The following is a 72,089-nucleotide window of genomic DNA, read 5'->3' on the forward strand; positions in this document are numbered from 1 at the left end:
TTTGGCTCAAGAGGAGGACGCACAAAGTGACCAAGGGGCAAGAGGAAATGTTGATCCAGAGAGAGGAGAGTCTCTAATGTTCAATACAACCCTAATAAAGACTATCACAAAGAAAGAACCTCCCCAAAGAAAGACATTATTCAAAACTCTCTGCAAGGTAAGAGGTAAGGTCTACAAAGTTATTATAGATTCTGGTTCAACTGATAATATAGCCTTAGTAGAAATGGTAGAGAAGCTTGGATTGAAGAAGTTGCCTCATCCTAACCCTTATAAGGTTTCATGGCTAAATAAGGAGCAATAGGTCATAGCAAATGAACAAGTTCATGTTCAATTTCAAATAGGGCATTACAAAGACAAGATTGTTTGTGATGTTGTAGAAATGGATGCTTGTCACCTATTGTTAGGCAAGCCCTGGCAATTTCATGTCAATTTGAAGCATGATGGAAGGAGAAATGTTTGCATCATCTCTAAAAATGGGAAGGAATACACCATGAGACCACTAACAAAAGATAGGAAGGAGATCCAACACACATCTAGTATGATGATGGTTGGAGAGTAGAGTTTTTGAAGACGCTCAAGGTGAAAAACACCTATTGCTTTGCCATAGTAGTAAAGCAAAAACTTGGAGAAGAAGGAAAGGAAGGAAGATCTAATGAAAGGATTGTGGGACCCAAGGAAGTAAGGCAGCTATTGGACAAGTACAAAGAAGTAATTTCAAATTGTACCATGGGAAAATACACCAAACTCATGATGAGGATGATGGGAGCCTTCAAAATTTTGCAAAAATATGGCACAAATGCATATAAACTTGAACTCCCTGATGACATTGGTTTACCTAACATTTTTAATGTTTTTGATTTGTATCCCCATGAGGGAACTACTGACTATGATACAGGTCAAATGGATGGAGTGGAGGTACCTGTAAAACTACTCAAGTAGCCACCACAAGAGGTTGAATGCCACTTAGGCACCAAAGTAATAAAAGAGACTAGGAGGAAGAAATATTACAATTACCTTGTCAAGTGGAAGAATGCATATGGAGGATGCAACTTGGTTGACTAAAACTGATTTGATCAAGATAGGCCTTAAACAGGAAGATTTGTCAACTCAAGAGACTTGAGTTTTGTTGGCCTGAGGAGTATGGTGCAGGGTGTAGAAACCTAAATCTAATTACATCAATAGGTAATCATATTTAGTCATCTCCTAGGATATTATTGATTGAATATTTACTATTTGATTAATTAATCATCATCCCCTAGTTAATTAATTAATTTAATTAAGTAGAGTCTAATTGATAAAATCAAAGGATCACCCAAAATTAATTTATCAAATGAATCCCTATTCCTCTATTAAATTGAATAAATCTCCAAATCTATTCAATTTAATTCCATATCCCCATTTTATTAAGTAAATCATTTAATAAAATATCTAAAATCCTAAATGCCTTCCTAAACCCTATCCTAACCCCTAGCCCAACCCATTCACCCATACTAACCTCACTTAGCCACCTAACTAACCCATCCCATCAAAGCTAAATCACTTACCCACTAACCCCTCTTCTAATATAATCCTAATCCCCCTCCTAAACATGTGCACAATGTTAATAAAGGGTTAAGACTTGCTAACCCAAGCCAAAGTCAACAAACTCAAACACACCTTTTGCATCCTCATTAATGACTCTTACACTGCTTAAACCTCCTTTTCTGACTCTTACATCCCTCTTACATAATCAACCTCCCTCATTACTCCTTTGACCAAACCATACCCTATCATCTCACCTCATCATCCTTGTGACAAATGTCACCTCCCTATTGGTGCTAAACAAGCATAATCCATGTGCTCTCTTCTCCTTGCATCCTAGCCCTCCCTCACCATTTTGTCATCCTTGCATCCTAACCATCCATCTCTCTACCCCTTGGCCTATAAATGAAACCCTCTCCCTTCACAAAAATCATCCACCTTTCATGCAATGTTATAATGCTATTTTGAGAACTTGAAAACTACCAAAATACAATTATAATGCTAAACTACCTCCATGACTCCATTGTTGAAACCATCCTCCATGCACACCATCCATCCACTTGAGGCTTGAGCACAATCATCAGCACACATATCTACCTATCAAGGAAAAATCCATTTCATCATTAGTTATGACATTAGGAGCCTACCATCCTTGGTTTTCTTCCTTTTGTGGTGATAACCATCGGTCCTGTCTTAAGTGTTAGCTTGTTTAGTATTGTCAATGCTCTCATTTAATAGTTAGTATTCATGTGACACTACTATATTAGGACATACATTTTGGCATTCCCAATGGGACCCTATATTTGGGTCAATCTAATCATTCTTTTGGTTTTTTATGATGAACTAACCAAAATAACCTTGTTTTCCTGTGGGTTTTTGTAGGAAGTTTGCTGATATTTTTGTAGGTACATAGGTCATTCTTTGGAAATTGCACTCCTAACTAGCTAATCATTTTTCATTTTCAAATATTTTAGAAAACCTTTTGTTCTCAATCCTACAAACATGAGAACGTGATCTCGCGACCATGGGATTATAGCTATACATCGGAAGGAATGCGAACCTACGACTGTGAGTTTACAATTTATCACCATTCATCATTTGCATGCATCCCAAACTAGCTCTGCATCCCTGCCATAGTTTTTCCTACGAGAATGTCAGAATCTTCTTATAAGATCACTACTTCTACTTGTGGGAACATGGCCTTTTGTCAGTCAAACCATAGAAATCCACCTTTAACTATTGACCAGTCAAACCCACTGAAAAACTTTTTCATAGGAACACTGATAAAACCTCCCATGGGATTGCCTACTCATGGGAATGCTCTATATTTTCTAGCCCACGGTCTGTTATTTTCCTTTTTTTCACCAGTCCCTATACCTTGATCCCACAATTTTTAGCCTCATTCCCATGAAAATGGGATTTCAGCCTAGACCCATGGGTTTGCATATTTGACTATTTTGTAGAAAAAACTAACTTCTTTCTATTGCAGGTATTCTTCGGGGTAGAACACTAACAGTTTTATTGCAATTTTTTACCACCATAATTATCTTTTAAGACTTAAATTTGAACAAATCCCTTATTTTCTTAGCATGAACGATTAAATCTTTTAGGGCATCTTGCTTTGATTAGAATTTTTGAAATAGCTTAATTAAAAAACTCACTCTTGAATGAAAAAGGCTTTAAATTAATCAATGCAATGAAGATTTCATTTTAGGTGTTAAAGAACATTATTTGCAAACACTTCAATTTTGGTGCTTAAAATGAGTTTCATCAAATTTTGAATGCCCTAAAGTCAAAACATTCTTATTCCCTCCTCTTTAAAGCTTTCATGCTCAATTTCCCTTTTGTTGACTTGATTCATTTTGTTGATGATGTTGTGAAGTTGGAATGAACCTTTGTATGTTAATCACATGTGTCTTAAAATCATAAAATAGAGCACTAAAGTGTCCAAATAGTAATAAATTCAATGTTGTGTGTGTTTTGAGATTGTGCCTTTTAGCACATCTTTGACTTCTCTCTTTCATGCAAAGTAAAACCTTAAAATACGTGACACATGTACCGAAGTTATCAGCAAGACCATTTGTAACAACCTAGGAGTGCTTCTAGTAAGTTCATCCACCTTTAGGAAGTGCTTCCCCTTTAGTGAGAAGCTCAAACCAGTAAAAAGTTTGGCCAATATATAAATGAGGGGAAAGGTAAACTTTCTCGCTTCATCACTCAAGTTCAGGCGTTGTGTTTCTAGGGGTAGCATGAGGTGGGAAAACTTTCCCATGATTTCAGCATATCTAGAATAGATTCTTAAGTGGATCACATATGTAACAACCATTTGAGGGATTTGACAAACCTATTTCAACCCTTTTAGTCAAAAGTATCTCACATTTTTCCATGGTATGTTCATTCAAAGTGCAAGGGAAAAAACATCCCTCAAGATTACTCACCATTGTGCTCCCCTAGTAGAGGCATAAGGCCACTTAGGTTTCATCTTTAAGGGTCATTGTTTTCGTAGAAGGGGAACTTCTATTTGTCATTCCTTGAAGATTCTTTGATGTGTATCATTTGTCGGTCAACTCTTGAATCGACTCACCTCTTCGATGAGAGGGACATATTGCACTAAAATCAAGAGACACCAAGTTGTGGGCCATTGAATACCATATTGCAATAAAAAATTTAACCTTAGGGATAAAGTTTGTGTTTGAATTGTGTTACTTGTGCTAAGACCCATGCAAAAAACTTGTAAAACATACACAATTTTGTGGTTACTATCAAAAATCCTTTTGCTAAAGAGATCATCTATTTGTCTTTGTGAAAGTTGCTTTGTCCTTTGAGAAACTGTTTGTTCACAAAAACCCTAATATAAAGAAATTCCACCTTTGCTATCTCAAAAAGTAGTTGTTAGCAAGTCCATTCACAACAACTATTTTTTTCATTAGTCCAAACTCCCTTTATCTAAAAATTTATACTTTTTCTCTCAAAAGAACAGAATCACTTAGAAGGTTCTAGTTGCAAATCCTTTTTCCTTGGTCAAAAGTTTTTCTCTTTCAAAAATACCCTTGCTACCTATCCTACTTGACCAAAAATATCACATCTTGTCTTTGAAAGACCCCATATTCCCATATGAAAAATGGTTATTAGCAGGTCCATTTGCAACAATGTCTTTTCATCTTGGTTTATCCTTACCTATACTTGTTACATAGAAAGCCACAACATACCCAACAAAATCTAGTTGCAAACAATCCTTTGCTCAAATCCAAAAAGTTTCTCTTTCCAAACTATCCTTGTTATCCATCCTACTTGACCAAAAATATCACATTTTTCGCTTGACCAAAAGTTTCTTAGCAATTTCATTTGAAACAAAATCTAAAGACAAAGCTTGGTCCACTTAACTCAAAATTTTCCATTGTTGAAGAAATCTTAGCTATTTCTCAATTAATTTGTGTTTCCAACACAAGGTCTAAAAGGTATACTTAGCATAGTCACTACCTCTAAAACCCCACAGTTGTGATCAAAATCCCTTGGAAATATCTCATGTTAGGCCATCCCAAGACTAAGTTCAAAAAGACTAAACTTCCACAAATACCAGTTTACAAGGAAATAGAAGCAGAACAAAAGAAATACACCCCCAACCCAAGGATTGCCAAACTAGATCAAATTGAGAAAGATAGTGTAGAGGTAGCATTACAAACTGAGTGGGACTACAAAATCCAGAATCTAAGTCTCTAACACGGTGTTAATTAGAACCTTATCAACCATTCTAGTGTTACTCATTCTAATTTGGTCTCTCATTTAGAAACCTCACTACCACACACAAACATTTAAAAATAGGATCACCTCCTCCCATCTTAGGTTTTCATAGAAGAATCCTCCACATGCATTATTAAAACCTTGCATCTCCCACCATTTCCTCACTTATTTAGAAGCATTTAGCATCATCTATCCCACCACCATAGTTATCCTTGAAACTTAGCATTTTCTAGAAACAGATCTTCATTTGTGTCTCACATCACCTTGAGTCAAAAGTTAGGGCCACACATTTCATATCACCATCACACTTCCACACTCATATTTTAGGTGAAACACAACATCCTTCACTTATTACCATATCATCTAGACTCCTAAAAGTATCATATATACCTAGCATCATCCCTCTTTGCATTTTCATCCATAGGAAAATCATCCTTTCATGCCACCCACCACATGCTTTGGTAGGAACACACGAAAAAAGAAAGACATGAATCCTAGTCATAGTAGTAACACATCTCGAGCTTAGCCACACCTCATAGTTTCCATGATGCCATCATATACATCACCACAAATCCTAGAAGAGCTAGGTTCCTCCCTAGTTATTGAGGCTTTCATGAACCAACCTAGTCATGCCACCATTGTGAATGCCATCATAGACTTAAACAAAGAAACCATCGTGACAAATTTCTTAGGGGAAAATGTTGGTGATTTTGTGTTTTGGTGTCCATCACCTATCAACATATTAGATCCTATGCACCCTTTTTTTGGGTGGCAATCACCTTAGATGGAACTAGCAGACCCTAATATACCCTCAACACAAGTGCATGTTCCCATTCCACAAAAACACCCATCCCATTCTCACTCAACCCCTAGTACATACTACATCCCAACCAACCCCAAGCATACCATCTACATCTGCTTCCACTGCTCATTTTCCTACTCCACCAAATCCTCCATTTGTATCCAGTAGTACTACCTTCTCACTTCCACCTCACATCACATCTAGGCCATCTACTATGCAAATTCCACCACTAGGGTCAAATACCTAATCTTCTATCCCACCCAACATTACTATCAACCCCTTTGTAGCTAGCCAAAGCTCTTCGACCTCATTTCCTTTGGGACCTTGGAGTGTTTCTATGACACAATGCCCTACCACTAGCCTTCCCCCTAGCACTATAGCCATGTCCACACCTTAGGCACTTTCATCCATCATTTCACACAACTATTCACTACCACTCCTTACCAGCTACTTTTCTATGCCACCTTTAGGCAATAGCCAAAACACCCCACCACTGTAATTTCGTATTGTGAACACTCTATCATATATTAATTACCTTGCATCTATTCATAATCAGTCATTTTCTCAAGTAGGAGCACAACCCACATATATTGAGCATGGTATATATTCCCAAAGCATGGCTTGGGCATTACCAACATTACCACCCTCTTAGCCGCAATCTTCACACCAACAATATGCTCATGTATCCATGCAAAACTATCTCATAGGGAAACAACCTAATACTCATCCTCCCCACCAACAAACTTCTCAGCACATGTAGTAGTATGCACAAACCACATTCTAACCACCCATAGCATCCATCCCACCAACTGTGCAACCTATTTTTCTATAAATGCCATATGGAAATCAGGGTTTTCCCTATCAATCTTCAGCACCTGTCGTATACCCTACATTGGGGGCACCTAGACTAGGGGTATCTACTCCCCCACCTATAAACTTTGAATGGGAAGAGATGAAAAATTCTCTTAAATCCCTCAAAGATGGGATAGATTCCAAAACCTTTAAATTTGAGAATGATTTCCCATATCCATTTGACAAAACCATAACAATGACACTATTTCCTAAACATTCTGAGATCCCCAAGTTTGACAAATTTAGAGGGAAGAGTGATCCACTCATACATGTTAAGGAATTTTATATGCATTATCAAGAGGTGGCCTATAATGATGTGTTCCTCATGTGGCTCTTTCCAAAAAACTTAGGAGTACCAGCCCTAGAATGGTTCTGTCATATCCCTTAGGGTACTATTAAAATTTTTTTTGATCTTTCTAAAGCCTTTGTGGCTCAATACACCCATCTTGTTAAGACTAAATTATCTATAGTGGACCTAGTTCATACTAGGTAGAAAGGAGGAGAAATCCTTGCAGAATACCTACAACATTGGCAAATCCTCACAACTAGGATCTCAAGTACCATCCCCAAATGTCATCTTGTTAAGATGTTCATAAATAATGCACACCCTAGTCTTGCCCATCACATGGTTATGAACTATCTGCAAACACATAAAGACATTAAGGAAAAGGGGATGGGACTTGAACAAGGCCTCATTAAGGATGGTGTTAACAGACTTTACAAGGAAAACACCCAAGACTGAGGTCCCAATAATGACAAAACTCAATATTGGAATAAAAACAACAATACGATGATAGATGGCACCATTGAGACCCAAAAATTTCACATTGTTAGGGTAGCAAAGAATATTCCCACCACATTTTGTCAACAAAAACCTTATCAGCAACATCCCCCTTTATATCAACAACCACCTATGTAGACCAATCACCAAGTACCTACTCATCATAATCAAACCAATGCAATCACACTTTCAACAAGTGCTAAACCCCATGTTCAAAGACAACCATGTGCATACACTCCATTGGGGCGACCCCTTGATGTAATATTTGACAAACTAGCCAAGGATAACCTTGTTCAGTATCCACAAACACAACCTTTGGAGCCCAATCAGTCTAGAGCATCCTAGTACAAGGATAATGAGTTCTATAAATTCCATCGTGTCAAAGGACACACTACCCTTAATTGCATGCAACTAAAAGATTATGTCTAGGACCTCATTGTTAGGATAAACCATGGACAGAAATAAAAACTACATGCAAATATAACCAATAATAGAAAATAATAGAACACACAAAATGAACACAAGGCACCAAGATTTAACGTGGTTCACCCAATCCCTGGGCTACGTCCACCAAACAACAAGTCTGATCTTATTACAATCCAGTGATTACAACCTGATTACAATCCGTAATCCCTTACAGCTCAATACCGCCGCAAGAACCAATTTCACATCACAACATTATAAAAAATACCCAACCCTAAGCCCTTTTATACAAGTATTAAACCGCTTGAGGGTTATAACATGTCGGCCATAATATGTTGGCTACCATGTCGGCCACTGCCCAAAAAAAAAATTTTGATGAAGTATGTACAGTACTTTCCTGATCAGTCACCACAATCTAACACTCATTGAACAAAAGGAAATCATAGTGGGGGCATAGGCTTCACCTAATGCAAGATTAATGATGTATCAAAATGGTTTCCCTCCTCATAACACAAAACTAGGAAAAGCACCTGCAAACCCTCCTATCAACAAACTGAACAATACTCAAGGAAAATAAGGAGATAACCAAGGTAAGTCTCAAAACTATACTTCAGCATACTTGGATTATGGGAGAATTATTGGGTGCATATCATAGGTGGAGCCTTCTATCAATGTTATAAAAATCAAAGGCACAGATACCCAATGTGTAGTTACTAGTCACCAAACTTGACTCAATAGAGTCAGCCCACCTATATCTACACAATCAAGACCACCTCCATCTGGAGAATCTCCATCAAGGTCATCCTTATTAGGACCACAGTATAACATCTTAGAACACATTGGAAACACACTGACTCAGATTTCCATTCTAGATCTCTTACAAACAAGCCTGCTTTATCAAGAGATCCTTGACAGTACTCTTCATGAGTCACACATCCCCTCTGACAAAAAAGCCACCAAGTTTCACAATGTGGTTGGCCATATTTCCACATCATGTGCTTTATCCTTCAAAACCACTAATATGCCAATAGTTGAACCCGATCATATTCTTCCACTTTTCATCACTATCATGGTTTCTAACTTTGCAGTCAAATAGGTCATGATAGATAATGGATTGGCTTTGAATCTATGTACTTTAAAGTTCATCAAACAAGTAGGATACCCTAAGGCAGATATCATCAATGAAGTAATAACTATCAAGGCATATGACAACTTGGAGCACACCACTGAAGGAACTATCTTGCTCCCTCTCAAAGTCAGCCTGGCCACTCAGGAAATGGTTTGTCACATAGTTGATCTTAACCTTCCATACAACATCCTAATTGGCTATCCATGGATTCATGTCATGAAGGTCATTCCATCCACATATCATCAGTGCATCAAATTTTTACATAATGGCACTGAGGTAACCATCCACATAGATCCTGAACCCTTTGCTTATTGCAATCTGGTCAAATCTTTGTACACCAATCATTGTCTTGGAATCAAAATTGGCCACACTACGACCAGTTCCTTTGGCACCTGCCATGATCTAGATACCATTTTAGCCTCCACTTTTTCCATGGTTAAGATCAACTACCAAGGTTGTGGTGAATACAATCTCACAAATGCTTTTTTTGGCAGTGCTCTACTGATTGATCCACATACTTGAGGGAACCCAACCTATCAGATACCAAGACAAGATGCTACCCCTCAAATCAAACAACTTGGACCTACAACATTTCTTACCAAAGGTATCCTTGATGGAGAGGAAAATGCTCCTGACATTAGTACATGGTTGTACAAAGAACCACCTCCAAAAATTAAAGAACTTCTTGATCACTTCAAATGAAAATACCCATGGTCTCATTGCCTTACTACTAAACAATGGGATTATCAAGGAGGTGGTCTAGGCCACCTAGAGTTAGGCATTAGGTAGCCTGTGGAAGCATACAAAGAGGAGAAAAAAAAAGGCTTAGGCTAGGGACTCCCTATGACTGGGGGCACTATGAAGGAAGGCCGTGCCTTCACAAACATCCAAAATAGCCTTGTTGAGGTCGAAGACATTCCTGAGGAAGTAGAAAAGAAAGCCTACAACAATAATTTTCCTTGACAAAATTATCCTAGGAGACTATGTGCTCTACCAAGTATCCTTGAATCTCATACACCTACCCCTCACTCACCCTGAACTCATTGATTGGGACTGACCAAGTGTCATTCATGTTGACAAATTCTCTACCAAGCATGCTCTCCTTAAATTCATGGGGGTAGAAACACTACATAAATAGTTGTCTCCACCTTCGGCATATGTCTACAAACTGGATCCAGTAGGTTACTTTGGAGAGGAGGAAATCTCCAGTCACAAAATTGAAATGAAAAATAAAACAAAAAAGAAAAAAAGCAAGAGAAAAACATCCTCTATTGAAAACTCCTCTAGAATGCCATTGGATGACTCACAAAATGCTATAAAAATAAAGGACATATCTGACAGTGAAAACCTCTTAGAGGACTCAAAGATGGAGATTTCATCCTCCCTCCACAGGAGCATAGAAGAAACTCGACCTGTCAATATCAATTTGATGGAGATACTGTTGTTTAGTGTGTAGCCTAATCAGTCCCCAAGTGGGAGATTGTTAGATTGTGGTGACTGGTCAGGAAAGTACTGTACATACTTCATAAATAGTGGGGTTCGGCGAAAAAAAAAATTTTGGAAGTAGCCGACATGGTAGCCGACATATTATGGCCAACATATGGCCGACATGTTATAACCCTAAAGCAGTTTAATACTTGTATAAAAAGGGCTTAGGGTTGGGTATTTTTTATGTGTGGTGATACGAAATTGGTTCTTGCGGCGGTATTGAGCTGTAAGGGATTACAGATTGTAATCAGGTTGTAATCACTGGATTGTAATAAGATCGAACTTTTTGTTTGGTGGACGTAGCCTAGGGATTGGGTGAACCACGTTAAATCTTGGTGCCTTGTGTTCATTTCCGTGTGTTCTATTATTTTTTGTTATTGGTTATATTTGCATGTAGGGGGCTCCCACTGGATCAAACCACCCTGGACTCTGCTGTTCTTTTATTCACATTTAGTCTAAAAGACCAACTAAAGTTGAAGAGGAGTTCAGCTTCTCCCTTGTGACAACCTTTGTCAACATATCTGCTGGATTTTCATTGGTATGTATCTTCTCCAGCTTTAACTGTCCATCCTCCAAAACTGACCGAATGAAATGGTACCGCAACTGTATGTGTTTGGTCTTAGAATGCAGAGCTGAATTCTTAGCAAGATGAATGGCACTCTGACTATCTATGAACAAATAATTATCCTTCTGAGGATGTCCCAATTTTGCCAAGAAGAACTGAAGCCATATCATCTCTTTGGCTTCCTCTGTAGCAGAAACATACTCTGCCTCTGTAGTGGAGAGAGCATTAATCTTCTGTAACCTAGAAACCCAGCTCACGGCTGCCCCACCAACAGTAAAGACATAACCTATAGTACTCCACCTGGTATCAATATCCCCAGCCAAATCTGAGTCAACATAGCCCTGTAAATCAGTAGTAGAGCCCCCAAAGTGTAAACACTTATTGGATGTTCCTCTCAAATATCTGAGAATCCATGTGACAACATTCCAATGCTCAAAACTTGGATGACTCATATACCTGCTAACGACTCCCACTGCATGTGCAATATCTGGCCTAGTGCATACCATAGCATACATCAAACTTCCTATAGCTGAAGCATAGGGTACCTTGGACATCTTATCCTCCTCTTCCTGTGTCTTGGGACACATCTCCTTAGTCAATTTCAAATGACCAGGTAAAGGTGTGCTGACAGCTTTACCATTCTCCATAGAGAAACGTTGCAACACCTTCTCAACATAATTAGCTTGAGATAGCGTCAATGTTTTGTCCTTCCTATCTCTGCAAATCTTCATACCAAGGATTTGTTTTGCTGCCCCCAAATCCTTCATAGCAAATGCATGTGCTAACTGGCATTTAAGCCCCTTAATATGATGCATGTTAGACCCAGCTATAAGCATATCATCAACATATAGACATAAAATAATGTAGCTATCATCATCCAACCTCTTAAAATAAACACAATAATATGAATGACACCTGTTATATCCATGCTCATGCATAAAACTGTCAAATTTCAGATACCATTGCCGAGGTGCTTGCTTCAGGCCATATAAACTTTTCTTCAATTTGCACACTAAGTTCTCCTTACCTTTGACCTCAAAACCCTGTGGCTGAGCCATATATATTTCTTCATCCAAATCACCATGAAGAAAGGTTGTTTTAACATCCATCTGCTCTAAATGCAAATCTTCAGTAGCCACAAGACTTAAAACAGTATGAATAGAAGTCATTTTAACAACAGGAGAAAATATCTCATCAAAATCAATTCCCTTTTTCTGTGCAAATCCTTTTACAACTAACCTGGCCTTAAATCTTTTCTTACCTCCTTCCTCTTCTTTCAACCTGTAAACCCATTTATTCTGTAAAGCCTTTTTACCTGTAGGCAACTTGCACAAATCCCATGTCTTATTTTTTAGCAAAGAGTCCATTTCATCTTTCATTGCAGACTCCCACTGAATCTTAGTATCCACCTGCACAGCTTCATCATAACTTTCAGGTTCACAAGCATCAGTAAGTAAAATAGAATACAAAGAGGGAGAAAACCTTTGTGGAGGTCTAATTTTCCTTTTTGACCATCTAACATTCACTGGTGTGTGTGGTATTTGTTGTTACAGTTGTTGCACATCATGAGGAATGGCTGGAACATCAGCTTTTGGAGTATCATCCAGCACTACATAATCATCTTCTTTCTTCTCATGTTGCTGCAACAGATCTTTGTACAACACTTTTTCATTGAATATGACATCCCGGCTTCTTATAATTTTATGATTTTCAAAATCCCAAAGCCTATAGCCAAATTCATTAATGCCATATCCAACAAAGACACATTTCTTTGATTTTTCTTCTAGCTTGGTTCTATTTTCAGAGTCTATATGAGCAAAAGCTTCACAACCGAAGGTCTTGAGAAAAGAATAACTCACCTTCTTACCAGTCCATGCTTCCTCTGGAATACCACAGCCCAAAGGAGTAGAGGGACCTCTATTAATCAAATATACTGCAGTATTGATAGCCTCCGCCCACATGTGTAAGGGCAACCCAGCATGCAACCTCATGCTCCTTGCGCGCTCCATTATAGTCCTGTTCATGCGTTCAGCCACTCCATTTTCCTGTGGAGTCCTTGGAATAGTTTTTTGTCTATGAATACCATTAGTGGAGCAATAATCTTCAAATTCATGACTACAATACTCACCACCATTATCAGATCTGAGACATTTTAATTTCTTACCAGTCTCATTTTCAACCAATAATTTCCATTTCTTAAAAGTTTGAAATACATCAGATTTTTGTCTAAGGAAATAAACCCATACTTTTCTAGTTGCATCATCAATAAATGTAACATAATAATGAGAGCCACCAAGGGAAGATACCTGAGCCGGTCCCCATACATCTGTATGCACAAGCTCTAATTTCTCCTTTTTGTTTTCCTTCCCTATCTTTACAAAGCTCACTCTCTTTTGTTTTCCATACACACAACTTTCACAAAAATCCATATTCACACATTTTAGACCTGGTAAAACTTTCCTTGAATGAAGTACTTTCATACCTTTCTCACTCATGTGCCCAAGTCTATTGTGCCACAGCGCTGTATCAGAATCTACAGTAGCTATTTGTTCTCCCTGCTCAACTGCAGTAATTGTTCCTGAATATTCATTTTTCTCTGAAACAATCAAAGTAGAAGGAACAATATGACCTGTACAAAGATATAAGGTGCCTACTTTCACACCTTTTGCTTCTACAAGGGAACCTTTTGAAACCTTCCAATTTTTATCATTAAAAGTAATTACACAACCCTCATCACCGAGTTGCCCTGCTGAAATTAAATTCCTACTCAGCTTTGGAACATGTCTTACCTCATGTAGTAGCCAATGATTCCCATTCTGAAACTTAATCTTAATTTTTCCCTTTCCAACAATCTGACAGGGTTCATTATCCCCCAAATAAACAAGCCCAAAATCCCCTTGGACATAATCAATGAAATAACCTCTATGAGGTGTAGCATGAAAAGAAGCACCAGAATCTAAAACCCATGAATCATCAACACTCTCTAAAGATAGAAGCAAAGCATCCTCTTCGGATTTATTACTTACCACATTTGCCTCTTTGTCTCCATCTGATTTATCTCCTTCATTTTTCTTTCGAGTCCAGCAATCTTTCTTTTTGTGCCCTGGTTTCCCACAGTACCAGCAATCATTTGGTCCTCTTGATTGAGACCTCCTCCCCTTTGACTTTCCTCTTGATTTCCCATGATTTCCAGAGCTACTTCCTCTTTCAGTCGTTCTGCCCCTGCTTTGTGCATTTAAAGCACTTCCTGATGTAGATCCACCTGAGGATTTTCTACGAGTTTCCTCACTTAAAATAACACCGATCACATCATCATATTTTAGGGTACTTGATCCAGGAACAGAATTACTCACCGCCATTACCAAGCCATTCCAGCTTTTAGGCAAAGAACACAAAATCAAGAGAGCCCTAATTTCTTCATCAAAATTGATACCCACAGAAGATAATTGACTAGTAATAGTATTAAACTCATTTAAATGATCTGCAACAAATCCACCTTCTGCCATTTTCATATTAAATAAACGCTTCATGAGAAATACCTTATTTGAAGCGGAGGGCTTTTCATACAGTGTCGCTAGGGTTTTCATCAAATCTTCTGTCGTCTTTGCTTTGTAATATTAAATGCCACCGATGGTGCCAAGCATAACCGAATGCTTCCGAGTGCCTTTCTGTCCAAAAGATCCCGTTCAGCCTCTGACATAGTTCCCTGATTCTTGGCTTTTCCTTCCAACGGCTTCCATAAATCCTTCTGATATAAATAGTCTTTCATTTGCATCTTCCATAACTAGAAGTTCTGCCCATTAAACCTATCAACCCTCAGCTTACCATCATCTGCCATTGCTCCCACTCAACCGTGAGACTCCCACTTAACCGTGAGACTTTCCTGTAGAGGATAACTAAGAAACAACTAGGCTCTGATACCACTTGTTAGGATAAACCACGGACAGAAATAAAAAACTACATGCAAATATAACCAATAACAAAAAATAATAGAACACACAGAAATGAACACAAGTCACCAAGATTTAACGTGGTTCACCCAATCCCTGGGCTACGTCCACCAAACAGAAAGTCCGATCTTATTACAATCCAGTGATTACAACCTGATTACAATCCGTAATCCCTTACAGCTCAATACCGGCGCAAGAACCAATTTTGTATCACCACACATAAAAAATACCCAACCCTAAGCCCTTTTTATACAAGTATTAAACCGCTTTAGGGTTATAACATGTCACCACAATCTAACAGATACCACGCATCACATACATTGCAGCATCTATACCACCTAAGCAGTCAAATCTTCTCATTTAAGTCCTCCACAAAAATGTTGACCCCAAGTTAGTTGTGCACCATTTGGTTGTGGATCCAAAGGCCAAAATTGTTGAGAAAAAGCTTTGTAAGATGCACCCCAAAGTTGCTTTATTGGTTAAGTAGAGCTAGAAAAGTTGTTGGAGGCAAAAATCATTTGCCCAATGTATTATTCTGAATGGATTTCCAACATGGTACCTATTACCAAGCCTTCTGGTGATATCAGAATCTGCATAGACTTCAGAGATCTCAACCAAGCTTGTCAAAAGGATGACTTCCCATTACCAAATATCAACATGATTGTTGATCTCACCATAGGTCATGAGCTCTTGTCACTAATGGATGGTTTCTCTAGATACAACTAGATTTAGATAGCAGAGGAAGACCAACATAAAATGGCCTTCACTACACCTTGGGGAACATTCTACTATAACATGATACCATTTTGGCTAAAGAACATTAGGGCAACATATCAAAGTGCCATGATGATCATCTTCCATGACCTAATCCATAAAACTCTTGAGGATTATGTAGATGATATTTTAGTCAAGTCCCTTAATGCTCTTGATCACTTATCTCATCTTGAGGAAGTGTTTGATTGATTGGCTAAATATCATCTCATGCTCAATCCTAAGAAATGTGTCTTCAGAATCACCTTAGGAAAGCTCTTGGGATTCATTGTATCATGATGAGGTATTGAGATTGATCCTAAAAAGGTCAAAGCCATCATGGATATGGATCCTCCTAAGACACTCAAGTACCTTCATTCTATTCAGGGAAAACATCAATTAGTCAAACGATTCATCTCCTAGCTCATTGATAAATGCCAACCATTTACACATCTACTCAAGAAGGATTAGAACTTTAGATGGGACCCTGCTTGCCAACGCAACTTTGAGCTCATCAAGTAGTACTTGGCTAATCTGCCTCTTTTATTTCCTCCATTTGCAAGGTGTTTTCTCATATCATACAGTACAGCTACTCCCACAACATTAGGTGCTCTTCTAGAACAACTTGATGATACAGGAAAGGAAAGAGCTATTTACTACATCATTCGTACCTTAGTGGGATATGAGCTCAAGTACACACCAATGGAGAAAGCCTGCTTAGCTTTGGTATTTTCCACTCAAAAGTTGCATCACTACATGTTGAGTCACACTATGCAAGTAATCTCAAAGATTGATCCATTGAAATATATGTGATCTTGCACAGTACTTACAGGACGCCTGGCTAAATGGGTCATGCTTCTCAGTGAATTTGACATCTAATATTGACAAAAAGGCCATCAAAGGCTAGGCTATTGTAGATTACTTGGTAGATCCACCTTGGTTGTAGACCACCCTCTCATCATGGAATTCCCAGATGAACACCTCTATTTGATAGAAGAACAACCATCCTAAAAGCTATACTTTGATGGCTCTTACACATCTCATGGCTCCAGTGCAGGCATACTCTTGGTCACACCTTAAGGAGATTACATTCCTAAATCTTTCAAGCTATAGTTTTAGTGTACCAATAACATCTTAGAGTATGAAGCCCTTGTTGCAAGGCTCAATATCATCATTGAATAGAATATCAAGTAGCTATAGGTCTACTATGATTCTTAGTTTATCATCAAACAAGCCTTGAATGAATATCAGACCAAGGATGATAAGCTACTACCTTACAAGGAATTGGTGGATCAATTAAAGGAACATTTTACTCAACTCTTGTTCATACAAATACCTAGACTACAAAATAAAGCACTAGATGCCATGGCTACTATTGGTTCCCTTTTGGAAATACTGTGAGAGGCTACACAGTATGAATTCTTAATTAAGCAGCTACATGAACCCACATATGAGAATGATGAGAAAACACTAGTATGCATCTCAGTTAGTCTCAAATCCCCATGGTACCATGAAATTCATGCTTACCTACTAAGTGGTATCATATCTCCCCATCTCACACGAACCCAATGCCAGAACCTTATTTTCAAAGCTTCCTGTTATACTATCATCACCCAAACCCTATATCATCATGGTTATCATGATACTCTCTCTCAATGTTTAGACCAAAAAAATGCTGTAATGGCTCTCAAAGAGGTACATGCTAGATTTTGTGGTGCTCACATGAGCGGGATAGTGCTAGGTAATAAAATCCTTTGGGTTGGGTACTATTTGCCTACTCTAGAGCATGATGCATGTGAGTTTTTGAAATGATGTTTACCTTGTCAACAACATGCTAATCTAATATGAGCCCTAGCTGAGGATCTACAACCTATATTGCCACCATGGCCTTTTACCTGGTAAGGGTGCAATCTTGTTGGTCTTATTGCACCACTTTCTTCAAAAGGACACAAATGGATAATAACTTCCACTGATTATTTCACTAAGAAGGTCAAAGTAGTTCCCCTTATCACTACTAAGGGATTTTGAGTGTCCAATTTTATCCTATATCATATTATATGTCACTTTGGCATCTTGGCTACCATTTTCACTAACCATGGAGGTAATTTTGAAAACCTAAATATGGAAGAATTGTGCACTTCCCTTCACATCCATCACTATTTTTCTAGCCTATATTTCCCACAAGGAAATGGTTAAGTAGAGGCAACTAATAAAACCCTACTCAAAATCCTCAAGAAAGTTGTCAATGATTCTAGTCATGATTGGCATTTACAAATCAATCCTGCCTTATGGGCATACCACACCTCATTCCACACATCCACTGGCACAACCCCATACTCCTTGGTCTATGGTGCTAAATTAATATTGCCTATTGAGGTTGAACTTCCATCCCTTTGCATTTCTCTACGAGGCTAGATCTCTAATGAAGAGTACAGAGTGGCTCAACTTACTCAACTTGATCTACCTAATGAGAAAAGGCAATGAGCCTATGACCACCTCATGGTCTACAAAAATTGTCTCAAGTGCAATTTCAAGAGGAAAGTCCATCCACACAATTTTCAAGAAGGTGACATGGTCCTCAAAGAGAACATCTTCGTTCAGACTGACCAAGAAAAGAAAGCAAGTTCAAGCCCACATGGCTTGGTCCTTATGTGGTCATGGCATCTTTTAGCTCAGGAGACTATTAGCTATCTACACTTGAAGGTGAAGTCCTAAATGTTCCTACCAACATCATTCACCTTAAGAAATTCTATGCTTGAAAGAAAAAAAATCTCAGTAGACAAAAAGAAAGGTCAAGAAAAACAAGCGTCCAATGGTGAAAACTTGGCAATTCAAGCACCTTGGATATGTCCCTGGTGAAAACCTAACAATTAGGCACTAGGTGTACTTAGCCTTTTTATTATCTATCACTAATACTCATCTCCCACATCACCACTCCATATCACATCACCCATCTCCTTGTTTTTTGAAAGTGTTCCTCATAGCTTTACTATTCGCACTCCCATCATGTCTCATAACATCATCTTCTAGCATTTTTCCCTTTGCAGCATCCACCTCACTTTTTTATTATAGCTCTCATTCATATATGCTACATGTATCATATTAGATGTACCCTACCATTGTACTCTACCACATGTTTCTTATCAGTTGTTTTCATCCTTGTACTTTACCATATCCATCCTATTTGGTGAGTAGTACTCTGTGTATCATATCCTTGTACCAATATTTGTATCCTATGTATCATATCTTGTAAATACAACAATTAACAATACTTATATTATAATAATGTTATCTACTCATCTTGAGTTGTCCCCTGTCATATACATACCTACTACCCTGTTTTATCATATGTTCCCAAATTCCCAGTCGTTGTATAGTCATACTTGTATATCTTATTTAGGTCTTATTGTGACACCTTATGTCCCTAGCCCATCATTTGTAGAAAGATGTCATTTTCCCCCTTTGTTGGTATCCTACACATCCTCATCTTAAAGTCCTTTCCAAGTATCTCTTCCTTGTTTTCCAGCCCATCAGTTTGATCTCTTTAGCAAAAGGTTACTTTTTCGCACTTTTGTTCTTTCCTTGCAAATCTTTGGTTTTTGTATATTTTACTTGATCACTTCCACGTGATTTTAGTTGTTCCCTCCTCAAGGTTGCCATGATCATTTCATATCATGGTGTGTTTTGACTGGGGCAACTTAAAGGCATGGTTTTAATCATGGCCTTTTTTTGCTTGTGAGTCAGTCAAATGTCACCCTTGCATATTTCAACCATGTTTTTGTTTACGATAACATGATGCACTTGGGTGATATGGTTTGCTTGTAGATCACCCAGCATCATTCCCATACTAATCTCTCTAAGACTCATGTGTGATGCTGGGGCAATCCTTGCATGCTTGTTTGAGTCAATCCTATGTAATATTGGAGAAAAGGCTTTGATGTTCTTAGTAACCTTGGCAAATCTCTAATATTCCTATATCAAATAAAGTGCTCACACTACATGGTGGTACGTCCTCACAAAGTACCCCATGCTCAAGATTCTATATAACCCATGGTATCCTCTTCCTTTACATCACCTATCTCTCTTAAACTCCATCTTTTTTCACTATCAAAATCTTTTGATTTGAATCATCAAAATTGACACTTCTTGTCATTATTCTACTCTCATAGCTTCTCATCCCTTAGGCTATAATTTCACCACCATCATGATGTGATCCCTATCATAAGTTCCTATCCTAGCTCTACCCTCTACTATCCTCCTGACTGCAAGTTTGTTGGTCTTTCATGTTCCAACATCATTCTCCTTAGAGTCAATATCTCCTATGTTTTACAATCACTTTTTATCTTATAGATAACTATCCTAATTTAAGTATTGGTTATCCTATCCCACCATCATAGTTTGTCTTGTATCTCCTAGAATCTAGCATGTTGTATTATCATAGCTTGTATCCTTTTACCATATCTTGGATCTCTCTTATATCTTAGCATTTGATCTTTCACTTTAGATATGTTATCCTCGCATGCTTCTCATCAGTCTTAGATGTATGTTTTAGTTTGCGTCCATTTTTAGCATATCATAAATTTCTCATTTTCATTTTAGTGTGATAGTTCATCATTAGTTTATGATTCATTTTAGTGTGCATTAGTTTGTGATTCATTTTAGTGTGATCGTTCATCATTAAATTATGATTCATTTTAGTGTGATAGTTCATCATTAGTTTTTTATTCATTTTAGTGTGATCGTTCATCATTAAATTATTATTCATTTTAGTTTGGTAGTTCATCGCTAGTTTATGATTCATTTTAGATGTGTAATTCATCATTTTTTTGTGATTCATTTCAACACATTTTAATTCATCTTTCATTTTGTTTTAATCTATGTTCACATATCATAAATCTCATGTTTACCCTTTACATTGTGTTCATTTTAAACATCATAAATTTTCTATTTATGCTTTAGTTGGTGATTCATTTTATGTTTGCCACTTATCTTTTAGTTTATGTTCATTTGAGTACTATATATCCATTCTCATCATCATACAATAGCATATCAAATACTATCAATAGAAATCACATCATCAAGGCTCACATCAAAAACATATCCCATCACATCTAAACTATCATAAGACAAATCACATCATCAATGATCACATCATAATGTATCACATCATAATCTGCAATATCATAAAGAAAATCACATCACATCATATCCACACTATCATAGCAAATCACATCACAAACATATTGCATCATATTTACACTATCATAAGAAAATCACATCCTACATCATAAACTATTAGCAAAATCATATCCCTCATCACATATCATATCCTACATCATAAATTATTAGCAAAATCATATCTCTCATTACATATCATATCCTCCATCACAAATCATCAGCAATATCATTAAAGATCACATCATGCATATCAAACATATTAGTCTCTTAGCTACATCTAAACCATACTCATGCCCTCATAAGTCCATAAACACATATCCCGCCCTAAAGAATGATCAACTCTATATATATCTCCTCCGCAATGAATCAATGAAAGAATAAATAATATAGTCCATCACAGTCCAAGTATACAATGGCCATATCATACACATAAATCATATCAATATATCAAATATATGCCCATTCAAAAATATACATCTATCTCAAAACTACCAATCTATACAACAAAAATGCTCATCATACAAAACTATCTAGCATATCACTAGTCACCCTAATCCTCCTCCTCTATCGCCTCCTCATCATGAGACTTATAGGTAGCCGTCTCTACCCCTAGCACTGCTAATGATGGAGGTGGCAGCCTCATCAATCCTCCACCTATCCTCGAGCTCTCTGCCTCATCCCTCCTCACTCTCATCCCTGTGTCTCGCCTCTAGTTCTGTCCTATCTAGTGATGATGCCCTATATGTTGAGACCTGCCTATCCTCTATGAGCCCCCAGTGCTCCATCCACTCTCCCCCCCTCCATGCATCCATGTATGGGTCCCAATTGTACCTGACCATGTCAGTCACTTGTAATGCTCTATCTAATCTACTAGGACCGCTGCATGGTACCTGCCCCAATAGAATCATGTCCTCTCCCTAAGATCCTCCACTTTAGCCTGTAGTCTCCTCATCTCATCCATCCCTACACCCACTAGCACCTATGCTCTTAGGGTCACCACCTCCACCACCAGTCAATCCTAATCCTACTACAAGGCATCTAACCTCACCTATACCGTATGCCTCTCCAGGCTCACCACATCCAGCCTCCCCTCCACCTGCCCCAACTCCATTTGCAGCCTCCCCAACTCAATCCATGCCCTATCTACCTAGCCTTGTGTTGCATCTCACTCCTACTGCAGCTAATCTCACTCTATCCTAAGTTGATCCCGCTCCTATTGTGTGTCACGGAGTAGCTAGCTTGTCATATCATGCATCTACTATAATGAGGCGTAATGGGTTGTCCATCCACCACCCCCTCCCCCTGCAGCTAGCCCCCCTCCATCACCCCCTACTGGCCTCCATGGCCCATGCTCCCCCTCCCCCTATAGCCTCCTCTCCTCTTCTCTCTCCTCTCCCCCTCTCGCTGGCTCTACCCTTCTCTCCTCCACTCTCTCCTCTCCTCCTCTCTCTGGTTGAGCTCCTCTCTCTTGCCTCCCTACCCTTTGCCTCTATCGAGCTAGCCCCTCCTCTTGGGTAATCACCTCTACCCACTGTCATAGCCCTTTAGCTACATACCTCTCTTACCTTGACACCTAGGCTAACTCCCTACCACCACTGCTACCATCATCACCTATTCTTAGCCTACTGGTCTCAGTCACTAAAACCCATCTCGATACTGCTAAGTGGAGCCTGCATCTTTTGCCCCACCAAACCAGTCACACTGCTATGGCTCTAACTCTAGCCATGCCCACAATAAACCCTCCCTCCATAGTGCTAGCCCATACATAGACACTAGCTCACATGTCACTTGTTGATACCATTTTGGCTCCCTTGGAGCTATTTTCTACCATCCAAACTATCATAGGACCCTATCTAGCTAGTATTGCTCAGAAATGTACTCCCATTATCCAAAAACATAGCAAGGTGATATGGTAGATGGCAATTGTTGTCCCTTCTCCACCCATGGCCCTAGACCTATGTACAGTCTCCATACCAATATTGTCATATTGTCAATCTGGACTCTCTAAGAGTCCACCTCCTTTGTGTGGTGGTATGTAAGTGGCTCTACCCAACTATAGGCCATTGGCTCCTCTGCCTGCCTGTCTCACTAACCAATTGGCCTAAATACTACAATGTGCTCCCAAGTCCATAACTATAATAAGGTGGGGAACCCTATGCTCCTCCCTTATCGACCAGCACCCTAGTACACTATCTAGTGTAAATCTCTGTATAGCTCAGCCAACATCAACAATCCCCAAGACATGGGAACTCGTACATCTACTATGCACATAATCAGTGAGATCAGTGCTAGTGTTGCTCCCATCCCTCCTATTTTTGCAACAATATAGCCTGACACTAGCCCACACGTATAGAAATAAATGTTTCACTCAGGTGCCACTAGGTCTAGATGCTTGTCTAATGCAAACTATCCCCTCCAGATCTGGTATGCCACACCAAGCCCAGCAAATCTTTGCACTGCAGTCTCTATTATCATCTCTATAAGTGCCATCAAAAGTGTCCTCCATACTAGTAATCTAAATATCTAGTATACATCCTCCAAGGTCACTATCATCTCTCTTCTCAATAGGTGGAAGGTCGCGATCTTGCTGTGTCACCACTCGTACAATGCTATCACCATAGCCATACAAGTTTCTATGTGAGGCAACCTCACTAGGTATCTAAGCCCAATGCCCTCAACCGTCGCCTAATCCATGACTATCAGCTAATCCCCCATGCATACCACCGTTGATCATTTATTGCATGACAACAAGGCATCTAGTGACCACTACACACCAAAAACTCAATCACATATCAATATTCTTTGTCATATTTTACTTACTATAGCTTCCCACCCCTTATCTTACACCCCTGCTATATTTTTCTATGTTTTTTCCCAAAACCTGTGTTCTCATGAACCTTACCCCTCGCGCTCCCATGAACATATGTTCTCCCAAGATTGCACCTTCGACTTTCTATTCCTTAGCCAATTTGACCTACATTCCCATGAATGTGTTCTTGCAAGAACCAAACCTAGCAATCCTACGAATATGTGTTCCTGTAGGATTGCCCCATTGACCCTTGCCCTCCCCTAACCTATTTGACCAGCATTCCCACACACATGTTCCTGTGCAAACTTACCCTAGCAATCTCATAGACCCTTTTTGCCATGAGATCATGTTTTACCCTTTCCTTCCCTACTCAACCCTATCATGTTCCCATGTTGAGCTCATCCCTACTATGAGATTGCTTCCCTTAGCATTATTCGCATTTTCCATAGTAGGATTTCTATCTCACCTGTATACCCTTATCCCTACATAAAATTCCTGCCTCAAATTCATGATTCCACCATAACTATTTCCTAAACTAATTTTGCCCCTTGCTCTAGCTACTTTTGCAAGATTGCAATCCCACTAATTTTGCACATGTTCCCGCCAAAACTGAGTCCACAAGATTGCATTTCTGCTTTCATGGGAATGCTATAACTAATTCTCAAATAAAATTGAAAAAGAGGTTTTTGACCCTACCGAGTGATTGGGCATCCGTTGCGCTCTTAGTCATCACACCACATCAGATCGATGCTTCGATCATCCAATAGTTGCCATCATAGAATCCAACTCAGAGCTCCTGGCAGCTATATCTTCTAGTCTGTCTAAAAGAAAATGACCACTTATAGCCCTGTTCCAGCCCCTTATAGGCCCCCACTAGTACCCTAGCTTCCTCTATAGGTCCTTCAACAACCCCCTATTATCCCCCACCTTTCCTTTTCCTCCCTTTTTTCTATTTTTTTAACCAGTTTTCCCCTCTTCCATGTCCTCCTATCCCCCATAAGCTTACTGCAAAAATTTTCAAAAAGCTATCGTGCCTCGTATTCTTTCCCCACCACCTTCTTGAAGGGGCATTGCCTAGTTCATTCTCTCCTTTTCTACCTAAAATTGGGGCAACCATGTTGCTTCAAAAAGTATTCCTTGCATCATTTATATTCAAACTTCTTTGAAATAGTGTTGTTTTAACACTATGTCAAAGAGGGGCAAAATGTAGACACCTAAATCTAATTACATTAATAGGTAATCATAGTTAGTCATCTCCTAGGACATTATTGATTGAATATTTACTATTTAATTAATTAATTGTCATCCCCTAGTCAATTAATTTAACTAATTAATTGTCATCACCTAGTCTATTATCTCCTCTTCTACCCAAAATTAGGGCAACCATGTTGCTTCAAAAAGTATTCTTCACGTCGTTTATATTCAAACTTCTTTGAAATAGTGTTGTTTCAACACTATGTCAAATAGGGGCAAAATGTAGACACCTAAATCTGATTACATCAATAGGTAATCATATTTAGTCATCTCTTAGGATATTATTGATTGAATATTTACTATTTAATTAATTAATCATCATCCCCTAGTTTATTTATTTATTTAATTAACTATAGTCCAATTGATAAAATCAAAGGATCACCCAAAATCAATTTATCAAATGAATCCCTTTTCTTCTATTAAATTGAATAAATCTCCAAATCTATTCAATTTAATTCCATATCCCCATTTTATTAAATAAATCATTTAATAAAATATCTAAAATTCTAAATGCCTTCCTAAACCCTATCCTAACCCCTAATCCAACCCATTCACCCATACTAACCTCACTTAGCCACCTAACTAACCCATCCCATCAAAGCTAAATCACTTATCCCCTAACCCCACTTTTGAGCTAATCCTAATCCCCCTCCTAAACATGTGCACAACTTTAAGCAAGGGTTAAGACTTACTAACCTAAGCCAAAGTCAACAAACTCAACCACACCTCTTACAACTCCTTTTATGACCCTTACATCCCTCTTAGATACTCAACCTCCCTTATTACTCCTTTGGCCAACCCATTTCCTATCCTCTCACACTCATCCTCCTTGTGACAAGTGTCACCTCCCGTTGGTGCTAAACAAGCACAATCCATGTGCTCTCTTCTCCTTGCATCCTAGCCCTCTCTCACCATTTTTCCATCCTTGCATCCTGACCATCCATCTCTCTACCCCTTAGCCCATAAATGAAACCCCCTCCCTTCACAAAATTCATCCACCTTTCATGCAATGTTATAATGATATTTTGAGAGCTTGAAAACTACCAAAATACCATTATAATGTTGAAATACCTCCATGAATTCATTGTTGAAACCATCCTCCATGCATATCATCCATCCACTTGAGGTTTGAGCACAATCATGAGTACACATATCTACCTATCAAGGAAAAATCCATTTCATCATTGGTTATGCCATTAAGAGCCTACCATTCTTGGTTTGCTTCCTTTTATGGTGATAACCATCAATCCTATCCTAAGTGTTAGCTTGTTTAGTATTGTTAGTGCTCTCATTTAATAGTTAATATTCATGTTACATTACTAGATTATTTGATACATAGGGAACTAAGGAAATTTGATAGGTCAAGGCAGTTGGATAGGTCCATAGGGTAGTCAAATTAATGTGGTTTATGTATTAGGACCAATTGTAAGGTCAAGTGGATCCTTGGTGTCATTATAAACTAGGATGCTACATTGAACCAAATGGTCACATTTTGAAAAATTAGTTATTTTAATGAGAAATAGGGTGTTTTTAAATCCTTAGAGCGATTTAGATATGGTTTGAATCATTAAGCAGGTGTTTAGGTTTCTAGGTGTTCAAAATGCAAAATTGTCAAAGTTGCTAAGAAAAATTGCAAAAGTGTTGATAACATTGCAAAATAGTTGCAAAATTTAGTTGTACATTGGTATAACCATTTGAATAGTGGTTAAAACCATTGATACAAAATTATATAAGCATTTAATGATCATACATGACTAGAGGGTGGTGGATGTATGGATTGGAGAACATTTGCAGCAATAAAAACTTGATTTTTTGCCAATTTGATTTTTCTTTTATGTTGTACAAATGTGTATGGATTGGCATGTGTGATCAACTACCATGGTTAGAGAGATATTTGAAGTAGCTTCCATTTTCATTTGGTTTGGAGTTTTGATCTATTCATTTGATCAAGTTATAGTAGTTTTAGAGAAGTTAACCAAATTTGGCCTGAATTCAGAGGTATAGGCAAACATGTGCCTCTAACTTGCAACCCTACAGTGGGATTCTGATGCCTCTTGGGGGAACCAAGTTAGGGTAGGTAATTTCATATGGTAGAGTTTCAAGCCTGGAGGAGAAGGTTTCATATTTTTACCAACTGACCCTAGGCTGAACATCTCTATGTATTCAGCCCAGATTTCTAGAAGTGGTGATTAGACTCCCAAAAAAATGGATCTAACCAAAATAAAGGGTGAAATGGAGATGTGGCATGGAGAGGGAGAGTTCCATGTAGTTTTTCTAGTTCTATGAACCCATTTCATAGCACTTGCCTTGGAAACCTAGCCTAATTAGGCCTATTAGGTATGTGAACCAAGTAGGAGTTAGGACATGCTAGAGTGGGGTCAGCCCAAGATATTTGGAATCTTCAAGAACATAGTAAAGGGTATCTAGAAAGGTGAAAATAAACAAGTTTTTTTATAGCTACCAAGGAGGAATTGAGAGCATTATAAATAATGAACACGAAACTTAAATCCATACGGCTTCACCTCCATTTACAATTTGACCTTTCTGCATGTGAAATATGACAATATACAAAATTTTCAGTGCATTTTCACTTTAAAAAGAACACCAAATATACCTTTGGTACAATATCTTCTTCAAATTCTTCACTATCAAATTCTTCAAAACTGCAAGCTCCTGTGCAGAAAAAAGATGAGATGTACTAATTAATTTTTGATGGGCAATATTTAAACAAATCAACTATCAAAAAAATAATTTATGAAATTTAGTTTCATTATTATGTACTGAAAACTTGGCTTAACCATGGATTACCTCATCAGAAGACTCATCCTCACTTGATTTTTCTTTACCATTTTTTAAAGCTGCAACTGACCCATTCTTCACTACAATTGAGTTATTCTTTCCCAAAGCACTTGGTTTTTTATACGTTTCCTATAATGCACTTTGAATAATATTAAACACAAATTTCTTATCTCTCTTTCAAAACATACAAAAAAAAATTGATAAAATGAAAAATGTCATGATAGTATAGCAATATTTAAAGATAAAAAACAAATATCTATTAATGTTATGCTAGAAAAGTACAATCAATGTCTTCATCATTTAGAGAGTACCAATTTTTTCGTTTGATTTTCAATTTGAAATAAGTCATTTCAATTAACCATTTTTTTACTATTGAACATCAAAATTCCATAAGCTTGTGATTCCATTGAAACATGATTCTATTCTATAGATAATTATCCACAACAAAATGACTAACCTCCTCAGAAGAAGAATCATCACTACTAGAATCTTTTGCTGGTAGCTTATTTGCGATGGCAAGATTTTTTCTTACGAGATGCTTCACCTTTATCTATAGAACATTAATGCAAAAATGAGTACCATAAAGTCACAACATATGTTATATTATCAATATGATCCCAAAAAGCAACAAAATAACTGGCATTCTTTAGATCAAGTATTTTTTTCAACATAATTATTATAGTTCGCTCATTTAAAATCTCAGTTTTGCAAGTACACACCAATCAAAACAAGATTGGCATACCTATAAATTTTAAGCATTGACACTTTTATAATGACCTAAACACATGCAGCCATCCAATAGATCAATGTCAATCACCATGCATCTCAACTACTTGTCATAAATAGAACTAACTCAATGCTATAGTAAACATAACATTTAATGTATATTTATGTATAGATTAATCAATTGGAACTGTGTTCAGTACAACCCATTTTTGGGTTTCTCTTCTATTTTTTCTCCTTTGTGTTGATTCTTAACTTGTATCATTGCTCATTTTTAAAGTGACTTCAAGTGACTTCTGATTATATTGGTGGAACTATTCTGATGAGATTGTATTAGTGTAGGTTGGTTGTTCAGAGTTACATCTAATCTATATGTGTTAGGCTGATGGTTTCTTCTCAATCTAAGTTTAGAGGGATATATATTTTTGGTTCACCAATGACAACTACTAATGCAATACCTGTGCTAGGGTATTGTGGCATGGAATATATTGGAACTATACACCCCTCAACTAGAGAGACAATGAGGATGAGTGCTATGTGATAATTTAATCTTGTATGTTTCAGAAGTAAAATTGAAGTGCTTAAAAATGGGATAGTTTATAAAGCTTCTTAAAAGAGAGATGGAAAAAAGAGTTAGGATTAATAAATAGATTATCTTTTAATTTTTTAATTTGATTCCATTGACACCTTCAATAAAGATGTTTTCTTTAAGGACAATCTTTAATGGAATTTCAATGGCAAACTAGTCAAAAGGTCTAGGGAAAGAAGTTGGTAATTCATCCAACTCATTTAGAAACTATGAAATATGTAATTCCTTGCCCCTTCTTATGAACATACAGGAATAAAAATTGGAAAATTAGTTAGAGGATTGAGCTTTAGTTTCTTGTTCATCTCAGCTGCATTTTTCTTCAAACCCACCTCCTTATGCTAGTTAATAGAGCAAGTCAAACTCACACTTGAAGACTATGTATCAATTGGAAATGGGTACAAAGGAACTTTGAGACTAGGAATCAAAATCCTTTTTATAAACATTTTTTCTTAACAATTTTTTAATACTTGTGTACTAATGCACAATCTATGTTGTGTTGTCAACCATCTCAATAAGGAAAAATAGAGAAAATGTGTACTTGAAATTAGATGGAGCAAGATGTAGCGCATGACTTCTAAAACCAAGGCTCGAGATCTATAGTATAAAAACTTGGATTTTCAAGTACAAAGAACTGAGTTTAGATGCATGCATTTTTTTTTTTTATGATGTATGTCAAATGCCATGCTATGTAACCAAGGATTAAAATTGAAATCAACTCAAAATACATAAATAAACATTCTTGCATTATCACACACAAAATGAAAAATAAGTTTGATTCTAGAGAAACCCTAAAATAGGAAGAAAACTCTTGAAGAGTAATTATTATACTTAATTCCACTATATTATGGTCTAACAAGAGTAGAGGTGGAGTCTCTTATACCACATAGGCATGGCATTAATGCCTAAGAAGTTGTTGGTGCAAAGGTGGAATCTCTTATACCATGGAGGCCTGGCATGAATGCCTAAGAAGTTTTTGGTGCAACTGATGTCATCATGGTATCCATAAAAGATGTTTCTACTTCTTTGGAAGCTCATGATGATGACAAGGATTATCACTATGAAGACCAATCTAAGACTAGAAAAGTTGAACATGTATTTTTCACAATCAATGATGTCTATTGTTAAACTTTTGAAAATTGTAAAATTTTATTCATCATAAATGTTTTAGATCATACATCATGATCTAAAATTTAATTTCTTCAATATTAATAACAATCATGATCTAAAATTTAAGTGTGATGAGAAATCGACTAAAAAAGATCGATGAGAAGTTGTCAAGGTTGGCATGTTATTGCAATAGTTTCTTAGGTTTGTCACAATGGGTCAAATTTTTTGTTTGACTAAAAAATGAGTAGAATGGGTCTCAAAATAGTTAGATATGTTATTGAAACCAAACTCAACACTTTAGGAGCGACCATGACTTTCCAAGTCATCAAAGTGAAAAAATTACAAAAATTGTCAATGACAAGTTTGATAGCAATATTAGAAAGTCACCAAGAAATGGTTGGGGATTGATGAAGAAAGTTGGTAATTGGAAAATAGAGTTATATAAGCTTATTTGAAATTATTTTGAGGTGTTGTAGTTCCCAGTGTATGTAATATTGCCTAATAAAGAAAAAAAAATTATATTAAAAAACTATCACAATGATCTTGCAACTCAGAACTCTATATTCTTGAACCGCCTCACAATAGGTGTTCCATAGTCATGCGCTAGGCCTGGCTTAGGAATAATATATTCAAGCTAAGGACTATTTTTCTCCTACCATGAGGTTCATTTAGATTGTCAACCCAAGGACATATACTTGAAATGGTCGGCATAGTATGTGCACTAGGTACCTTGATGAGTCATTATGCTTGCACTGCAGGAAAGTAAAAATGCAAAGGAAGGAAACTACACTACTACTGTGGAAAGGAAAATACTGAATCTATGAATGCTGAAAACACAATGACAATATAACAGAGATTCCATCTTGACTAATCCACTAGACTGTTCTCGCAGATGCTACAGGAATGTTCATGAAGTGTGATGCTACAGGAAGGAATTAACTAGCTACGTCTTACTTAAAATACTGCTAATGCTCGTAAAATGAATCTATTCTATCCTAATCTAATCCACCTTCCAAGTGGGCCCCCTTGGTTGGCTTCTCTAATCTACCAACGTAGGATAGAAGCTAAAGAGAACTAATTCATTTCATTAATTAGTCATTACATGATTCAGAATTGTAAAACACAATTGTAACAAACTGTGAATCAGTGTTCTCTCTTACTCGATGAAACTTATCAAAAACCAAAACTTTTACACATAGGAGTCGATCCTGACATATATAGGGAATCTACTCTTTATTACATAATAGAAAAGTAACTATCCTAAGTTAAGTCTGCAGGAGAGAATATAGGAGAACAACTGAAATTGGAAAGGAAGGATAATAGAATTGAGGAGGGAGCAATGAAGTCTCAGCATCCACTTGTTACAACGTAAATGCAAAGAAGGTAATGGCTTGTAAAAGCTCCTCCTTATTCACTACCATGTTTCTTGGAGAGGTTATAACTTCCTTTTTGTGGTTGTTCCTTGATGCTCATTTCTCCTTGAATGTTGTCGGCAACCAACTTCTGGATTCTTCCGCTCATCCTTTAATCCTTATCATTAGGTTAGTTATGATTTAAGACATATTTGCAAATAAACATCCATCAAACTAAATTCAAGCATAAGAACGCACATTTGGATATTTATATAAAATACTGCATATTAGATATAATTTAGGCAAAAGATGACATAGTTTTTCTACCCCATAAATCATCAAAGGTTTATCAAACATAGGCTTATAAGTTTTAAAACAAGGATAAACGGAGTATCATAAAGTATCTTAAACATAACAAAATAAAGGCATTTTTTAAACTCATCATCTATCCCTTGCTAAACTAATGCTTGTCCTCAAGCATTACACTTCTTTGTCAAAGATCTGAGCTCCCCAACTTCTGTCTTTCCCTTTCTGTTGCTCTTGAAGGTGTAATAGAATCCTCTGGTCCTTTCCCATACTTCTTGCCTATGGTCTTCCTGCAACTTATCAAGTTTGTCAACATCAATATCATACAGGGGCCATAAAAGCATTGGAGGTTGCATGGTCAAAGGACACCATAGCTCTGGCCTTAGTTTCTTTCTCAGTTCTAAATATTTTGGAACTCTATATAGTGTTGCTTCCAAATTAATAGGACTGTGCAGCTCTAATTTCTTGAGAGAATCAGGTAACCATGCCCATCTACTTCTTACTCCAATCATAGCTCTCTGGAATGCAAAGTAGGGATAGTTTTCATATTCGGCATACACTTTGGCTCTAGCAGCAAATACCTTCTTTCTAACTTCTGGATTACTCTTCCCATAGGTTAATGTAAACCATTCTTGAAGCATTTCTTCTGGTTGTTTACTTTCTGCCATCAAGGGTAAGGGTTTTGTTCTCTCCTCATCTCTGTAATTAACCAGTTGTCTGTCATAATTCACCTCATTAGACATCCATGACATAAAAGCTTTCAAATGCACATCTCCTATATAGAGCAAAGGATTCCACTCAGTTTTTGCAGGAATGAAAAAATTATGAATATACAACTCACACAATAGATTTTGCTTCCATGGTGTTAAGGTTTGATACAGCCCATAAAACTCTTGTGCGGTTTTGAATTCTGCATTTAAATTTTTGAGGGTTGACATCAACTGAAACAAAAGATATTGTTCTTCCAAACAAAAAGCATATACTCGAGGAGGTGTTCTGCAAGCAAGAGCTTGATCAGCTAATTTAAGTGCATGTTCCATGCGTTGTTTCTGTCTTTCTAGCTATTCTTTCAATTCTTCAATCTCCTCATTCTGTGATGTTATGATCTTGCTCATTCTTTTCTTCTCCTCTTTCCATAGTGCTTCAGCAAATAAATGCTGTCCATATAATTGGAAAAGGTGTTTTTGCAAGGTGACAGCACTGTTATCCTCTTCATAATCTTTTTTCTTTTTCTGTTCCCACCATAGATGTTCTGCCAAACTATTGATCCATGTTGACTTATATGGGACTAAGGTAGTATTTGAATCATGAAATTTAGGAACTACTTCATTCTCATGGCTTGAAACACCTGGTAAATCCATTAAGGTTTTGTTAATTTCTTGCTCACATGCTGCAGGAGGATTACCAGAAGCTTCTGTCATCTCAGTGTGAAGGGGAGAATGGTCACAAATTATCTGCATAGGAGACTCTAGAGTAGGTGCTTTAGACAATATAGGATCTTTAAAAATCTTCCCTCTCATTCTAGGGCTTCTTCGCAAAAGAGTTTCTTCTTTTACTGTTATCTTTTGCCTACTTTTATGTTTTGGTGTCACCGTTGCAGGATTAGTTGTTGCAGGAACTTTCTCTGTTTTCTTCTATTGCTTAATTGCAGGACTAGATTTTTTTTTAGCAGTGATTTCTTCTGGTGACTTCCGTTTCCTTTTAGCTTTACTAGTAGTGGGTTTAGGGATGTCCTGTTTAGGTGGAGGCACATTCTTTTGAATGGAAGAAAATTCTAGTTCAATCCCTTGTGCGTTTTCTATTTCAACTCCCTCAATATTTTGTTCAGCAAGCTCACTACTGGGAACTAGGTTTTCCTCACCCTATCGTCAACTAAGGTCAACTTGAGGTTGTAGGGTTTTAAATTTCACAAAGTCATCCCATGTTAAAGGGGATACATCCCTAAGAGACCTTTCTATTAACAACTTAATCAAGGCATGGTGAGTGATAGAATTATCTTTTCCTTTTTTAGTCTCTTCCGCACTAATACAGAGCATATTATATAGAAAATTTGGAAGATTCACAACAATATTGTGCCTTATACAACTAAGAAACTTAAAATGGTGTACATGTAAGTGAGAAAATCTATCTTTACAAGTAAAATAGCTGATGACATGCATTGCTAGCTCAGGGTATGGAGGTGGCAAAGACAATCTCTTGCACCCCTACTTTGTAACATCCAATTGAGGGTCATGTGGGGTAGTGAATTGGGTCCTTGCTGACCTAGCGTCATGCGAGCTCGGATAATGCTCTCCAACAGAAGGTAACCCTATTACTTCTACAATTTGTTCTTCTATTGCAATTACTATCAAACCTCACATAGAAGCTTCACCTTCATCAAATGTCCTGGTGAATTCTATAGCTGCTTCTTCATCATATGTTGTTAAATTTAAACAATAACCTAACCACCCGCATGCATTAAATCTTCTTACTACTTCTACATCAAAGAGCAACAAAATGTGCTCAACCGGCTCTCTTCTTTGTAAACCTCCTCCCATTTCTTGATACTTCTTCTGCTACTCCATTTCTCTCTCCCTTTCTAAATGCAAACTTCAAGACTCTACGTTATTTCTCAGATGCTTCACCGCTTCTTTTTGGAGACATTAATTGCCATAACCAATTGTTATGTGCCATAATTAAACTTTAGGTAAAAGTAAATCATGAATTTGCGTGGAAATCGTCCGAAAACATGGTTCAAATGCCAAGATTTTAAAAATGGGTCTCATCATGGCTTAGCACGAAAATTTTTAAAAATTCATTCAGAAAGTGGGAGTACAACACTTGACATGGCATACTTATGGCAAAAAGTTTTCATTAATAAAGGGAAATTCCAAGATTTTAGAAAATCATCACAGTTAATCAAGCATGTCATTGGATAGTATGACACTCCCCTGCCCCCTGCTAATTTTACAACAAGTGTCCTCACTTGTCAGACTAGTATGGGTGAGGGACTGGAATATGTCGTAATTATAGAGACTATGCAGTATTATATATAATTAACAAAATTTGCAAACTTATAAATGAATAATAGTTTGAAAACATTTATACCTACCAAGTGGATTCTCACATGCTCCAAAAAAAAGGTGGTGGAAATAATGTAAATGGCAGCATCTATCAGCATGTGCAGATTTGATTGAAAACACAAAAACTTAATTATGTAGAAAATGAGTGGATGGAAGATTAAGAAATGGAGTGGGGTGGGTGGATGGAAGATTAAGATATGAATGGAAAGAAATATCATGAAAAGAAAATGGACTTTATGCGAACATAAAGTTATTATTATGGACATGCAAATTAGAATTAATGTTGAAGAGGAGCAGGCAGAAGGTTTTCACCTTCTGCTGCAGGAAGAGATACTTGAGTTGTTGTTGGATCTGGTTGTTCGAACTATTGCATGAATTCAGCTTTTATTTGAGGCTATTTGTAAAGTTTAAGTTGATGACCGTTGATTAGCATTTTGAAAGGCACATCATCAATTATGGTTAGTTGAACTGTTCCATTGTCAAAGACATGGATGATTTGATATGGTCCTAACCATCACGTCTGTAGCTTCCCTAGCATATCCTTAAAGCGAGAATCATACAATAATGTCCAGTCACCAGCTTTGAACTATTTGTTGAGGATATGAGAATCATGCTAGTGTTTTCTCTATTTTTGCACCAGTTCAATGTGTTCTAAAGTGGTCTTACGCATTTCATCCAAAGAATTAAGATGCAGGAGGCATTCTCTTTGTGCTGCAAGAAGATCAATATCTAAGGTCAAGGTTGTTCTTAAAGTCCTGTGTTCAAATTCAATTGGAAGCATTGCCACTTTCCCATACAAAAGCTCAAATGGTGTGAATCTGGTAGTGGTTTTCCAAGTTGTTCTATAAGCCCAAATAGCTTCTTGTAATCGGTTGGTCCAATCCCGACGATGCAAATGGACTATTTTAGTTAGAATATTTTCCAGCTCATGGTTGGTAACTTCTACTTGTCCATTGGCTTGTGGATGATAAGGACTGGATCTGCCATGCCTGATGTTATACTATTTCATCAACTCTGAAATCAAGTTGGAAGTAAACTGTGTGCCTTGATCAGTAACCAATTCTTTAGGAACTCCATAGCGTGTAAAAATCTCTTCATACAGGAATTTGGCAACTTTTTCATCATGGGCATGCTTCATAGCCTTAACCTCAACCCATTTGGTTAGGTAGTCAGTACAAACTAGAATATAAGACTTTCCATTGGATGGAGGATCAATAGGACCGATGAAGTCCATTCCTCATTTTTTGAATGGTGTTAACACTACTTGAGGATTTAGAGGCATTTCATCTATTTTGGTTGGGCAACCCATTCTTTGGCATTGGTCACACTTCCTTTATAATTGATTGCATCTTTATGAAGGGTAGGCCAATAGTAACCAGTGGCTAAGATTTTGAAAGCTATTCTTTTGGCTACAAAATGTCCTCCGCAGGGCTCATTATGACATGCATGCAAAATATCATATGTCTCATCTTCTCTTACACATCTGCACAAAACTTGATCAAGTCTAGTATAGAATAGAAAATTGTCTATCCATGAGAAATGAAAGCTTTTCTATATGAGAAGCTTTCTCTCCTTATAAGAAAAATGCGTTGGTGTCTTATTAGTTGTAATGTAGTTAGCAATATCTACATACCATGGAACTTTAACAACAATATGAAACAAATGTTCATCTAGAAATGAATCATCTACCAGAGTAGTATCAGTATCATGATGATTGATTCTTGACAAATAATCAGCTACGACATTTATTTTTTCAGGCTTATCCACTATGGTTATGTCAAATTCTTGTAGCAATAGTAACCATCTTGCTAACCTACCAGTTATAGTAGGTTTGTTCATGAGATATTTGATTGCTGCATGATCAGTATGAACATAGATAGGATAACCTGTGATGTAATGCCAAATTTTATTTAGAGCATAGACTACTGCTAACAATTCTTTTTCAATCGCTGTGTAATTCAGTTCTGGGCCATGAAGACTCTTACTGATATAATAAATGGCATTTTCAAGAATTGAGTGTTTTTGTGCTAAAACTGCACCTATGGCATAATCAAAAGCATCTGTATATATGTGAAAAGGTAGGTTCCAATTAGGGCCTTGTAAAATTGGGGCTATGGTCAAAAGTTTCTTAATCTGCAAGAAAGCTTTATCACACTCAGGTGTCCAATTGAATTCAACTTCTTTGGTGAGCAACTTGTACAAGGGACTGGCTATTTTACTGAAGTCTTTTATAAAATGCCTGTAATATCCAACATGTCCCAAAAAAGATCTGATATCTTTTTATTTAGTAGGTATGCGTAATGTTTGAATTACCTCAATTTTAGCTGGGTCTACTTGTATACCTATAGTAGATATGAAATGATCGAGTACCACACCCTCTTGCATGAGCATGAAACACTTTTCACTATTTAGTGCCAAATTATGTTCTTGACATCTTACCAAAACTTTTTCAAGATTTATCATTGCTTCTTCAAAAGTAACTCCAAATGTTGTAAAGTCATCCATATAGATTTCCATACAATCATGTGATATATCAGCAAAAATACTAATTACAGCCCGTTGAAATGTTGCAAGAGCATTACAAAGACCAAATGGTAAAACAGAGTATGCAAAAGTACCCCATGGACAAGTAAATGTAGTTTTTTCTTGGTCTTCAGGAGCAATACTGATTTGATTATAGCCACTGTATCCATCTAAAAAGGAGAAGTACTTCTTTCCAACTAGTGTATCCAAAACTTGATCTATGAAGGGTAAAGGAAAATGATCCTTTTTAGTAGCCTTATTCAACTCCCTATAATCTACACAAATTCTCCATTTTCCTCCTTTCTTAGGTACTATAACCAGCGGTGATACCCATTTACTATCAGATATAGGATAGATAAAGCCAACATCAAGTAGTTTCTGTAATTCTATTTTGACTATTTCTCTGAGGCTTGGATTTATCCTCCTCTGAGGTTGACGAAGTGGTAGACAACCTTCATTAATGTATATCCTATGGGTACACAGTGTAGGGCTTAATCCTTTCATATCACCATAATTCCAAGCAAAAGCCTTCTCATGCTTCTGAAGCAATTCTTTTAATTGTTCCATCTATACAAATGTCAATTTGGGGTTAACATGCAGTTTATGGCCTTTACTCAGTTCAACAGGAATAGTGGATTCTACCATAGCAATTTCAGAGATTGGGCTTCCTTCTAATTCATAGGGAAGTAGTGAACAAAGATTTTCAGGTTCCTTGAGTAAAGTACAACTTGTATCACACTCCTCATATGTAATCAATTCTAATACAGAGCTTTCAGACACATCTTTTCCTACCACACAAGTGTTGGTAAGGATGCTCTGGATTACTGAATCTTCTTCTTGCAACTTTAGAAAAGATTGCCTATGTAACATCATAAGTTGTACTATGGAATTTATCTCTTCTTCTTTATCTCCTAATTCTGGCCAGAAAGATGTACTCAAATCTAGTAATGGTTGTGCAGGAGGATATAGATCAAATTGCTTGGTTGCTTGGCCATTTGATATGGTCATATTCCCTGATCTGCAATTTATGTTTGCATCAGCTGTGGCCAACCATGGTCTACCTAGAATGACAGGATAACCAAATAGGTTTACTTTAGGGGACAAAATCATGAAGTCCACAAGATATTCTAGGGAATCTAAGGTCACAACAATATTTTCTATCATTCCATCAGGAATGACAGTGGAACTATCTGCAAGCTGCAGAATAGTTGGTGTGGGCCTTAATCCTTCTATTTGTAACTTCTTCATGGTTTCTTTAGTCATCACATTTATAGCAGCTCCCAAATCTATTAAGGCATTTTTAACAAATTGACCATTTATGCTGACACTTACTACTGGACTCCCTGGGTCAGAATATTTTGGTGAAATCACTCTTCCTAACATGATATCAGCTAAGTGTCCAACAACATGAACTGTGGTAGGATCCTTCTTCTTCCTTCCAAGTTTCTTTAGACAAGCTTCCCTTATAGCTTTTCCATAAGTAGGAATTTCCTTAATAGCTTGAAACAAAGGTATTTGGACATGCATATTCTTTAACTGATTAACAATGTCAAAGGGTTGTTCCTTGCTTTGTTCAGGTTCCTTTTGTATTAGTTGGTCTAAAAAAGAGACTCTACTACTGGTTGAACTGGTATTGGTATGGTAACATTAGTTGGGTCAACAGGTTCATCAACCAAAGGTTCTGATGCTGTAGGAGAGTCTGATACTTCAGTTATAAGAGGTGGCTTTGGTGCTGGTAAGGTCATTCCAGATCTCAAATGTATATCTGCAACATCTAGGGCATAAGCAGATTAATGCTGGGTATCAGCACTATACATGGGCTACTATGGTTGACTATTTGGATTTGGTTGAGGCTATGCAGGTAGCTGTGTTTTCTTTTGAGGTCCACTATTTGTAGGTGGTGGCATTAAAGTAGGTTGTTGAGCTGGAGGGGGTAATTGTGGAGCACCAGTATTTTGGTTAGGCCATTGTTGAGATCCCTTCCATTGGTTTGGAGATTGCCAATTCCATTGGTTTGGAGATTACCAATTCCCTTGGGGTGGTTGCCATTGGTTCTACTGGTTCTGAGGCCATTGGTTATTTTGCTACTTAAGCCAAGGTTGTTGGGAATTTTGAGACCATTGAGACTGTTGTGGGTTATTTTGCCCAGCATTATTCCAATTGGGTTGGTTTTGTGGAGGACCTTGGGTATTGTAGTTTTGCCATTGATTACCATATGAATTTGAATTTTGCAAGGGGTCTTGAGGCATACCTTGATGTTGAGCCCATGGTCGGCATTGAGCAACAAAGAATACTTGCTCATCATCCCCATCTATCTTTACATATCCAGTTGGAAGATGCTAGTTCTCCATGCTTGCAACCATTTTATAGTGGCAATCCTTCTTTTGCTTTCGGCAATGAGGACAGTACTCAACTAGTTGTAACTCAGCCTCTGCTTGCTTCTTCTTTGCAGTCATTGTATCCAACTATGTAGCAACATCATTAATGATGTCTTGTTTGAAATCTGACAACAAATTGGATAATTCAAGTTTTGAAATGCCTTGACTAATTCCTTTTGTAACCGTAGAACGGGGTCCTCGACCTTTCTTCATGGTTGACCTTGAGTAGTTCTGACATATCTTTTTGAGGTCATCCCATTGAGCTTGATATACATCTCCACTGGCCATCAGGTCCAATGCTTCCAAATAGTCTTCATTCACTCCTCTTAGAAAGACTAGTTTTTGGGAATCTTCAGACAATGTGTGCTGAGGATTCTTTTGTAGTGTATATAAATATCGAGAAACATAGTCTTCTAATTTCTCTTCCTCCTTTTGTGATATCCTAAAGATATCATCTCCTCTTGTGCTAGATGCTTTGCAATATTCTTTATATTTTTCCAAAAACAAGGCTTGCATTTCATCCCAATTCATAGCTGCATTGGCTCCTAAGCCCATGAACAATAGGTGTTCCATAGTCATGCGCTAGGCCTGGCTTAGGAATAATCTATTCAAGCTAAGGACTACTTTTTCCCTACCATGAGGTGCATTTAGATTGTCAACCCAAGGATGTATACTTGAAATGGTCGGCACAGTATGTGCACTAGGTACCTTGATGAGTCATTATGCTTGCGCTGCAAGAAAGTAAAAATGCAAAGGAAGGAAACTACACTACTGTTGTGGAAAGGAAAATACTAAATCTATGAATGTTGAAAACACAATGACAAGATAACAGAGATTCCATCTTGACTCAACCACTAGACTGTTCTCGCAGATGTTGCAGGAACGTTCATGAAGTGTGATGCTACAGGAAGGAATTAACTAGCTACGTCTTACTTAAAATACTGCTAATGCTAGTAAACTGAATCTATTCTATCCTAATCTAATCCACCTTCCAAGTGGGCCCCCTTGGTTGGCTTCTCTAATCTACCAACGCAGGATAGAAGCTAAAGAGAACTAATTCATTTCATTAATTAGTCATTACATGATTCAGAATTGTAAAACACAACTACAACAAACTGTGAATCAGTGTTCTCTCTTACTCGATGAAACTTATCAAAAACCAAAACTTTTACACATAGGAGTCGATCCCGACATATATAGGGAATCTACTCTTTATTACATAACAGAAAAGTAACTATCCTAAGTTAAGTCTGCAGGAGAGAATATAGGAGAACAACTGAAAGCGGAAAGGAAGGATAATGGAATTGAGGAGGGAGCAATGAAGTCTTAGCATCCGCTTGTTACAACATAAATGCAGAGAAGGTAATGGCTCGTAAAAGCTCCTCCTTATTCGCTTCCATGCTTCCTGGAGTGGTTATAACTTCCTTTTCGTGGTTGTTCCTTGATGCTCATTTCTCCTTGAATGTTGTCGGCAACCAAATTCTGGATTCTTCCACTCATCCTTTAATCCTTATCATCATGTTAGTTATGATTTAAGACATATTTGCAAATAAACATCCATCAAACTAAATTCAAGAATAAGAACGCACATTTGGATATTTATATGAAATATTGCATATTAGATATAATTTAGGCAAAAGATGACATAGTTTTTCTACCCCATAAATTATCAAAGGTTTATCAAACATAGGCTTATAAGTGTTAAAACAAGGATAAATGGAGTATCACAAAGTATCTTGAACATAACAAAATAAAGGCATTTTTTTAGACTCATCAGTATGCAACCTCTTGTGCAATGATTGATACAACAATTCTGGGTTTCCATTTTCACAAGTTCTTTGCAACATTTCTACATGCTCTTTGCACCTTTTTTGGGGGGTTTTTCGTTTGTTTTTCATAGTGAACTTCTTGTGAACAAAGATGGTTGTTGAGTTGTGAAGAACTCACGATAAGGCATGAACATGCAAGCTCAAAAAAATGTCACCAAGAAATTGCAATTTCTGGGATCTGGGCATGAGCAGACGCAACACGTTCATGAAGATCTCCATGAAATCATGGGCATTGATGTGATCAGATTGCATGCAGGCTGGGCTCGATTTGTGGCCATGATTGGAAGCCTTTGAAGCCACGATTTGAAGCCTTTGAAACAATCACTATTTCCAAAAATATTAGAAACGCAAATTTGTGACGTGATTTAGAAGAAAAACAAGCTCTACAATAATTTCAGACTCGACCAAAGACCAAGACCCGTGATTTGCACAGAGGTTTTTTTTCACGATGACATAAACCCTAAGCGAGTTTTGGAAAAAAAAAAACCTTTGAAATGATTTTGAAAAATCTAACCAAATAATTTCAAAAGAAATTATAAATTTATGAAGTATAGGCTCTAATACCATATTACAAAGTAATTGGTAAAATGCTTGCTTGTTATTAACAGAGACCGAGAGGTCATTATATATAAAAGAATGGAATGATGTTTCCTTAGGAAATGATCATAAAGAATAGAAACATTCTATTCTAGCTGAAAGAAAGCTTAAAAAGCTACAGCTAACGAAAGCCAACTATATAATAGAAGCATTCTAATATTTACAATTGATTGCAAATAGATTACCATTAACTAATAATAGATGATTATCTATTATCGTAATATTAAATGCCCCCAACGCTGTTGAAAAACATCATTTTTATCAGATTAAAACGTGTTTTACAAACTGTTGCATACTACACATATTTAAACTGTTCTTGACATAGATTCCAGTATTTATTGATGACGGCATTTTTAGAGATCCGACAACACTGTATCTGGATGAGAATCAGTTCAGACTGGCACTATGTTATTTGCTGGTATATGCTCTCTACTTTGATAGATATTTTTCCATAGCTGATGATGTGGCATGTGGAATCCATTTGCTCTACCACATATAATAGCTACTTGGTTTTTATCGTTGAATGTTTATCTGTTGTTCTCTCCTATACAATGACTTTTCCATCAACATCTGTAGAGCCCTATAAAAATAATGGCTTCTTTAATACTGTTGTATATTACATTAAAGCTTGCTATTACGTTCTCATTTCATTTTAATCCAAATATATCTATATATTTTTTAACATATATACTCTTTGTAAATTGTCTTATTGTTGCACCACAACAAATACTTCACCTTGCACCTATATATATTATTTTTGATTGTTCTTTTTGTATCATTATCAAAGTTTATATATTAAATTTAAACTTTAATATCTTATATCCATCTTGTGTCATATTTATAAGAGGTATCATAAGAGGTATGAATCTTGTTGTTCACATGATACTACGGTTTATCTTCTATAATATGTGCATTACCATATTACCATTTTCATCATTCGAAAGTTCATTGATTCATATATTTATTTGCTTTGACATTGATTATGCTGAAACATATAGTTTTGTGCATGCTCACAAAATCCTTTGACTTAAAGTACAATTCTTCCATCACATGGACCATCCTTTCCTTAAATTTTTTCAATTCTTGAACTGACCAACCAATTGGTGGGAGTTCTAACAATTCAATCTTCTCGTGGCAGAAAGGATTAATCAATGAACATTCATCATCTTCTATCCCTGTCACATCAATATCTACTTTCAAATCTATCACCTGTCTTATAGTAAGCCTCAGCGTCATTTCCTAACTTCGAAATCACTCACAATCTTCCCAAAAGTCTTCTAGAGCTGGAAAGTGAGCAAGGCCGAGAGTTAGCTTCAGTTTGTTGAGTGCATAGCCTTTATTGTCGTAAGGGAACTATATGGTGTAAGGATGTAAATGTATTTTAGCAACAGATCTCTTTATGTTCTTTGCATTTGCTAATGTGTCACACCTGTAATGCTCGATGTCGATAGGAAAAGGGATCTCATCTACTCTCATGTTTATGCAAAGCTTATTAATTTAATTGATTTGCCTGCACATCTCGATGAGCACTAGTTTATCATCAATGAACTTGCGTAGCATGAGGGGGTATCCATCATAATCTGCCAACCAGATATAAGTGAACTTTGGAAACTGTATGAAGTAACTTCCATATTTTTGAATTGCCATTGCTGCTTTCAGCAAAATTCTGAGTCGTATGTTTCCTTGAAGTTCTCTAGCTGTTAACATAGCGAATGCATCATTCACTCTCTTGAAATGATGTAGACTTATCTTGTGTTGCAGCTAAGGGAAGTGATTATAAATGATAGCCACATCATCATATATACCTTATTGTTAAGCGCAGGCCAACTTTTTGCACTTGCTATAGCATAGAAGAGGTAAGAAGTCATATAGAAGTAATCATTAGTTTGAAGCTCTATGAGTTGTTCATGAATGCTATCACTGATAAGCTTTGCTCAATCAATTTGTTGATCCCCCTCACAGATCATGTTGAAAAACAAAAACATCCAACCTCCAAACTCATGCGAGTCCCTGAGTCCTATTGTTCTATTCAGAAGGATTACCATATTTACCACATCTTCCTTTAATGATGACCTGTGGATGGACTTTGTTAATTCATATTTACCTCTCCTTGGTTGTGAGAACCATGATCTGGAAATGTTGTTCAAGTTCTAACTTTGATGTGCAACATAATACTCTTTTGCCATTCTTATGTCTATGTCGGCATATTGTTCTCTAATAGGCAATAAGAAAGCTATGGCAATAGAAACAAGTTCTAACCGAACCATCACCTTATTATTTGATGCAATCACTTCTCTAGTGTCTAGGTGATAAGCCTTCATACATTTCAATACTAGATCAGGAACTGCGCTAAGATGATATGACCTCTGATTTGAGCTAGTCCACTTTCCAAGATCTTTGTAGATTAGGGGGTCTTGTCACCACTTTCAAGAGGTGATAAAAGATCTTGCAGGCTTACACTTCCTAGGATGGTGTCACCAATGTGGGGAAGAGTTCTTTTCAAGATAGGAGCATAATCTAGCCTTTGATATTTATATTTCATCTTTCAAACTTTTTATGTTTACTCTAATTTCTTTGTTTAATGGGAACAACAAAACACCTTCTCACATATCTTTATCCGGTACACCTGTCACATTTTTCACTTTATGTGAATAGTTAGTGTAGATTTGCCTCATTATACTACTTTGTCTTTGCTTTTTGAAATTTCATTTAGAGAGGACCATTTTGTCATTTAAAACTTTTATGATCATACACATGCCTTTTGAGATGATTTATCTTTCAATTCTTAACCTCCATCAATTGGACGAAGAGGAGGTTGATAACCATCTCCAAAACATATTTTGAGCTTCAATCTTAACATTTTTGGTTTTTGGAGGTTAAGGTTCAAGGTTCGAAATGTGTGTTTGGAATGTTTTTCTTAACTCTTTTTGGGATGAGAGGTTAAGATTCTGAATGAAAAATGTGTTTGAACCTAGTTTCTTAATCTTTTAAAGTTTTAAAGGTTAATTTTATCATCAAAAACACGTGTTTTGGCACCTTTCATTAACCTGCCATAATTTTAGACTTAGGTGGCAGATTTTGTAAACTCGAAGTGCTAAGCGGAGCTGGAGACAAGCTGGAAGCATTAAGCTCACAAAATTACTTAAAAGGCGATAAATTGTGGGCTCTTTTAAACTTCATGTTTTAACACACTTGGATGTTCCTTGGGTTGGATAAGACTAAATTTTGAAATAATTTGTGATTGCGAAACTAGGGCAACAAGGTTTAACTTTTTAAAAATTCTATTTTTATTTTTATTATTTTTTATTTGAATTTTTAATTGGTTGTTTGTGTCATTATTACTTATAAACTTTTTTCATCGGTTGTATCTTCTTCCACATTTTAGAGAAATCATAGTACATAAGAGTTATTCCATTTTGTGAAATGCAATAGGTTGGCATCTAGAAAAGCAGAGGACCTCATATATGTGCATTGCAATCTTCATCTCTTGTCATATTTCTCCAAAAACTACATTTTTTTGGCCCTAATTCATAGTTGTCAAATTATTTTTGTCAAAAAAGAAGTAGTCTGTCTATTCAATAAGAGAAGTGAGTTAACTAATTTACTTCATTTCTTTACATTATTTATAAAGATTGTAACTTCCAAATATAAATGAGATTGTTAATTTCTTAAGCTTTAATTTTGTTTCTTTATGTGAAATCGTAACTTTGAGGTGACTGAGATTTTCTACATTAAGATTGTAACCATCTCATTAATAATGGCATAGCATTATCTTTTTTTATTCAAATATTCTAATCTATCCATCAATAACTCACTCACTCCTACAAAACGAGGGTTTAAACAAGGGTCATAAACATTCGGTCAAAAATCTTTATCAAATCTTCAAACGAGGATTTAAATTTTGCTTAAATAAAGGTAATTTTGTTTTGTTCAAGTCCAAATTTTGTTTATACATTAATAAGTATCAAATTAGGGCTTCCCCAATGATTGAATACCTTTAATAGTGGGAGTGCTACAATGAGTCTCAATGTGAAGCCAAGCGAGTTCATATCGTAGACGCAATGAAATGCTATAATGTATGCTTGAATGATGGCGTGTAGTTTGAGTTTAGGGTTGTAGTAGATGCTCACAAGGTTTCCAAATGCTCCAATGAAATTCTCAAAGGATGTAGTAGATGTAATGAAATGCTAGAAATCCTCAAATGAAATCCGTGAATGATGCAGTAGATCAAAAATGCTCGAAATGCTTAAATCAAATGCTCAAGTGATCTGCTTGACTATGATAACAATTTTCAAGAAACGTGGCCTTCTTTCCTTTTTGATAGATTGATATGGTCAAGTAAAGTTTTTTTTTTTAAATATAAATGAGCATTTAATAAAAGCTTATAGTTTGAGGTCTTGGCATTGAATTTTTCATTGTCTATAAAAATATTTTTGGCTTTACCAATTTGTTGTCCTAGATAGAGCTGGTTGTACATATTTTGGTTTACTAAGGAATCCACATGGTGGATCCTATGATTTCTTTGTAAATAATGTGAATAGACTCCCAAGTCTCTATCAATATGTTTTTTGCAAGGTTTTATGTGTAGGTTTGTCAAGGTTTTCATGATGCCCTAGGTGAGTAAAGAATACCTGGATAGGGGCCAAAAAGGTCAAACTTTTTTTTATTTAGATCCATGTTAGATTGATTGAGCCAAAATTTCTTCTTGATTAGAAGGAGGAAGGTATGAAGATTCTTGGTATGAAAGGATAAGGTTAGATGTGGAGTTTTACTAGCTACAAGAAATAGAGCTCTATGATTTGGGTTTAAGAGTTTAACCTTAGAATGGTTACAGAATTAAGAGCCATCATGTTGGTGATCAAGTGATAGACCTGGATGTTGTATTGGAGTTTGTGCCTTATTTTTCCAAGTAAAGGGAAAATGCCTTAATTTCACGATTTGGAGTGATAGAAGTTGAAAAGGTAAATTGGTGTGAATAGGTCCTAAGGAAGATGATAGTTGGGAGGTATCCTCTTAGGAATAAGGTCAAGAAGAAACCCTATAGCCTCAGCAAAATTCATTGGTCAATTTGGGCATAGTGACCTAAACTAGCACAGTGGACCTACTTACATCATTGAAGATAGTTGGATTGATTAGCACATAATATGAATCTAAAACACATATTGTGCTAGGTACTTGGTGGAGAGAATCATAGCTAAGGACTTTGTTTAAAAAATTTTATTATTTTTTTGATTTTTTGTTTGCATGTCAGCTTGTTGTTTATCAAGCTTAATTGAATACCTGATTAGTTTAAAACTTTGACACAATATTAATTAACAATAAACTTTATCACTATTCAAGTCAAAAATTTATAATTTACAATATGTCATTGTCATATAATTTATGACCATCTTGTTCATGATTAAAGTATGTCATCTCCATTATGCATCTAAACATTTATCATATATTATTATTACAAACATATAAAAAATCTAAAACTGAAAATAATATATTACATTTGAAAACTTTATTATTGTTCTTGTTTTGAAAAACCATTGTCATGACTAATAACTTTAGATTTTCTATAAATATAAAACTATAATTAAAAGTAAAGTTTGGCATACCCAAGTACCCCCATCCCCGTGCAACCTTGAGAAAAATGTAAGCATGAAATTATTTTATATTTTCTTATGCAAATGTATATTAATGATTCTTGTGGATGGAAGGATTCCTCTTGAAACTAAGAGCACAAGCATAGTAAGGGTTTGGAACATGGAGATGAATGTCCTACTAAATTGTAAGAAGAAAGAAAACCTTGCACAATATCATGGTCAAGATTGAGAAGCAATAGGACAAGTGTATAGCCAAACAAAAGATCAACTACAACATAAGATGTGGGGCTTGAGAAGACCTAAACTAGTTGAAGATTGTTATGACTAGCAAACCATGATAATTTATATAAGCTGAACCTACTAATATATTTTTTTTAAATCAAAGATTCCATAATGATATCAGCGTAATATTCAAGTTAAAAAAAAATGTTACATTGGAGGCTTATGGAAGATGTCATGTGGGATGAGAGGTTTCTATGGCTCTTAGGATAACAGGATGAGTGTAGAGCATATTTCACAAATACATTAATTTAGCACCCAAAAAATCTCAACTATTGAGGTGCATTTAGTACAATGTAAAAATAAGACAGGAATAATTCTTTTTTTTACTTCTTCATGATTGTACCTCACATTGGGTAATCATGTTCAAACCATCAATGTCTTTAGGTTGGTGCCATGGCTTTATATATGTTCTTATTGTAATGTTTGACACTTGAATATCCCAATTTCAATAACACTATATTATTAGTGAAGGCTATATAATTAAGATATGATTATTAGTGAAGGCTATAATATTAACCTTTGTTAAAATGAGTGAATGGACAAGAATGTAGGAATTGTAGTTACAATGCAACTCTTGTATATATTAAAAGCTTATCTCTTAAATACTACCAAATGCCACCAAAGTATTTTTGAACATATTGTTTTAGCTGTAATACATCTCACTTAAAGAACTCTCAAAGAAAAGTGACAAAAATAAATTACTCCCTTAGGATCTGATATCACACATATAGGTTCCATTATACCAAAAGCCATGTATATCTCTAAATTTTCATATCAACATCTTCATTTGTACTCAAAATGTTACTAAATTGGCAATAGTAACTTGACCTAGCTATTGCTTTTTTTGAGGGATGAAGAAGAACCTTATAATAAGATGTAGTGATAAGAATAGTAAAATGAACATAGGAAATTGAATCAAGAAGAAAAATGGACACTCTATAATAGAATTCCCCAAAAAGCCTGAAACACAACTGCAAGAATGTTGCCATGGCCCTTAAATGCAAGATGGTTGATGGTAGATGGTTAAGTGGGGGATTTTGTTGGGGGATATGGATGCCCATAAAATTATAGGTAGAAGTGAGTGATGGTGTCTCCTTCTTATCCAATCTATTGGGGTGAGATTCAAAGTTATAGGTGGATTCGTAGTTTGGTATGAAGTGGCCAGGTAATTTAATTTGTCATTGACTATGGTTGTAACTTACTATGGCTACTATAGAAGGTAAGGACTAAAGAATAGCCTTCCCATGAGAAGTGGATGGATATGGAACCAGAACTATCAAAAAATGTCGAATCATAATAGCTGTTTGTGTATGGCCAAATGGGCTCTGCTACCTTCACTACTAGATCTCGACCCTGATATGGAACTATTTTACCCTAGCCATGTGAAATAAAAAAATTCAAAGGTATATTGCCCAAAAATGAGCTATCAAATACCAAATATAGAAATGAAAGACAAAAATGCAAAGGTATATAAGGAGTGCATACCTGTTTAGGGGCAAAAAAGGATTAATGTTGCCCAAAAATGTGTCAAAATGCCAATGCAATGTAAGAACCTACAACAAATGATTCAAAACAATCATCAAGGTAAGGGTAAATGTTGAAGAACTTGCAACAAATATACACTCACTTCCAAATTCTCCTATGTGCGCATACCTCCAATCTTCCTAGCGATACCCAAATATGATTAAATGATATGATTGTTTGCCACTTTTTTTTTATCGTTATGTTCCCGTGTCAGTCGTAATTGAGATCAACACAAAATATAAAGAATTGGTCACAATTGAGACCAACACGGGCATGTATTAAAGAAAAAACAAAAGTTTCCTTTATAATGATGACCAACCAAGCAATTTATATTTGATGGTCAAAATTTAAGGTCAAAATTTAGGGTTAAATGTACTAGTGAAAAAACATGATCCTTACATTCAGTTATGAGTACCAATCATCAAAATTGGACATTTTACATGAGAGACTATTGATGTTTTTGTTGTTATCGCATTGATGAGAATTATTTTAAATGCATCAACCAGGATCATGGATATGTAGGTCCATGGAGTTTGGTGTCACTTGTTGTTATTAATATAGCTAATGGATAAAATGAAGATGAAAACTTTGATGACATCCCTTTGCTTTCTTTAGATTATGACCATATCTCCAAACTAGTTCAAATTGGTAAGTATTTTTAATTTCAAAAAATTGTTACACACACACACACACACACACACACACACACACACACACACACACATATATCGCAAGGATAATTTATCTCACATATGTGTACATGTATGTAATTCTTGTGTTCAAGGGAAGTCTTTCCAATTCTTGCTAGGCCTATAAATGTAGAAAGAGTGAGTTGCTATTTATTGTGTTGCACTATAGAAAGGATGAAGTTAACTAAACCTAAAGAAAATGATGGAATGATATTCCCTACAGGTTTACTTTTCAAATTTTGTATCTATATTACACATAACTACATATTAAATAATAGTTTTTTTAGTAATATGTATGTACACATTAAAATATATTAACTTTTAAATGCATGCTGTGTGCAAGTTTAGTTTTTTTGGAGGGAATATGTCTCAAGAAAACCATGTTAGTGAAACATGGAATTCACTTTGTTAATTAGAAACTTGACAATAAGGTGCTTCATTATAGTCACCATGTTATTGCTACCTCTATTAGTCTACATCTAGTTAAACATCAAAGTGGATGACACAAATGGGGACTAGATACTGAGGATCATGAAATACTATTAATTAAGTGTTCTCCAAGAGCGCATGGAACCATTAGGAACCAATTGAGATATTTCATATTTAGGTCTTGCATGGATATATCATATTTATCTTCACTTAAAAAGTATCTAATATGTATGTTCATTTAACACATTTATGATTTATGTTCATTTCATGTTCAATCCACTTATATATGGATGTGTTCATTTCATGTTTAGGATGTCTAAATGTGCATTATTTTTATTTCATGTACAACTTAGTAGTCATAAACATGTGTATTTATGTTCATTTCATGAATATATCTAAACACATTCCTAGGACTTATACATTTGTATGTGTAGACACATGTATATATTCATTTCATTTTTAAGAGTTACACACACGCGCGCGCGCGCATATGTATATATATACATGTATGTGTGTGTGTGTGAATGGAACCATTAGGAACCACTTGAGATATTTCACATTTAGGTCTTGTGTGGATATTTCATATTTATCTTCACTTAAGAAGTATCTAACATGTATGTTCATTTAACATATTTATTATTTATGTTCATTTCATGTTTAGGATTTCTAAATGTGCATTATTTTTATTTCATGTACAACTTAGTAGTCATAAATGTGTGTATTTATGTTCATTTTATGAATATATCTAAACACATTCCTAGGACTTATACATTTGTATTTGTAGACACATGTATATATTCATTTCATTTTTAAGAGTTACACACACACACACACACACACACACACACACACACACACACACATGCATATGAATATGTGTGTGTGTGTGTGTGTGTGTGTGTGTGTGTGTGTGTGTGTGTGTGTGTGTGTGTGTGTGTGTGTGTGTGTGTGTGTTCATTTCATATTTAGGACTTAGAGATGCTTGTACATTTCATTTTCAATTATATTTTTATTTCATTTTAGGACTTAAATCTAAATTATAAAAAATTGAATCATCAAAATGAATCACATGTTCAATCACTTAGAAATTAAATCAATCACATGTAATTAATATCTAAAATATGTAATTAAGTGTAGATCATAAATGTAATCAATCATATGTAATTAACATCTATTTACTATGTAAGTGAATTAGGATCACATGTAATCAATCACACATAGGATTAATATCTAAACTATATAATTCAATCAGTCACAAATAACAATAAACCTAAACATTGAATTAGGATCACAAATGTAATCAATCAAATGTAATTAATACCTATTTACTATGTAATTGAATCAAGATCACAAAATTAATCATTCACACATGTAACTAATATCTAAACTATATAATTCAATCAATCACAAATAACATAAACTTAAACATTGAATCAGGATCACAAAGGTAATCAATCACATACAATTAATATCTATTTACCATGTAATTGAATCAAGATTACAAAGTTAATCAATCACGTATGTAATTAATATCTAAACTATATAATTCAACCAGTCACAAATAATCATAAACCTAAACATTGAATTAGGATCAAAAATATAATGAATCAAATGTAATTAATATCTATTTAATATGTAATTATATCAAGATCACAAATGTAATCAATCACTCATGTAATTAATATCTAAACTATATAATTCAATCAGTCACAAATAATCATAAACCTAAACATTGAGTTAGGATCACAAATGTACTCAATCACTTATAATTAATATCTATTTACTATAGAATTCAATGAATGGTCCTTGACCCTACCCCTCTCCTAGTCCCTAACCCTAAGGCTACCCATGATCTACTCCTTGACCCTCTTCTCTATCATGTGATGCCATCTACATGGGTAACATGTGCAAATTAAATGTTAAGTAGGTCCTATTAAATGCTAACACCTACCCTATATTGCAAAACACCGAAGGTGGACTATTAGGTGTTAATAGATTATATTAGACATGTCAATATGTCATTTAAATTAAGAAGTATATAGAGAGAAGGAGATATTTAGGGTTTAGGGTTTATGGTTTATAGTTTAGGGTATAGGATTAACTATTTAGGTTTTATAGTTAAAGGATTAGGGTCTAGGGCTTAGAGTTTATGATATTGATTTAGGGTAAAGGATTTACTATTTAGGGTTTAGGATTAAGAATTAGGGTTCAAGGGTTAGGGTTTAGGGTTTATAGTTTACAATTTAGGGTTTATGATTTATAGTTTAGGGTATAGGATTAACTATTTCAGGTTGATAGTTAAATGATTAGGGTTTAGGGCTTAGGGTTTATGATATTTATTTAGAGTATAAGACTTACTATTTATGATTTAAGGTTTAAGGATTCAAGTTTAGGGTTCAAGGTTTAAGGATTATGGTTTAGGGTTTAAGGTTTATGGTCTATAGTTTACAGTTTAGGGTATATGATTTACTAGTCTAGGTTTTGGGTTTTGGGTTTTAGGGCTTATAGTTTAAGGATTAGGGTTTAGGTTTTAGGGTTTACAAATTAGGGTTTAAGGTTAGGGTTTAAGGTTTAGAGTTTACAATTTATAGTTTAGGGTATAGGATTTACTATTTAGGGTTTTGGGAGGGCTTAGGGTTTTAGAATTAGGGTTTAGGGTTTAGGGTTTTGACTTACAATTTAGGGTACATGATTTGAGAGAGAGATAGAGAGCTCGATAGTGAAAAGAGAGAGAAAGTGAGTGAGAAGAGATATAAAGTAAGGGGAACTTAGAGAAAACTTAAGGAGAGAAAGTTCTCAAAGAGAGAGAGAGAGTGAGGAGAGAGAAAGTGCTCAAAGAAAGAAAGCATGACGAGAGAGTGAGTTAAATTGATTTATTTCACAATTCTATCCATATAGTACTAGATTTTTGTTTTTTTGTTTTCTATCCAGTCCTAGAGTTTTTTCTTTTCTAAATCTATTATTTTTTCCAACTATAGTATTAACTATATTTTTTCAACTATAGTTTAGATAACTATGTTTTTTCAACTATAATTTAAATAACTATGTTTTTTCAACTATAGTTTAAAAATAAATATGTTTTTTCAATATACTCTATATTTTTTCAATATTTTCTATTTGGTGCACCTAGTACTAGATTTTTGTTTTTTTTTCTATCAACCAACAATTTTTTGTTTTCTATTTTCTATCTAGATGTAGAGTTTTTTATTTTTTAAACCTATTATTTTTCCCAACTATAGTTTTAACTATGTTTTTCCAATATTTGCTAGCTATTGTTATATTTAAAACTATCTAATATAATAAAAAATACTAATTTATGTACATAAAAACTAATTGCAATGACATGTAAACATAAAATTAATTAAGAAACATTACAAAATAACTAAGATTTCATTAAAAAAACTAAATATTTATAGCAAAATTTATTAAATATTCTTTAGAAAACAAAAAAATGAATAAAATACATACCAAAATGCTTGAAAGAAGTAAAAAATGTAGATGGTGATGTTATTCCCATTGCTCGACATCACTAGATTTTCTCTAAGCCCTTGGGTCCACAAATGAGAAGGTGAAAATGATAAATAAAATATCAGTGATTTCCAATTTAAATCTTTGGCAGCCACAGGGCTTCAATCAAAGCCCCAGCCTTCGATCAAAGCCTATTATCATCATTCCACACAATGCTTCAATTAAAATTGTACTTCCACAACTTCAATTGAAGCCCTAAGGGGCCTTCATTTGAAGCCTCTTAATGTGTCGAACGCCACTTTTCATCCAATTTCTTGGTGATGGAAAGTGGGAAGCATTATTGTGGCTTCACCCATCAAAATATAGCACATAGGAGGTAGTTAAGCCCTTGTCCTGAATCCCAAGGGGAGCACTAAATAAATTTATAACAACTTGTGCCTTATGCTTTTCCCTCCATTTAACACTTTCTAATTGAATTTTAAATAATAGAGATCTTTGTTACATAGATGTGGGAAAGTAAAGACTGATAAGAGGTGCATTTATCTAATCTTGTCAAAGCTTTGAGGAAACTTTCAAATTTTTTCTTCTACCTTCCATTGCACTATAGATTCCTTGAGTCTCAGATTTACTATGCCCACATTTGAGGTATTTTGTTATTAGTTGAATAAAGAGTAGGCCAAGCATACATAGTTGGACTCTCTAATAGGATTAAAGAAATAAGCATTGGTTTCTCAGACATCTACAGGGAAGCCAAATCAAAAATGAAAGCCTAAAATAGATTCAGTTGGCAGTGAGAGTTCCTCCAAGCTATCTCCTAGATCATATTCTTGGAAATACACTCTAAAGGGTGAAGCTTCTAAGTTTGGTGAGTCTTCCTCTGAGCCCAAGAAGTTTATAGGTGATCCTTGTAAATTTTTTGGGAAGGAAGGACATCCAGTTTCTAGGTGTTGGAAACACCTTGAAGCTTTAGAAGAGGCCACGTAGTAGCACAATATTTCATCTTTGAAGCCACCACCTCCTCCTTTAGGGAAATGATAGGCTCTTTTTACATGAGCTTTTTTTTGTTCTTCTACTTGGGTCACTAATTCAAGTGCTTCCAACCATATGATACACTCACCTAATTTGGTTATCTCACTTTCTCAAAGTGTTACTATACATATTGTAGTTGGTGACTCTGCACAACTTTCAAGTTTAGGTTATGGCACTATCTCATTGGAGGGAGGTTTCCTACAAGATGTTTTATTGGTTTTGTCCATTTCTACAAACCTCTCTTTTGTTTACATCATCTTTTTCATTCTACCTCTCGTAAGATAGTTAGGTTCTCACCACATGATTTAGTTATTCAAGACCTCCATGATCTTGATTATTTTGTTACTATTGTGAGTGTTGATTTACGTTCTTACTGATATTAGTTTGTAAGCTTCAAAAGGTCCAATTCTATAGGTGTTTCTCTTGCTTCTCGTGTACACACAATGAGAAAATTTTGGTATGATTATTTTGGCCATGTCAGCTATAGATATCTACATCAGATGAGTACACAAGAGCTAGTGACTAGGCTACCTCATACCTCTTATACTTACAATGTTTGTTGACATTGTGCACTTGGAAAACATCATAATGATCCTTTTTTGGCAGGTAGATTCACATGTACTAACATACCATTGGATTTGTTACATAGTGATCCTATGTCAATCTCCACTCCATCTTTTTTAGGTGCTTGATATGCTCTTACCTTCATAGATGACTTCTCTAAATGCACATGGGCATACCCTTTGAAGTAAAAGTTTGATATCTTTGATTCATTTTGAATCTTTAAGACACTTTTGGAGAAGAAGTATAGTCCTTCTATTAGGTATATATGCACTAAAAATGGAATGGAATATGTGAATCAATATTTTAGAGATTTTTGCACTAAGCATGGTTTACATAATCAGTTCATAGTTCCCCATACTCCCTAGTAGAATGGGGTTGCTAAGAGAAAGAACATAATATTATGAGAGATGGAAAAATGTATGATACAATCTTGAGATATGAGCCCTACCTTTTAGGCTAAGGCTATCAATTATCTAAACTATATTTAGAATTGGATGCCTCACAAGGAATTGTGACATTTGACTCTTGAGGAGGCTTGGACTCATGTCAAGCCCAATGTTTCTACATTCTATATTTTTGTAGTGAGGTTTGGTCATTCATTCTAGATGCATAGAGGACATCCATGGAGAGGAAGAGTCGACCACTCATATTTTTGTGATATTGTAAGGATGTGAAAGCCTATAGGTTGTTTAATCCTAATTCCAAAGAGGCCTTATTTTGGTGAGATGTCTAGTTTCATAAGTGTTATCCTTCGATGGAGCCTCCATCACCAACTTCTCCCTCACTACCTAGTACTTACTCTTCCTCTCTACAAGATGTTGTATCCTTTGAGGAATATCTTGATGATGATCCACTTCCTCTCCTCCCCCTAATATTTTTCAAGTACCCAAATTGGCTCATGATATTGTTGATGTAGCTAGACCTATGGAAGGAGATGCATTAGATTCTTGTCTCACTCATGCTCAAACATATTGTACTAGACTTTTGAGTAATTCTTTTTCATATGATCCACATATTTTTTCAAAGGTGACATGACAATCAAATTGGAACATTGTTATGGATGAGGAGTTCTCTTCTTTGATGAAGAACCACAGCTGGGATCTTTTTCCTCTTTCACAAGGAAGAAAGTTGGATTGGTGTAGGTGGGTGTATTTTACCAAGTATGTTGTAGATGGTTCTATTGATAAGTAAAAGGTACTTCTTGTTGGGAAGGTTTTTTCTCAACTAGAGGGTAGTGATTACTCTAAGACCTTTTCTCATGTCATCAATATGAATTCTATTCACCTTGTACTCTCTCTTGCAACTTCTCAAGGATGGATCTAAAATATCAAATGGATGTGAAGAGTCACTTTTTGCATGGAGACTTCATAAAGAGATCTATATGGAGTAGCCTTGAGATTTTGTGCAAGAATATTCTATGGTGTGCAAGCTTTGGGGGTCCTTGTATGGTCTCAAACAAGGCCCTCAGGCCTTGAATAAGAAGATGGATTCCTTCTTGTTTGCATCATACTTCATGCACTATCATTCTGATCCAATAGTGTACATTCAACATCATGGGGCTGATCTATTATACTTGTGCTGTATGTTGATAATCTCATTATTAATTATATCTCATCTTTTATGATTCAAAGTGTTTAGCAAGCTTTGAGAGAGAAATTTGAGATGATAGACCTTGAACTTATGCACTATTTTTTGGGCCTATGACTTGTTCATTCATTGGATGGGATAGTCATACTCGAGTAGAAGTATTCTCTTGATCTTCTTCAGAGATTCAAAATGCTTGATTATAGGCCTTGTCCTACACCTTTTTAGTGGAGTGTTATTTTATCTACCACTTTCTCTACTCCTACAATGGATTCCACTTTATATATACAACCTGTGGGTGGTTTGTTATACCTTATGCATACACATCCTAATTTTTCCTTTATAATTGGCCTTCTCTCTTGATTCTCACATGATACTCATTAGAGTCATTGGAAAGATGTCAAACATATTTTGAGGTACATTTGGGGTACAACATGTTATGGAGTTCACTATACATTAGGGGATCCTCATATTGTTGGTTATAATAAGCTAGATTGGGCTAGTGATATTGATGATCAAAAGTGTACTTCTAGCTTTGTTTTCTATCTTGGTTCTAGTCCTATTACATGGTCTTGAAAGAAGTAGCATTCTCATGTATTATCATCCATAGAGGAAAAATATAGGGTAGTTGTGCTATCTAGTCAAGAGGTTTTATGGCTTTGATAATTGATGATAGAGTTTGGATTTCCCCCTAATAGTTCCACCTTTCTTTGGTATGATAATTAGAATGCTATAAAAATTTCTCACAAACTTATTGAGCATCATTGGACCAAGCACATTGACCTTCATATGCACTTCATTGGGAATTTTATTCAGGATGGCACTCTTACCTTGGAGTATATTCCCATTGCTCAGCAGGTTGCAGACATCTTCACTAAACCTTTTGCATTTCTGTGGTATCTTTAGTTGTTTTCTATGCTTGGGGTGAAGGAATTTGTCATTGGGAGATCTGAGTTATTAGTTCTTCCTTCCTTCTTCTTTTTTAATCTTTCTTCTATTTCTTTTTGTAGTAGGTTTTTTCCAATGTGGTTTTCCCTATTTCTCTATTTTTTAGAGATTTGGTTGTGTTGGGTACCTCATTAGGCCATGTTGTCGAGACCCATTTATGATTTCAGTATTGTAGTTTCCTTTCTTTTACATGCATTGTTTGTAGTTTCATTATTTCTCATCTTAAGGGGGGATTTAGAGTAAAGGATTAATTTAATTCATTTGATTAAATTACCTTTAATATCTTCTTAAGATTTCCCTTTATGCACATGCATTCCCATTTAATAATTAAATATCAATTATTAAATTTCATTTTACCTTGTAGGGTTTCCCTTTTAGGTTTTATGGTCTCCATCTATAAGGATTGATCAATTCTATATTATTTGATTCTTTAGACTAATAATTCAATATTAGATATTTTCAAAGAAAATTCTTGTACTTTTCTCCTCTCTTCTTCTTTCTGATAGGTTTATTGCATGCAGGCTTCTTAGCCTTGGAAGATTTTTTTGCATCAAATCTTACAAAATTTGCAGGCCACATTACACAAGACAATATGCCTAAAGAACTCCAATTAATTAGACCCATCTTTTTTCAAAATAAGATCCACAAAAGTAGAATTTAGGGCCTGGAGCTTCTACTTTCCAAAATATGATTCCTTAACAACCTCCAATAAATCCTAATAAATAATGTCCCAGAATTCTTCAAAAAAACTCTATAGGAAAGTCATCAGGGCAAAGAGCTTTTCCCATATGCATACCAAAGACCACCTCCTCCAACTCAACCAAAGAGATTAGTCATGTGAGATAATCATTCATTTCATGGGTAATAAGGGAAGGAATATATGACAAAATAATATTCCCTTAATTGTTAGTTGGAGGAGAGTACTTTAAACATAGGGTAGAATATTACTGAGTAGCCTCCTAGGAAAAGAAGATAACTAAAGACCCTTTGAGTTAACCAAAGAATAAATATAGCTCTAATTTTGATGAGATTGTACAATTCTATGGAAAATAGAGGTTGTTTTGTCCCCTTCCTAGAGCCAATCCACTCTAGCCTTTTTCTTCCAATATACTTCCTCTCTAAGTTCCCATTCCTCCACATCTCTAAAGGAAAGGGTCTCATCTTTTCCCAAAGCTTTAGAGAAATCTAGATTTTTTAATATTCTTGGTAATGACATCAAGATAATCTTGAGCTTGCCCTTTATGGTATGAAGGTTCCCAAAAAAATCTTTGTTCCATACCTTGAGTTGCCTTTTAATATATGATTTTTTCTAGAGAATGAAAACATAACAATACCATAGATAGGGCCTCTCTCCACCAACAATTCATGAGGTCATGAAGAGAAGATTCATCAAGCCACATAAATTGGAACTTGAACAAAGGGTTTTCAGGAATAATCACACCAATAAAAGAAAATTTTATTTCAAAATGATCAAAATAGAGAGAGAGTAAAGGGAGCCACTAACCCATAAAAATGAAACTAGGAATCTATCCATACATTAAAATATATCTTATTCCTTAAACCTTCTATTATTATTCAAGGTAAAGATCTCATTATCTAGCTTAATATTAGAAGGATACAAAAGGTCCATATTTTAACAAAGAAGTTTAGAGGAAGGCCCCATTTGAGCTTATCCACCCATTTCTCCTCAAGTTTTAAAATCAAATTGAAATATATAGCTAAAACCTAGGGAAGGTAAGGATGAAAAAATCTTACATATTGAATGTGTAACCAAAGCCCCAACTTTCCTATAAAATCCAAATGAGCATAGACATTAGTGTTGGAAACTCGCAATTTGAACAATTATTGCTTTGACATTGATGTCAAATCTATAGATGAGACATATCTCCACCTAATCTAAATATCATATCTATTTGGTTGATGAAGAGTATTTGAGAGTTACTCATAACCATAGCACCTAAAGGAAAGGTTGAAGTTATGAAAAGGAAGTTACCATGGATATTTGATTAAATAGACTTTTATAAAGCAAACTAATTGTTTATGTCAAGAAACCTAAGCCAAGATGAGAAAAAGAGTAAATTACTAAGGAGTGTTGATTAATGCTAATGTCAACTGAGTCATAGTTAGTGCCAAGAAAATCTAGTGTTGATAGAGCATTAGCATTAACGGAGAAAGTAAGTTGATGCTGAGCTAGGAAGCTTAAATAGAGACTAGGTATTTCAGTGTTGACCAAGTGTTAGAATTTAGTGATTGCTGAGAGACAATAAAAGATCAAATTCAAAGGAATCATAAGATCAAGTCAAATTAGATGATTTCTTGGGAGATGTAAATGTGTTGAAGATTAGATTAATGAGTTGGATCATTAAATTCAAGATGGTGATTAGGTAAAGACCTAACAGAAGGATTCTAGAGAATTTTCTAGAGGATGATCAAGAAGTTGTACAAATACATTAAATTGACTTGAATTTGATCATAAACCCTAAGATCTACTATGGATGTAGAAAATGGTAAAGCATAACTTGCCTATTTAAAGGGATAATGAATTGAAGTTTTGGTGACATGTCCAATCAAGCCTTGCCAAGCCCAGCTACTTTGTATGAGAGAGTTCATATTCAGAACAAGGTTGATCAGAAGCACAAAAGAGTGTGAATGTAAAGCTAAAGGAGAAAGCTTGCAAATGTGATGTTATTATTGATATGTGATTTTGAGCAGAAAGCTTAAGTGTTGATGAGAATAGTACACTAATTTTTTGAAGGGTGTCCAAGTAGATCAAGATCGGAGATGACAATGAAAGGCTTATCATTGAACCAACATAAGGACTGAATAGAGATCTAAACTAGAAAAAGTGAGTTGTAATCACATGGATCAAAACCTTCTATTTTCCTCCTTATCATTATAAGCAGTTTGTATTGAAATCCTTTTAACAAATTTTGACCTAATAGTCATTGGAAGACTTAACAATATGTGTAAATCCTTTAACTAGGTGACATTCTAAATGGAATGATCAAAGTCCTCTACAAGGCCACTCCTAATAGGGTGATTAAAGCCTCTAACCAAGTTGCATTTAATAGTGTGTATTGTAAACCTTTAATAGGGTTGGCTCCTAATAAGGCTCACTTTGAAAGACTAAAAAAGAGTGACATGTTGTTGTGGTTTTTCCCAAATTGTGTTTCCATGTAAAATCCTAGTGTCAAACTGTGACGAATGTCTTATGAATTTTTTACATGTAATGATGTTTTTCATTATGCAATGCAAGTTAATTTTATGATAGTTTTACAGTACAGACCAAGTAACAAAAAGCTAAGAAGGATTAGTTAAATGTTGATGTGTTTAATGTTTAATAATTCAAGCGGTACATATAGAACTTGAGTAAATGATTCATCCCCCCCCCCCCCCAGTTATTATAAACATTTCTAACAATTGGTATCAAAGCTAAGTTCTTATAGAGAAAAATTTGAAGGTACTTAAAGCTAAAGATCATGATGAACAAGAGAGATGTACCCAAGCTAAATAAGGAGAACTTTACTACATGGAAAACCCTGATGAAGTTGTACATATCTAGTATGAGTTTTGTTGCCATCAATTTTCTAATAAATGAATATGTAGAGGTAACGATTACTCCTCTAACTACTAAAGAATTGAGACATAAGTTAGATTAGAACCAAGCAGCATTGGAGAATGTCTTGGTCCTAAGCTATATCGGGTTTGACAACCTAAAAGAATGTAATACTACAAAAAGATGTGGGATAGACTAAAGACCATATATGGAGGTGATGACATTGTACTAAGAGTCAAAGTAGAAAGTTTGATAGGTAAATTTGATGATATGAGAATGATGGAAGGTGAGAACATAGTACAATATTACACAAGAGTTAAAGAGGTTGTTAATGCTATGTGAGGAGAAAATGGAACAATTGAAGATGAAATAGTCATGAGCAAGGTGTTGAGGACTCTATCCCTATCTATGCAATTAGAGTCTCTACAATTCAAGAACTAAGATGCACACTAGATAGTCATCTTAATATGTTAGTAACAAAGGATTGGACATCCTCTCATAGTGATTCTATTCTCAGACATTATCATGTGTTTTACTTAAAATAGTATATTGACTTCATTTAATTTATCAACATGAGAGTGTAAACTTGAAATGGTGATTGCAAAGTATATGCTCTAATTCTTCTTTAAGTCATTACAACTAAAGCAAAGGCAATGTTGAAGGAAATCTATGCTAGAAACTAAAATGACAACTTAACTTAAAGATTAAGGTAATGCTACAAATGGTAAACTTATCTATGCACCTATGTTGTAGGAATAGTTCACTGATTTTGTTATCAATGGTTATAGGAGCAACATAATTCTACATTACTTAGAAACAACAAGGAAATGAAATCTATTCTAACAGAATAGTTCACTCACCAAGTGGGCCCCCTTGGATGAGTGAACAAAAAAGGAAATCAAGACAAGAGATATAAACGTAAACTATACATTCTATTCATTCATGGTGAAAGATTACACTTGATTAACAATAGTATCACACTCTGCTTCTATGAAAATCAACTAATTCTATTATTTTTCCAACTATCTATGCTCAAGTATACAATAGTCATTATTTAAAGGAAACTATGACTACTTCGTAAATCTAAGACCACTCCATTAATGAGGATCAATTACAGACTCATAAAATTTGAAATAGAAATATCATTATCCACAAATAAATCCTTTAGGAATATAGCAATTTGTGGAAGCTACATTCGTGTGTTGCAACAATAAAAAGAAATAAATGACTTGCTCCACTTGTGATGGTTTAATAATCTAGTCGTCTTTGACTTTAGGGATAAGGTGCTAGTCTTTGAATGTTCCATGGTAAGTATTTGCAAAACAATCAATGTGCACACAACCTTCACATACATGTATTTATTTTCATCATCAATATTACAGAAAACGTGTAAAGTTCAAATTACCACTCTTGCAAATCCTATGGCTATAGGAGGAAAACTACCCAAAACATAGCATAGATATGGAAACATTTATCAACATGTAACATTACTTCATTATACCATTCTTGTCCATAGATTCAAGAAAATATATAATATTTAAACTATCCATACTTCTACTTCATACATATATATAACATATACATATAAACATAAGTGCATCTTCTTAAAACCATAAAGTTGTGACTATTTTTGCAAGATAACTATTTGAAAACAAGATAAAAAGAACTTAGAATGATGGCCTTTTGGAGGCCCATCATTTCCCCCAACTCAGCTATTGTTGGTCTCTGGCAACCATAAAATTTTGGATTCTATCCCAAACTCTCCAATCACTAGTTGTTCTAGCCCCTAGCTCATTCCTAACATAATCAAAGTATCCATAATTTTTCTTGAGCCTCCTCTATCACTGCACTTCTATTGATATATCATAATCCTCTATGTTATCTTTCACTACTAGTAGTGGCTACAGGAGAACGAGAGTTTGATTCTTTAATGGAAGCCAATATTGATTTAGAATCCTTCACAAATAAATATACCATGGAATTCTAATAGTAGCAAGAGTAAAATTTTGAGGAGAGTGGGGTTTCCTTATCTTTAAGTTGTGTGGCATCAGTGACCACCCTTTTCTTGAAGCAATAATTGTTGTTTCAACATCACAAGATGAGTGTTGCTCCCAATCTATAAAGGCTTGTTCTCTGACAAGGTACACTTTATTAGCTCCACTAGGGTTGTGTAGAATAGAAATCCAATCCATAAAGGTATACCTAGAGTTTTGAACTTCTAGTCTCATAAGAAAAAGAATTATCATTTAATTTTCCCTATATGACATAGCTCTATGTTCCCTACCTATCTCACTCTGCATCCAAGATGTTACTGCTCTCAACTACACATCTCCTATATAAAGGAGAGAGTTCTACTATGTGTCATTAGGCACTACCATAGATGTAATTCACATAATAAATTATTCAAAGGAATTGGAATAGACAAGAATGAATCAAGAAACTCATGTGGAGTTGAAATGGAGGGATTAAGCCCTTCCACAATTCTTATCAATTTGAAATTTACAAATTGTTCTTTAAGAAATAATGCATACACTAGTGATGGTGATTTGCATTCCATCAGTTCAGGAATCAATCATGTGATTTGTTCAATCCTCCTCTTTAAAATCTCATTTTGGTCTAAATTTTGCTTCAACTAATGGCTTTCTTCATTAATAACATGTTTCCATTTTTAACTTTCAAACTTCCATTGAGCTCTTTCCCATAACAATTTTTGGAAAAAATTGATTCCTGCAGACAAGGGTGTAGATAGATTGGGTGGTGGCAATGGTTCTTGGTTGAAAATGTCTATCCAATCAGATGTTGGATGAGGAATTTTATTGGCAATTCATGGCATGGATATTATCCTTTCCTTATTACAAGCATGGTCACCACATTCTCTTCCTTACTAAACTCATCTTCTACTCTAGCTAATGTTTCCATTCCATCTTGATTGAGCTTTTCTATCACTTCTTCAACAATTTCTTGCCTAAACTCTAGGTAGTCCTCAGAAGGAAGGTTTTTTGAATTCTCACAAGTTTCCTACATAATAGGATTTTCCTCAAACTCCTTAGATGCTTTAGGATCTTTAGAATCCTTATCACTATCAACAAGTACATGGTTAACACTAAGGTCAACTTTATGTTATGGAATGTGGTTTTTGCACTCATTATCACTAGCTATGTTTTGTTGAAATTCTCCCTCTGAAGAGGACTCCTTCACAAAATCAAAAGACTCTAGATTAAATATTGGAACAAAGGTTTTAGTAAACCTATTTTGTTTAGAAAGCCTCACACTTTTCCTCATAGGGTGTATAGACAGGCATGGAGGATTCTTTCATTTCCTTTTTCCTGTAGGTATTTCTAATACAGCTTGTTCATGAGGTTTTTTTGAGGCTACCTCCTCTTGCGAGTGTAGGTTTCATTAATATCACTTCCATTATTAGGTTTTTGTTCTAATTTTTCCTCTTTTGGTTCCATAGATTTACCTTTTCCTTCCCTAATAATAGACATGGTCTTTATAGATGATGGGGTCTTGGGGGCACTAGTAGTTTCTTTACTTTTACTTTTGATATAAATAGAGGCATCATCTTTATAAATCCTCTTCCTAGTTGGTCTCGAACTGGAGGAAGAGGCTTCAAGAACATTTTCAATCCTAGGAATAACCTTACAAAAAGAAGTGGATGTCCTTTCCCTTCATCCAACACCTTGGCCTCGAGGGCTAACCAATCTAGGCAGTAGGTCTTATTTAATTGCAAAAACTATTCCCATGCCCTAATTGGTTGTTTGTTTAATTCCCTTTTCACAAATAATTTTATCAAATAATGATGAGATACAGACTGATCCTTTCCTAATTTTACCAAAGAATCTTGCTTCTTTACAATATTAAATAGAAAATTTGGAAGATTTACCTATTTATGGTCATGTTGTAGATAAGCCAAAATCTTAAAATGTAGAGTATGCAAGTATTTGTAATGACCTTCACAAGTGAAGTATTGAATGATAAATGTTGTTGGCTAGATAAAATCCAAGGGAAAAGATAATCTAGAGGTGCCCTACTTCTTGTCTATGTATAGTGGAGTGTCAAGATGCAAACTAAGCTTTTCCCTAACCATATGTAAATCAAAATCCTTTACCCAATTTTCTCCTTCCTAGGGTAATCAATGACTTTGGCCACCACATCATCTGTAAATTCAATTCTTAGACCCTTAACCATTGCAAAGCCATCATTCAAGGTGCCTAAAAATTGAAGAGCAACCTCCTCATCAAATCTCTTAAGATTGAGATAGTATTCTAAACATCCTCATCTCTTGAACATCTCATAGTTGACCACATCACCAACAAAACCATGTGATCAACCAACTCATATTTCTGAATACCTCTACCCATTTTTATGAATAGTAGAATTTTGGTAGACTCATGGTGTTCTCTAAGCTCAATAATAGTGAATTAACAAAATTTGTAGTGTTATGGAACCATATGTTACAAAAAAAGAAAATGATGTACAATTACTACATGCTTCTTAAAGTTTTTTAATGCACAAAATCTCATGATATCTTTTCTTGCATCAAGTCTCATAATTTTTCACTTGCGTACATACCTACCACCCTAAACACATTGCTAATATATCATTAAAATTTAAGCACAAATTTGAATGCCTTCAATTTCCTAAATGACACAATCACAGAAGGCTAGGTCATCAAAAATATGGTTATAGTTATTTCATAAGACAAAAACTTTAAGTTTACATGTGATTTGAAATTTTGAAAAATCAATATGCGCCCGCCCACCCCCCCCCCCCCCCCCCCCCCCCAAAAAAAAAAAGGGCATGGGTCCACCAAGATAGAATGTGCAAGAGTAATAAATTCAAACAACACAAATTTCTAATAAATAATTAATAAAATAAAATATATGCAAGGCTATGCCACGTACCTAACAAGTGTTGCAGCAAAAGTGTTCTGAAAAAGATCACTGAATTGATAGAGTGATGGGATGGGATGGAAAGATAGTGAATAGAGAGGGTGAGGTGGAGTGTATGGTGAATAAATTACTTTCAAGAAGAAAGTTTTTATTATGAAAATCTTGAATGGAATCAAGATTTAGCAATAGTTAGGGTAGAAGACCCAAAATGCTTGGTTGCAGGAATGAGTATATCTTCACTATGTTAAAACTGCTGAAGGAACTCCTCATGACTAACTAGTTTATTGTAGAGCTTGAGGTGATGCCCATTTATATGCAATTTGAATCAAATAGGATCAATAGTAGAGAACTAGACCACTCCATTAGGAAATATAGCAACAAATTCATATGGTCCTAACCAACAAGTTTGAAACTTTCCTAGATTGTGTTGATACTTGGAATCATAAAGAAGTGCACAATCTCCCACAACAACCATTTTATATTTTATAAACTTATCATGCTAATTTTTTTTGTTGATGTTGGATGAGTTCTATGTTATTCAATATAAATTTGCACCATTCAAAACAAGGTTAACTCTTCTCTAAGGTTTTCAGATAGGTTTGAAGTTAGGACTGATGTACATCTTATGAGTGCATAGCATAAGATCTAATGATTTCATGTCCATGTAGTCACAAGAAAATGTTTTTTGATTTTCCTACAATAATTGCAACATAACTTTCTAATGGGAAGGTGATAAGGCATTGTTTACATTCAACTCTCTTTTTGGACCAACTTCCATCTTAATAACCTTATCTATCATGAATAATTGGGTAATAGGAGAAGAATCCATCTCATGAGGTAATAATAAGGGAAGGATTTAGGAAGCTTCTAAATGTTGAGGTGTGTTCAATGGTGGTAATATGGTTTCTAGGACACATTCCCCTAGAGGACACACTTGAGGCTCTACTCCATACTCATTCATGATAATAAATGAAATGATCTCATCTTCTTCTCAAAAGGATACAAATGACTCTTGATCTATCATCATTAGCTGATGGATGGAATTGACCTCTAGATCATCATCACCCAATTCTAGCCAGATAACTTGGTCATCTAGCAACAGTGGCTGAGCAGGGGAATATAAAGTCAGGTTCTCAATATGGATACCATTAGATATTGTCATCTTCCTAGACTAAAAAGCTATATAGGCATCTACAGTAGCTAACCATTGTCACCCTAACATTCAAGGATATCCACCCATGTTGAACTTTAGGGAGTGGAAAACAAGGTCTACTAATATTCTCTTGAGTTTAAGGTGACTATAACATCTTCTATTATCTCTTTTGGCATGATAGTAGAACTATCAACAAGTTGAAGTATGGTTGGTGTTTATCTAAGACCAATGATATGCAATTGAGGAAATACCTCTTTTTTCATAACATTTATGGATGCTTAAAATTCAACTAAAGCAATTTGAACTTGCATCCCATGAATGGTGAAAGTAACCACAAGACTCCTAGGGGGTACAGTTAATTTCTCCAACATTAAATTAGATAATTGTCCTAAGACATGAATTTTTTTGGATCCTTCTTCTTCCTTCCTAGTTGTTTGATACAAGCTTCCTTGATGGCTTTAGTATAGGTAGGAACTTCCTTGATAGCATCAAGAAATGGTATTTTTACTATCACTTTCTCTAGTTGATTAAGAAAATAAATTACTACATGGTTTTGATCTGTAGATTGGCCTTGTTCCATCAACCTATGAGGAAACAGAGGTTCTTTGGCTACAAGAGAGGTATGTTGATCTAACACATATACTTGTTTAGTTTGGGAATCTTCAACTTTCATTGTTAGAGGCTTTTGGGGTGAAGGAAGAGTAGTGTTTAACCTTAAGTGGATAACATTCAAAGAAATAGCATAGCTTTGTTGTTGTGTTGGCTATTTGGTATTGTTGGGATTAGGATTAGGCTAAACTAGTAGTTGAGTCTTCTTATTAGGATTAAGGCTTATTTACTAGGTTGGGTATTCCAATTTTGGGTTTGTTTCCAACCCTACTGAGGTTGTTACCAACCCTACTAAGGTTGTTGCCAACTCTACGGGAGTTGTTGCCAACCTTGCTGGAGTTGTTGCCAACCTTGTTGGGTTTGTTGCCAACCTTGTTAGGGTTGTGTCCAATTATTATTTCCACAATAATTAGTATTTTGAGAATTCAGCCATTGATTGTTACTATTATAATTTTGAAGAGAATCTTGTGGCATACCTTGTCTTTGAGCCCATGGCCTTCATCAAGCAACATAAAGAACCTCTCCATTTTCATCAATGGATTTAAACACACTAGGCATTAGTTGTGTCTCCATACTTGAAACATACTTGCATCTATAGTTCCCTTCCTTCTCCCTACAATGTGGACAATATTCAGCTAACATGACATTAGCTTTGTCCTTCTTCCTTCTCACTTGCATAGCATCTGCCTGAGTGGCTACATTACTAATGATGTCTTTCTTAAAATCTAACAACAAATTGGATAGTTCCATCTCTGATACTCCTAAACTACCATTAGAATTATGTAGTAGGTCTCTAAGTCCCATACCTTTCTTCACAGTGGCCTTGGAATAGTTTTGGCATATACTCTATATATCAGTCTAGTTTTTTTGAGTGATATCTCCTCCTTCAATAAGATCTAGAGCCTCTATAATTCCATCATTTACATTCTTAGAAAAAAAATGTTTCTTTAATTCCTCTTTCGGTTGGTGTTATGTGTTATGCTACATGTTGAACATGAACCGTGAGACATAATATTCCAAGGTTTCATCATCCTTTGGGACATTTTTAAAATGTCATCCCCTTTCAAATCTTGACCCTTACAATATTCTTTATACTTTGTAAGAAACAATTTTCTCATTGTAGGCCAATCTGCTATAGCATTGGCACCCAACCCCATGAACCATCTCAGAGAAACTTCCTTTAGGGTGGATGGATAGCTTCAGCTTGTGAGCATCAGTTGTATGGCCATAACTTCTGCAGATGATATCAAACTCAAAGAGGAAGGTTTCAGGGTCTTCAATAATTAGGCCATAAAACTTGGGAAGTGTAGTAGAAGGTATGTTCTTAAAATTTTTATTACCTTGCTGAGGAGGGATAGGAAAAGGACATGTAGGTTGAGGCTAAGACATCCTTGGAGGAGGACCTGGTGGTGGTGGTTGATAGATAAAAAGGGCAAGTGGATTTTCTTGGTATTCAGGTTTAGCAAAAAGATCATTCAAATGCAAGGATCCTTCAAAGGATGAGGGTATCTATTCTTGAGTAGCAACAAATGGATTTTCAAAAGGTTCTTCTTCTTCTTCATTCTCCCTATGAAGTTCTTTAGGCTTAGGATTAAAAATATCTTCCAGATTATAAGAAATCTCCCAAGGTGGTCTATTCTTCTATGCATGAAAAATAATGCATAATTTAAGCTAACATAATAACTTTAGGGTCAAACTAGATTGACACCCTCATCAAAAATGGAAAAAAAAAGGTTGGTCATCTTAATATCTTAGTAACAAAGGATTGGACATCCTCTCATAATCATTATATGCTCAAACAACATCTTGTTTTTTACTTTAAATAATATATTGACTTCATTTAATTTATCAACCCAAGAGCATAAACTTGAAATGGAAACTACAAGGCATATGCTCTAATTCTTCTTTAAGTCATTACAACTAAAGAAAAGGCAATGTTGAAGGAAATCTATGCTAGAAACTAAAATGAAAACTTAACTTAAAGATTATGGTAATGCTGTAAATGGTAAATTTATCTATGCACCTATGCTACAAGAAAAATTCATGGATTTTGTTATCAATGGTTGTAGGAGAAATAAAATTCTACCTTAGAAATAATAAGGAAATGAAATATATTCTAATGGAACTATTCACTCACTAAGTTGGAACCCTTAGATGAGTAAACAAAAAAGACAATCAAGATAAGAGATATAAACTTGAACTATACATTCTATTCATTCATGGTGAAAAATTAAACTTGATTAAAAATAGTATCACACTCTATTGCTATGAAAATAAACTTATTCTATTCTTCTTCTAACTAACTATGCTCAAGGCTACAATACTCATTATTTAAAGGAAACTACAACTACTTCCTAAATCTAAGATCACTCAATTAATGAGGATCAATTACAGACTCATAAAGTTTGAAATAGAAACATCATTATCCATGACTAAATCCTTGTTGTGGAAGATACATTTTTGTGCTGCAACAACAAAAATCAATAAATGATTTGCTCCACTTACAATAGTTTAGCAATCTAGTCAGCTTTGACTTTACAAATGAGGTGTTGATCTTTGAATATTCCATGAAAAGTATTTGCAAAATAATTAATGTGTACGCAACCTACACATACATATATTTATTTTCATCATCAATATTAGAGAAAAGGTGTAAAGTTCAAATTATCACTCTTGCAAATCCTATGGCTATAGGAGGAAAACTACCCAAAACATAGCATAGATGGGGAAACATTTATTAGCATGTAACATTATTTCATTATACCATTCTTGTTGATAGATTCAAGAAAATATAGCATATTTAAACTATCCATACTTCTACTCCATGTCTTGACATATATATAACATATACATAAAACCATAATTTTATCTACTTAAAACCATAAAGTTGTGACTATTTTTTCAAGATAATTGTTTGAAAACAAGATAAAAATAACTTAAAATGATGTCCTTTTGGAGGCCCATCACAAACCAAGTAACAATTTGACCTTAGAAGGTGTAGTTAGTAGACTTACATCTTTTGAGATGTTTAATTTTGATAACTACACACTTGGCACCATTGAATCTAATTTCAAGTCATAACTAATTCTTACTAAGATGAAAGGAAAACATGTGAAGAGTGAAAGTGATAGTTCTAATGATGATATTGATGAACTAGAAACCCTCGTTAAAAAAAATGTTGTAAGAGGAAGAGGTAAATACAAAGGTAAATTACCTATCATTTTTTTTCATGCAACAAAGTTGGTCATATTGTTGCTAGA

The sequence above is a fragment of the Cupressus sempervirens genome, chromosome 2, assembly GCF_028749045.1.
Source record: "Cupressus sempervirens isolate cs-2001-9-10 chromosome 2, ASM2874904v1, whole genome shotgun sequence".
Classification (NCBI taxonomy): Eukaryota; Viridiplantae; Streptophyta; class Pinopsida; order Cupressales; family Cupressaceae; genus Cupressus; species Cupressus sempervirens.